The following is a 72,089-nucleotide window of genomic DNA, read 5'->3' on the forward strand; positions in this document are numbered from 1 at the left end:
GATGTTACACTAACATATGGTTTTCAAATTCATAGATGCCGTCTACCCTCCAAAGTCGGCTATTAGCTGTTTTTGCTTCTCTGAGAACACAGCTGGTATTAACGCGACAGTATTAAAGAGTTTGTGTCGCAGAAAATCGGCGTCGTCGTCGACGTCATTGACAATGAGCGAAAAATTCCCGACAAATCTCCTGAGAATAGTTTCGACCATCAGGGCGGGTGGGGATCTTTAACGTGCACCGACATCGCACTGCACATGGGCACCTTTGCCTTTCGCGTCCGTCGAAATGTCTGCGAAAATGTGTTGAGATTCCATGAACTCGGACAACCTGTCGCGTACCATCGTCTCCATGAGTTTGCCCACACAGGAAGTCAGAGAGACGGGACGGAGGTTGTCCGTGTTGATGGCCTTGCCAGGTTTAGTAATGAAGGTGACCAGGGCGGTCTTCCAGTCGATTGGGAGTGGCACTTCTCCAAGCCAGATTGAGTTAATGTAATCCAATAAAGATAGGTATGCCGGGTTGGGGAGGTTGGCTAACAATTTGACTGCAATTTTGTCTCGACCCGGAGCAGTGTCATGTTTCATTTGGCGAAGGCCGCCCTCATGTCGTGGAGCTGTAACGGTTGATCCAGCTCAACGTTCTCAGAGCCTGCATAAGAGTACGCCGGCCCGCGGGAGTCCCGGGTGGTGCACAAGTACTGGTCCCGGAGCTTGTGCGCCAACTGAGTTGCGCTGCCCTGAAGGCTGTGTATTGCTCTTTGGAAGTGTTTTTGAGTTTCCGTGCGTGTTTGCGTTGGGTCAATTAGGGCGCGAAAGAGTCGCCAGGTGTTCCGGCTAGACATCTGCCGCGCGTTTGTATTGCATCGGGCCACCCAGTTGGAGTCGGCGAGTTAGGCCGAATACTCAGCCGCTCGCTGGGTGATCTTCGCGATGCGAGCTTTAAGTTTCCGGTTGTGCTTTTGCCGGCGCCATCGACGGATAAGGCAATGCCTGGCCTCCCAGAGGTGGAGGAGGTGGTTATCCACATCCGAGACCGCCTCTGAGAGCTGAACTTGAGTTTCGGAAGAGCGAAGGCTAGAGGCCAATTGCTGGGACTAAGATTGGTAGCCTTGCTCATGTATGGGTGTCGCAGTGTTATAATTTTGCCTGAACTTGGTCTAATCTGGTAGTCGAGCCTGTGTTGTGGGTTGCGAGAAAGGACAGGCCCTAATCGTTGTGTTGAGGAGGCAGTGGTCGCTGCCGAGGGTTAAAAAATTTCCCCGGTGTTGACCCAGTCTGCATACTGAATGTTGCGGGTGAAGGTCGAGTCAGGACACGTATCCCGAGTCACGGTGTTGCCTATACGAGTTGGGTGGACTGGGACAGTGTGGAGAGTGAGGCCCAGCGTTGACGCAAGCTCCGCCAACCTGCGTCCCCGCTTCTCTTCACGGCGGTAGCCACATGCCCGACCGGGAGCGTTGAAATCACCCACAATCAAGAGGGGGTCCCGACCCGCAACTCTTAGCGCGCGGCTAAAGAGGTCCGCGAATGTTACATTCGGCAATTCTGGAGTGCAGTATACGTTGCGTATGTGTAACGGTGGGTCCTGCTTGCGTAGTGGGAGGAGGGTCACTATTACTAAGGAGTATTGAAGTTGCAGGTTTAAGTCGACCTGGTTGGCTGTATAATTTCTATTGATGCATAGACAAGTCAAGGGGTCCTGCTGGAACGTCGTGTAATTTGTTATTGTGGCGCCTCTTCCTGGCTCTTGGAGACCAACCACGGCAGACAAAGGTTCAAAGGTTGAAAGGAAAAGCCGGAGGTCGGCCCGCTTGGAACGGGACCGGAGTCCCCGACAGTTCCATTGAGCAATCGTAATGGGGGAAACCGATTTGGAAGGGGCAGCGCCTAAACCGAGGTTGTCCTGCCAAGCTCAGATTTAGGGGTGAGAGGTGAAAGTGAGGCTGCCTCCGAGACAGTTACCAGGGGCTGTAGCTCAGCGCTGACACCATGTTCGGGTTTTGCCCACAGAGATCTGCTCAGGATGTCTTGCTACTACTCAATCGGGCCGTCCTCGACCAAGTCGAATGCCCCCACAATGGCAAGGTCGTACTCGCCTTGGATTTGAAGGGAGTATTCGACAACGTTACCCACGAGATCATTCTCACCCACCTCCCTCCAACTAACTGCGGCAGAAACGCTTTCCAATACATTCGTCAATTTTTGACCGACATGCAACTGTACAATCGAATCCAGGAGAAGAAACATGGTCCTTTTCTTTTAGAAACCAGGGGTACCCCTCAGGGCGCGGTGCTCTCTCCCCTGTTGTTCAATCTGGCTATGATGCAACTGCCGGCCCAGCTGGGTGCTGTCGCCGGTGTGCAGCATGCGCTTTAGGCCAATGACATCACCCTGTGGGCAACGCAGGGCTCCCTCGGATACATTGAGGACAACCTGTAGCAGGCGGCGACCATAGTGGACCGTTATGCTCGCTTCTGCTGCCTCCAATGCTCCCCCCAAAAGTGTGAATTTGTGCACATACGCCCTTCACCAAAGTGCACAGCCAAAATTGCATTGTCTCTTGAGACAGGTCCAATCCCTGAAAATGTCGAAGTCCGGGTACTGTGGCTCTTTATACATCAACACAAACGGTCAGAAACGACATTGACCAAACTCTGTAAGCTGGGGGACCAGGTGGGACGCATGGCCCGCCGGGTTTCTAACAAGCGCGGGGGGTTGCGATGCAAGGATGCCTTGCGGCTGGCGCATGCATTTGTAATCAGTCGAATTCTATATTCGACTCCGTACCTCCACCTGCGGAAGCAAGACGAGGATGCACTCGAAGTCATCCTCCACAATATTATTAATCCTCCGCAATATCAGGGTAGGACTGGGAGGCGACCCTGCTCGGCTGCTCTGACCGACAGGCTCAAAAGGCCTTGGTTGAGCGTGCCCGGGCAGCGGCTGACACCACTGGGGTCCCGTACTAGGGACCCCACCTAGTGTTTGTGAGGGCCGGCCCCTTAAGGGTTGGTCCAATCATACCTCCCTGTAAATACTCTTTTCAAGCCAATAAAAGACTTTCACCACCACCGTCAAAATTATTCCGGAGACCTCCACTACGGCACCTCTTTCTTCCTTTCTTTCGCTTAATCTTCCTCCCTTTCCTTCTGGCGTGGTTCGGGTGTCCGCCGAGATATGTGAGACAGTTACTGCGCCATTTCCTTTCCTGAAAACCAATTTTTAATTCTCATTCCCCTGAGAAGCTACTTAGGATCCAGGCGGGCAACTTAGGTCATGTGACCTTGCGGCGGCATCAAAACCTGCTCACTGGTTTTTGAGCAGAATGCCCACCGTGGCAGGTGGCACTTAAATTATTGATCGGTGGCTCGGGAGGAGCAACCTATGTCGCACAAGGCCCACCGGTGGCACCACTTGCCATCCCCGGGGAAGTGGTGCATCGCTTAACCCCTGCACAACTGCGCAAGAAGTGCTATGAGGACTCCCAGTGGAGGGCTGTGGAATATATTCGAGCACGTTAAAGATCCTCATGTGGTCGAAATTATTCCGGCAATAAGGTACCTCTTTGTTCTTTTCTTCTCTATATCCCTCCTTTATGACGCGATAGCCCTATAGGCTATCGCGTCACACTATTAAGGCAGGGCTAAAGTGTCCCGACTTGTTTTCGCTGCCAGCTGACCAACAACTGGCTAGAGGCCATTTAGTGGTTTTCTTGACTAACTGTTTAAGCACAATATCAAAATTGCCAACCTAATCAACTCTGTCGCCTGTGCATGGTCAGTGCAGCCTTGGGTAATAGAAGCCCGTTAAAAAATTCGCGAATAATTATTCCTGTGGCACTAAACGTCTGTGATGCCTTCAAAAGAATCATGATCAAACCTGAAGGATCACCCAAATTTTTCTAGCCGGAGTTAGACTTGGCTACCAGTCGAGCATCTCGCGGTACATGCGAGAGGACAGTTGTGCGCATGCGCCGTTACCGTGGCAACCGGAGAGGAGCAGTGGGTGCGCCGCGCGCTTCGTCGCCGCCGTCGCTGCGGTCGCACGCCCGCTCCACCGTCGAAGGTGAATGTGACGTCACGCGGATGAGCAGTTGTGCGCATGCGCCGATACTACCGTAACCGGAGAGACCCCACAGCTGCGCCGCGTTCGTCACCACCGCCTCGCCGCACGGCGCTCTATCACCCGAGCCACGCGTCGCCTCATGCGCAGCATTGCGTATAAAAGGGGGAGATGAAATCGGCGGCTGTGTCGCAACGTTTGATATGGATGCACAGAAAGAGAGTCCAGCCGCTGCTAAACGGCGGTATGGACAAAAGAACAATAAATCAGATTCCGATTCAGAATCAATTTTAATGTTTGAACCGACCCCCCTACCTACCCTCTCCGGCACGGCCCGCAGGCCTCCAGGAGAGGAGTAGGGGTTTATTTAATTGTTACTAGACTAGCAAATAAATTTAAGTGATGCTGCAGCTGGCACTTGGGTCAGTTACTCTTCCGATGCTGAGGTTGTCGCCTAGCAGTTGGCTACTCAACAAACAGAGAATGAGCGTCATAAGGCGAAGAGGGCAGCGGAGACACCAGAACAGAGAGAGGAACGCCTTGCCAAACGGAGACGCCAGACTGCCGAGCGTATTAGACGCCGCATAGCCGCCGACATGGAGCCTATGGAAGGCGTCAGTCAACGGGAACCAACTGAAGAGTATGTGAACGCCTGTCGTATGATTGATCACACCATTCGAGTTTCCGAAAGTACATATGCGACCCGGACAATTGAATCAGACTTTGTGAACAATCCGTTTGGACACATTTGTAGTGTGTGCGACAGACTGTGGAACCAAAAGGACTTGACACCAGTGAGTAATCCAATGTATGACACTTTGCGTTTGAAATTACCAGAACAACATACTCAGCCAGAGAAACGTACCTCCCGCTACGTATATCCTGGCATAGCGGAGCTAAGCCACTGCCAATTTTTTCGTATGTAGCTGAAGGCGGATATGATTATTTACTGATAGATTACACACTGTAGCCTCCAAAGGTAATAAGGAGTGGCCATGTTTGTACAAAATAAGTGCAGATTAAAAATAAAGTTAAATAATATTGCCCTTGCACAAGGCATATGCCAGCAAGACGACAAACGCAACATTCAGGAACTCAAAACTTGAAGCCCGCAAGCTACGCGACTGCAGTGTCAATTGGGTTGCATAGGCGTTTGTCCGTGCATTTGCTGACGCTGTTATACGCTGTAAAAACTTTCAGCCTCTTTCTTTTGTAATTACAGAACGCAGGTATCTTTCTTAACGTATTTGTGTTTTGTTTCTACCTTAAACACCTTAAGTGTATGTCAAATCAGTGCAGTGAGAAAACAGTCCAGATCGCGCTTTTGCTCTCCACGCCATAAAAGATGCTTTTATTCGAGGTCATACACGAAGCGAATTATCCTTGATTCGGAGTTTTAATCTTTTTTGCCCAAAGTAATCAGCAAACAACCTGTGCTGTATTAAGCAGCGGATGCAGTGCGGTATTATGCTATTTATCTGTATTAAACAGCAAGAGTTGCCAGTGCGCTTTGTTCGATGTATATGACGAAAGCAGTCAAAGAAGAAAAGTACGCTGATAATAGAAGAACAAAGCGGAAACAAAAACAGGGGCTCATATTGGTCTTAAAATTAATATCTACAAACAGCAACAAGTTTAGAATTAGGAATGGCTTGCCTCCCTCTGTTGAAATAATAATCGTTCACGTGACTCAAGTGGAGGAGAAGGAATCAATTTAAATAATTTCGGCCGCGGCGAAGCTTCCAAAATATTTATATCTTGCCGATTCAAAGTTTGTTTCTGCTTCCATTTGTACGATGGTAGCAGCGCACGCCAAACTGGAGGGGAAGTGGCGGGAATATATTGTTGATGGCAATTTTGTTCAAAGATTTATGTTGTAGGTTCAGTTTTTATATTTACATAAATTATAGACATAATTTTTTCAATTCATTACCTCAGATTTTCTTATTAGACTCGTTACCAGACACGAGGTTTCCGCTAAGGATTGAAAATATTATAGAGGATCGGAGTAGCTTAAGGGGGTTAAAGGTTCGGCGGACTAAACGTTCTTCGTAGTAAGGTCTCTTCATTTGCTGCAGACCTTACTAGGCTGTTTGAGTTGCTTCTTCTCCCCACCATAGGTGCCAACCACTCTAGACGGTTGCTTTGTTGGATGACCGCAGACTTCTTTCCCGCACCAGGGGTGCTCCGTCGTAGACGGTATTGCGACGACTCAGAATGCAGGCGTTAGGGGGAGTATGAATTGACTGTATTATACGAAATGTTTACATTGCAAGCACTTTGTTATGCACTGGACAAATTGAAAACGGTAAAAAGGTTAAAGAACAAAAAGGTGGAACTGGCTAACACTAGGGGAGGCCCCAACTCGGCATAGCCGAAGATGCATTACATCTAACCTTAGCTCAGAACATTTTCCAGGGCTCCGGGCCCTGGTTTTAAAGACCTAAAGACCCAGCCCATCCCTTGCATCACCCAATCACAACAAACGAACTCATGATTGGTTTACAAACTGCATGGCACGCCTTCCAGTTTCAGCAAGGTTCAAAACCCTCTCCCTAAAATGCACAGCAGGAAAAGAGCATCAAAATCGCTATAATTGGTTTTTTGGGGAAAGGAAATGGCGCAGTATCTGTCTCATATATCGTTGGACACCTGAACCGCGCCGTGAGGGAAGGGATAAAGGAGGGAGTGAAAGTAGAAAGGAAGAAGAGGTGCCGTAGTGGAGGGCTACGGAATAATTTCGACCACCTGGGGATCTTTAACGTGCACTGACATCGCACAGCACACGGGCGCCTTAGCGTTTTTCCTCCATAAAAACGCAGCCGCCGCGGTCGGGTTCGAACCCGGGAACTCCGGATCAGTAGTCGAGCGCCCTAACCACTGAGATTTCGCGAATGGACGCCCGAAACGAGTGGCCCACCAGGTTTACGTGCCACCCCCCATACTTCCACAGTATAATTCGAACTCTCTCCTTCAGAATAAAAAAAAAACAAGCAACCACACATCGTACCCGCACGTGCAAGAGGTTTCCTTTGACCCTCTGTTTCCCTTGACTGAAGCTGTTCCGCAATAAGCTCTGTCATCGGACTACTGCGGGGCGCTTCCGCGGTGCAGCCCGTCTGCTCGTTTTTATTTACGACCCTCCTTGACGAGCTTACCCCTTTTCACGAGATGCTTGTCGCAAGGTCGCATCGCGTTTGGCGCCGTTCTGACGAGGGGACCGAACAATGCGAGGGTCAAAGCGCTTGACCGTCACTGTCAGGGGCTCATGACCCCAAGGGCGCTCCTCTTCAGTGCGGCGCCCCGCCGCCACCCGCCACCGCAGGGGAGGGGGAGAATTTCAAAGAGGAGGCCGCCTCATGGCGCGTTCACACTTGGACAATTGGCGGCGAGAGGAAGCGGAATCCGCGGCCGCCGAAATGCTGCCTCGTTCACACTTCCCGGCCACCGCATCGCCGCTCATCGTCTGTGTGCCGTCTGCTCACGGCGTACACAGATGTGGCAAGAGGTTAATCGATGCTGTCTACATACCAAAACCTTATGCACGCTTGCGTACGCTAAATGCAGCTATTTTGTCGGACATTACGACATTTCTAACATTCTCACTTTTTAAATGCCTAGTGGTGCCATCTGGTGGTTAGGACAGGAACCATTGTTGTGAATAACTCGACGCCCCTCTTATGCCTAAAAGGGGAAGAATCGTCACCCGAAATAAAAAATAAAGCAAATTTACCGCTCAAACCTTTTGTTATGGGCGAGATAAGACAAAGCGAAAAACCGCTGACTCTTTTATGGCCTGTGAACGTGCTGAAAAATGCAGTAACTGCGACGAATCCAGTCCGAAGCGAGGCGTCCTGCATCGAAGGGCGCCACCATGTTTGTCGCCGTGGGTACTCGTCTTCCTATTGGCTGACGAGATTTGGCGGATTTTTTTTCCGGCGGCAGAATTCGGTCCTGGACCGATCGGCCTTTCCGCTGGGTATTTCAGCGGAATCTCTGCCGCGGAAGCGGATTCCGATCGCTCCCGCCGCCGCATGTCCAAGTGTGAACGCGCCATTAGGGAGACGACGAGCGGGCGACCGGTTCCAATGACACCGCGAGTCGTACGATCCCTTTACAGGCCCTTCCCAAGATTTTACCAGGGGCCCAAGTGGCACCTGTAAAAGCATAACCCAAGAAGGGATCGTAAACAGCCCCGAAACCGCCAGCCGGAGGGGGGGGGGGGGGTTGGTTTTGTCAGCAAAGAGGCCCCTCGCCGTTCGCTGGGACCGAACAACATGAATATCCAGGTAACAAAAAGGAAGAGAAAAAAAACATGCACACTCAAATACACATGGTGGCATGCTTGCTGGGCGCCCTCAAACGGAGTCCAAGTTGCTAGGCTACGTCCAGTCCACCTACAACCACGCACGCACTCTGCCCAACACACATTCGCGCACAGAGTTCAATCTCGTGGCTGTCACATAGAAGTGGCAAGGGGAGCCCCTTCCCGCTCCGCTGCCAGCGGAGCGCCGCTGTCCAGATCCCAGCAATCATTACTCACGCGTGACAAGGCGTCAGCGTTGGCGTGTTCGCTACCCTTCCGGTGTTGCACCACCACGTTGTACCACTGGAGCGCTAGCGCCCAGCGTGTCAGCTTCGCGCCGTGAGGTGTGCTAAGTGTAAGGTACGCAAGGGGATTATGGTCAGAGACAACAGTGACAGGGGCCCCGAAGGGCCAGTTATCGAACTTATTGAGTCCCCAAATCACTGCAAATGCTTTCCCTTTCTATGGTAGACCAGCGGGTCTGCGCAGGGGAGAACTTGTGGCTCGCAAATGCAATCGGCCGTTCCGAGCCGTTCTCGGCTCGTTGTGAAAGGCAGGCTCGCGCGGCAAACGCAGACGCGTCTGTGTGCAGCGAGTATGGTCGACTGGGGTCCGGAGTAGCCAAGGCTACCGCTTCGCAGAGCGCCGCCTTGAGCTGTTGAAACGCACTTTCAGCTTTTTCCGACCATGGGATCTTATTCGGAATCCTTTTCTCGGTAAGCTCTGTGAGCGGCCGCGCCACCTCGGCATAATTTAGTACGTAGCTGCGGTAATACCCGCACAGTCATAGCGCGCTGCGGAGTTCCCGTTTCGTTGCCGGTGCCTTCAACCCCCTTATCGCTGCTAGCTTCTCTGGGTCGGGTGCATGCTGCCCTGAACCAACAATGTGCCCTAAGTACCGAAAGTACTTTCGTGCTATTTGGCACTTTTCCAGCTTTACCTTGAGATTTACCTGTTCAAGCGTCTTGAACACCTCTCTAAGATGTGCACATGCGCTTCAAGCGTCTCGTTAAACACGGCAATATCATCAAGGTACGCGCAACAGTGGTCCGAGTGTGGGAGCAACAGCCCGTTCAAAACCCTCTGGTAGGTCTGCGCGGCGTTTTTGAGCCCGAACGGCATTACATTCCACGCGAACTGACCCCGGTGACAGGTGAAAGCGGTAAGCAGCTGAGCCGATGGAGCTAGCGGAACCTGCCAATACCCCCTCCGAAGGTCCAGCAAGGTAATATATTTCGCTCTCCCTACTTTCATTATCAGCTCCTGCTGCAGTGCCATCGGGTAGGCGTGAGCTACAGTCCCAGCGTTCAGCCTGCGGAAATCTACGCACATCCTGACAGTGCCGTCCTTCTTAGGCACGCAAACAAGCGGGTGCACATACGGGCTTTCGCAAGGAAAGATTAAACCCAACGCCAGCAGTTCGTCTACCTGCTTTCCAACTTCGGCCGTTAGGCTCGCAGGCACTCGATAAGGGTGGGGACCCTTAGGTGTAAACCCCTCCTGCAGCACAATTTCGTGTTCCTTTACCGATGCCCCTCCCGGCCGGTCACTGAAAAGCCCCTCGTGTTCCGTGAACGCTCCCAGGATTTGGTCTCGCTCATGCTTTGACAAATGGGCCACCGGGTCTCGTGGCAAACGACCCTCCGCTGACCGCGCTGCTGACCGTCTGGGCGCGTACTCAACCTCTCCGAACGCGCTGTCTCCCTCGAACATTACGCCCACATTCATTACCCTGCTCATATAGGGCCGCATTTTGCTTGCATGAACTAGTTTCCTTCCGCCGTCCGGTATTTGCACGTAATAAAAGTGGTCTCGGTACCTTTCAACTACGCTGCCAGGCCCCTTCCATTTCGGGAACATCTTGCCTGGGCGCTGTTCGTCGAATATTAAGACTGTCTCTCCTTCCCCAAAATCTTTGGCCGTCGCTCGCCCGTTGAATTGCGTGGCGTACGCATTTTGCTGCCTCAGGCTTACGGCTTTTGCGACTTCAGCCGCTCGTTCTAGGCATTCCTTCAGGTCTAGCATGTACTGAGCTGGCGAAGGCCCCAAACTTACCGGAGACTCACTCTCTCCTGTCCAGGTATTCTTTAGTATGCTAAGCGGGCCGGTTGGCTGCCTTCCATAAAGCATCTCAAAAGGCGCCACCCCCGTCGTATCATGAGGCAGTTCTCTGTATGCCCACAGCAAATAAGGTGCAAACTTGTCCCAGTTCCTCCCCTCTTTCTGAATAACATGGCAGAGCATGTTTTTAAACGTCTTGTTCCAGCATTCTACCGCCCCATTACTTCCCGGGTGACCCGGTGTCGAAAACCGAGGGGAGCACCCCAGCTTTCCTAAAAACTCCTGGGTGAGTTCCGCGGTAACATTTGCTCCACAGTCCGACGATACAACCTCTGGGATGACTGTCCTACTGAACACCGTGAGGAGGGCGTCGCAGGTTGCTTTAGCACTGAGTGAACGTAGACACACAACCTCCGGCCAGCGCGTGCACAGGTCAATGACACATAGTGCGTACCTGTGGCCACTACCCGAGGCTGGTTCCAGGGGTCCGATGATGTCGGCGTTCACCCGCTGGAACGGATACCGTGGCCTCACCAACTGCTCTATGGGCACGCTGTCTGCTCGACGCAGATCCGATCTCGTTTGGCAATTATGACAGCTATTACAATACCGCCTGACTTCGTCCTCCATACCCGGCCAATAAAAGCTTATTTTAATTCTGGATTTGGTTTTCCTGAAGCCCGGATGCCCTCCCCAATTTGACTCGTGCGCCAACTGTAGTACTTCTCCGCGGCGGCATTCTGGCGACACCAACTGCATCACTGTCTGGCCCAGGAGATTATCTTTGTGGTACAGGATCCCGTCTACCACTGTCATGCCTTTCTTTTCTGCTCTGGAGTCCTTCCATGCCCCCTGTAACGTCGCGTCACTCCTCTGGTTCTCCCGGAATATTTCCGACGCGCTTCTGTTTTCTACCATGGGGGCTTCCACGTCGCCGCCGTCCGAGCTCGTGCTCTCGTCACCCTCGCTATGCATTGTTACCTGGGCGACCACGGCCTCTTTCTTCCCCTCTGTCACTACCGCTTCTTATGGGGGCCCCGGATAATCCTCTTTTTCTAGCGGCGTGTAGTTCTCGCCCTGCTTCTCTCTGCCGGTGACGATCCCTCGCATCTCCCCTTCTTGCTTGAGCGACTCCCAGGCTTCCTCCGAAAGCAAACAATTGGCCTGGGACACCAGCCTGTCTTTCAATGCGCATAATACCGGCACGGCCCCGCGAATGTCTGCGAAGACTCCGGTGTCTCGCTTTAACGTAAGGGGCAGGATTGCTAGCTTCGCCTGTATCTTCTTCCCGAATGCGGAGATGAGATTGATCGTTCCGTGCGGCTTGACCAGTTCCGGCGGCACTACGCTCTCTCGAACTATTGTTACGTCGGTTCCAGTGTCTAGAATAGCCTCAATCTATCCATCCTGACACGTCAGCGTAATTAGCTCGTGCTGGTGTGCCGCTGAGTCCTCCCGTATTGCAACGCGGGCCGAGAGGCCGTTCCGACTTTCGTTAAGCGTTTGCGGCGTCCCGTTTTTCGCGTGCGGGCAATTCGCTCTTTGGTGCCCCGTTGCTCCGTAGGAGAAGCAACCTCTAGGTTGTGACCTTGCCTGCGGTGCCTGTGGCCGCCTCCCTGGAGGGTATCTAGGCATTTCCTTAGCGTCCGTTCTTTTCTGCTCTGGCCTCTTGTCGGCGCTGTTTTTCCCCTCTGCGTCCTCGAAGGTTTGCAGTATTGCGGCCAGTTCGGTGGCCTTCCGCCACCCGTTCCCTTCCTGCAGCATAACGTACTTTAATGCTGCTTCAGAAAGATTGTTTTTTAGTTGGTCCGCTACTAACAGCTCTAACAGCTGTTCGAAGGTGCTGACACTGCGCGCATCTAAATAGAAGCGCAAGTAACTGTGGAGTCGCGTCGTGTACGCTCTCCATCCTTCAGTGCTCTGTTTCCTGGCGCCCTGAAACCTGCTGAGGTACTCTCGCGCAGAGAGTTTAAGCTCCTCGAGCACCGCTTTCTTCACGGCCTCGTAATCCCTGTGCTGTGCTGGCTCTAAGCGGGTTGACAGAAATTGCACCTTGTCTGGAACAAGCGGGAAAACAATTTGACCCCACCGATCTTTTGGCACTTCGTACGTATTTAGTGCGTTCTCCGCCGCCTGAAACCGTACTGGCACTTCTGCGTCGCTCGGAAATTTGGGCAGTATTCCCGCAAGCAATTTTGTGTAGTGCCGCAACTCGCTGTGGTTGCCATGCCTCTCTCCGATCTTGGAGCTCTCTCCAGCGCCTCCTCGCTGTCCCTGCTGAGCAAGCCGCAGTTCCAGCTCGGCCAGCCGACACCTCTCTCGTAACACCAGAACCTCGTCCGGCACTTTCTCGTTCCTCTGCTCGACCTGTGGCATCTCCGGTGTCCCTGTATTTCTCGCCCCACTTCCGACAATCCCGGCGTCTTCTGCGTCGCTCATCCCCCTTCCTTTTTGCTTATCGGGGTTTAAATGGGCGAAGCGCGTATCCATACACCTCACTCAAGCTTGTCTGGATAGCAACGCTCGCGCCAACACGAAACGAGAAGGCTCATTCTTTGATGACAGACGCCAGGTCTCCTCCGTGTTGCCGATGGCGTCGAGCCCGCTGCTGCCGTCTCGGTTGTGCTCGGTAGCGGTCCGGTCGCTGCTCTGTTTTCCCGGCCAGCTGCCTTGCGTCGCTGGTCCGCTGCCTTGGCCCTTGCCGCCGTCTCTCCGCAGGTCCTTTCTTGAACGCTGCTGCTCGCTCCTGCACCTGGCCTTCCCGAACTGTCGTTGGCTGGCTGTTCCGGCACCGTCGCGCCTTCCTTGTCTTTTGGTTTTCCTCCTGCGCTGTCTTCCGATAGCGGCAGGATCCTTGTCGACTGCGCCACTAAACGTTCTTCGTCGTAAGGTCTCTTCCTTTGCTGCAGACCTTACTAAGTTCTTTGAATTGCTTCTTCTCCGCACCAGAGGTGCCAACCGCCCGAGACGGTTGCTTTGTTAGATGACCGCAGACTTCTTTTCCGCACCAGGGGTGCTCCGTCGAAGACGGTATTGCGACGACTCAGAATGCAGGCGTTAAGGGGAGTATGAATTGACTGTATTATACGAAATGTTTACATTGCAAGCACTTTGATATATTGAGACAAATTGAAAACGGTAAAAAGGTTAAAGAACAAAAAGGTGGAACTGGCTAACACTAGGGGAGGCCCCTACTCGGCATAGCCGAAGATGCATTACATCTGACCTTAGCCCAGAACATTTTCCAGGGCTCCGGGCACTGGTTTTAAAGACCTAAAGGCCCAGCCCATTCCTTGCATCACCCAATCACACCGAAATAACTCATGATGGGTTTACAAACTGCATGGCACGCCTTCCAGTTTCGGCAAGGTTCAAAACGCTCTCCCTAAAATACACAGCAAGAAAAGAGCATCAAAATCGCTATAAGAAAATAGATTTCGGGAATGGACCCTCGAAACGAGTGGCCCACCAGGTTTACGTGCCACCCCCCATACTTCCACAGTATGATTCAAACTCTCTCCCTCAGAAGAAAAAAACAAACAAGCAACCACACATCGTACCCGCACGTGCAAGAGGTTTCCTTTGACCCTCTGTTTCCCTTGACTGAAGCTGTTCCGCAATAAGCTCTGTCATCGGACTACTGCGGGGCGCTTCCGCGGTGCAGCCCGTCTGCTCGTTTTTATTTACGACCCTCCTTGACGAGCTTACCCCTTTTCACGAGATGCTTGTCGCAAGGTCGCATCGCGTTTGGCGCCGTTCTGACGAGGGGACCGAACAATGCGAGGGTCAAAGCGCTTGACCGTCACTGTCAGGGGCTCATGACCCCAAGGGCGCTCCTCTTCAGTGCGGCGCCCCGCCGCCGCCCCCAGCACAGGGGAGAGGGAGAGTTTCAAAGAGGAGGCCGCCTCCGGGAGACGACGAGCGGGCGACCGGTTCTAATGACACCGCGAGTCGTACGATCCCTTTAAAGGCGGTGAACCATTTTTAACGTGATCAGGGTTAAAGGCCCCTTTCTCAAGAAAATGCGATGTCGGCGCCGGTGTTGTGAACGAAAAATTAAGGCTATGGGTCTGGGAGGTGGTTCCCAGAGAGCAACCTAGGAGGCAACTGTGCCACCTAGGTCATGTGACCCAGCGAATACTAAGCAATCTGCCCATACTGGTAGGTGGCAGTTAAACTAGTGACTGGTCGCTCGGCGAAAACAACCTGGGTCGCGCAAGTCCCACCGCTGAGAAAACCTTCCATAGCCCGACATGAGGGCTATGACCACCCCCAAAGATCTACGAATGCCAAGTATAGAATGACCTTTTGCAAAAATGGGAATTAACCTCTGACGCTTTCTCGTGATACCCTTAAAGGGACTGCGAAACATTGCTTGAACGGATGCCGGCCATACTTCAGATGTATTCTTTGCCACACAGATGCTGACACAAAAAGAATTACGGGAATCGATGCATATTAACGGGAGTTATTGAATGAATAGATTTAAAAATACAAGCAAGTAAAATGCTGCCATAAACTCGATATTCGCGCGGCTGCTCATTCCCATTTCACACCCAAATGACGACGCGGGGCGGGACGAACCAGAACAGCCTATATGAGCACGTCGCGGAAGTTAGCGTACCATGGTTGCCTAATCGCTGTAACTCGCTCTTGGCAATGTTGGTAGCGCCGTTTTCATAGTGTGTTTCTTAATTGTTTTTTCTTAGACATTTGTCTAAGAGACGGCTGAGACTAAAGGCTAATGTTCAAACAACCGTGTGAACGCCCAGCTGACCCAAGGATGCTTCACCGTCACGTCGACGGCGCAGAAGAGAACACTGATCAGTGACGTTCCCTGACTTATCGATCCGAACTGGATCCGAACTCGGGCGCGAGATACTGCGATGGAGTGACGGCCTGCACAAGATACTGATATATTTAGCATAGCGCGTACCGCTACTGCTTACCGCCTACCATGGCCCGCCGTTATGAACGCGCTGATTGGTCAACTGCGAGCAAGGCGCGCGCGTTGTTGACGGGAACGTGGCGCCATCTGCCGCCGCCTCCCGGTGACCCTCCACACGCTTACCATGAGCACTGATAAATACGAAACGAATGGCTTTTTAAAGCGAAAGCTCTCCAGCCAGCGAGCCATTTCGGCTCGTCGCGCACTTCAGCCCTGTGCTCGTGGCTTGGCCTTGAGCCGCCGTTGCCTAGAAACACCGCAGCAGCGCTCCAACAGATGCCGCCGCCGTCTACGCCGCTGCCGTCGCCGCTCGCTCGACCAGATTGTGCTCCGATGAAGTAGAGGAAGAGGAGGTGTCGCCTCGCGGTGTGTGTGTATATATATATATATATATATATATATATATATATATATATATATATATATATATATATATATATATATATATATATATATATATATATATATATATATATATATATATATTGTTACGTGCTTCGCACGCACGGGGGTTTATTCAAAGAGGGGACCGGTCGAAGCAGGATGGAAGCAGGAAGCCTAGCAGCGTCCTTCAGCTCTCTCTTTTTCTTCATCTTTCTCCGCGGGTCAGTCCTTCATCTTCTGCTTCTTCCGTCGAGGTTCTGTGGAAGCACGTTACATTTCCCTCCTCGCAGACGATGCCCGTCGGGCGAGTTAAACAGACCGTCTGGGATAGAATCTCTTGAGGCGGGCTACATGCACCACCTGAGATTGGCGTGACCGTCGACCACTAGCAGTTAGTCGTGCTATAACGTAATTAACGTCACTTATGCACTCCAACACAACAAATGGTCCAGTGTAGTGGGATAGCAGTTTCTGACACAGACCACGCTTGCGTAGAGGGGTCCACAACCACACAATGTCACCAGGAACATAAGAAACTTCTTGGTGTTGGACGTCGTAGCGGTTCTTGGAACGCTCTTGCGAAGATAAAATTCGAACGCGGGCAAGCTGGCGAGCTTCTTCAGCTCTGCAGAGTGTGGTCGCAAGAGAAGGTTCATCGTGGATGAAAAATGGTAGCATGGTGTCAAGGCCGCAGCGAGGCGAGCGAGCATAGAGCAGGTAAAAGGGGCTGTAGCCAGTTGTCTCATGTTGCGCGGTGTTGTACGCATGAGTGATGAACGGGAGTACGCCATCCCAGTCCTTATGATCTGCAGCGACGTACATGGCAAGCATGGTGGTGAGCGTACGGTTAGTGCGTTCTACCACACCGTTCGTTTGGGGATGATATGGCGTGGAGTGGCGAAAACTGCAGCTGCTGAGGCGGAGAAGTTCTTCAACAACGTCCGCTGTAAATTGACGTCCACGGTCGCTAATGAGAACTGCAGGAGGGCCGTGCCGAAGAATGACGAATCGAAGTAAGAAGTTAGATACTTCAGACGCAGTAGCAACTGGTATCGCGGCTGTCTCACAATAACGGGTTAAGTGGTCTACGCACACAAGAATCCATCGATTTCCTTTAGAGGATCGTGGGAAAGGTCCAAGGAGGTCAATGCCAACTTGCTCAAACGGGGCTGTTGGAGGTGTGATTGGCCGCAATTTGCCCGGTGGACTTGAAGTCGGCAGCTTAAAGTGCTGGCATTGCACACAGCTGGCTACATAGTGCTGGATGGTTGAACGCATGTTAGGCCAGTAAAATCGTTGTTGTGTGCGGTGGAGTGTGCGTGTCACTCCCAAGTGCCCAGACGTGGCGTCGTCGTGCATCATTTCAAGAACTGTGATGCGTAGGCTTTCGGGTACGACAAGAAGCATGCGTGCTCCTCCAGAAGCGAAATTCTTCTTATAAAGCAAACCGTCGCGAATGCAAAAAGTATTCTTTACAGAATCTTGAGCGGCATCATACAAAGAGGTTAATGTTTGGTCCTTGCGTTGCTCAGTTCGAAAAACTTGAAGATCGGGGAAGGCTTGTGAAAGTGACGACAAGTATTCATCAAAGTTGTCTGCGTCGTCCTCAGTCGTTAGAAGCGGCAAACGGGAAAGACAATCGGCATCTGAGTGTTTACGGCCGCTTTTATGCACAACAGTGAAATTAAATTCTTGTAGGCGCAAAGCCCATCGAGCAAGCCGGTCACAGGGGTCACGAAGACTCACTAGCCAGCAAAGCGAGTGGTGGTCGGTCACGACGGTGAAAGCATTCCCGTACAGATAGGAGCGGAAGCGCTGTACAGCGAAAACAACGGCGAGACATTCTTGCTCAGTAACCGTGTAATTTCTTTCGCTCTTACTCAACGAACGGCTGGCATATGCTACCACGTGCTGATCGTGACCATGGCGTTGTATAAGTACAGCGCCGATACCGATACCACTTGCATCAGTGTGCACTTCAATTGGTGCAGATGGGCAGAAGTGGCGTCGGATGGGGCCCGAGGTCAAAAGAAATTTCAGATGCCGGAAAGCTGCGTCACATTCGCTGGTCCAATTGAACGGTGCATCTTTATGCAGCAAACACGTGAGTGGGTAAGCGATGTCCGCAAACCTAGCTATAAAGCGTCGAAAGTACGAGCAGAGCCCTAAAAAACTCTGCAGCTCTTTCACTGATTGAGGCACCGTAAAACTTTTGACAGCTTCAATTTTCTTTGGATCTGGTCGAACACCTTCTTTATCAACTAAATGACCAAGAACAATTGTTTCACGGTTCCCAAAATGACATTTCTTGGAATTGAGGATAAGGCCAGCTCGTTCCATGCAATCAAGCACAATATCCAGACGGCGGTTGTGCTCACTAAACGTTTTGCCAAAAATTACAACGTCGTCCAGATAACATAAACAAATTTGCCACTTGAGGCCACGCAGGATTGTATCCATGAACCGCTCGAATGTTGCAGGTGCATTACATAATCCGAAAGGCATAACGTTGAACTCGTAAAGTCCGTCTGGTGTAATGAATGCCGTTTTTTCCCTATCTGCAGCGTGCACGGGGATTTGCCAGTAGCCGGATCTCAAATCAATAGAAGAAAAGTATGAAGCGGAGTGCAGACAATCAATTGCGTCATCTATACGTGGAAGCGGGTAGACGTCCTTCTTCGTGGCCGTATTTAAGCGACGGTAGTCAACACAGAACCTCCATGTGCCATCTTTTTTCTTAACAAGGATAACTGGAGCCGCCCAAGGACTGGAGGATTCTCGAATTATGCCTCGCTTTAGCATCTCTTGAACTTGGTCATCTATTAACTTACGTTCAGTGGCTGAGACTCGATAGGGCTTCTGGCGTATAGGAGGTGCGGAGCCGGTGTTGATCGTGTGATGAATACGACTGGTAGGCGGTGGTGTTGAATCGTCTTTGGCAAAGTCGAACACGAACACGTGTTTCAGAAGGAGTTCCACTAGAGTGCGACGCTCGGTTGGGGAAAGAGCCTGATTAATCATAGCCTTAACTTGGGTCTCCATATCTCTTTTCACGTGCTGCTCACTGACAGAGTTGGTTAACGCCGCGACGAAACCTGACACACCTTCCTCGAAACGGGCGAGTTTGAGGCCCCGGGGCAACACAGCTGGCTCTTCAGAGTGGTTCACTGTCCACAGCTCGGTACGGCCTCTCACCACGGGAACGACGCAACGAGGCACGACGATACTCTTCTTAGAGCAGGCGAGTGTCGTAGGCTCTACCACAGCTTCAAAAGATTCGCACTGATTGTGAATAGAGGAAACCCGCACGAATGCTGCAGAGAAAGCTGGTACAATAGTATCTTCTTCCACCGCAAATGCTCCAAAATCCGGTGTCGAGTTATCCACAAGAGCTGAAAGTAACGAAGAATTCAAAGCAACTTCTCCCGTACGACAGTCTAAAGTTGCACCACACTCTTGCAGAAAATCAATCCCAAGAATCACATCATGCGTTGACCGTGGTAGCACTGCGAATTCTGTTCTAAACGTTAGACCACCAATAACAACATCCGAAGCACACACACCAAGTGGAACCAAAGGTTCACCACCGACACCACGGAATAACGCTGCACGGTCACCACTAAACATCACTTTCCTACCTAAACGATTCTTAAACCTCAAACTCATAACGGATACGGTAGCACCAGTGTCCACAAGAGCCATTGTTTTCACACCATCAATAAACACTTCCAGTTTGTTCTTCAACATAAACACGGGCAGAGGTAGATTGGACGTCATCGACTCGCCGGCGGCCTCACCTCCATCGGCCGCGCCTCCTAGTTTCCCGGAGGCGGAGGGGATGCACGACGTCGAGGAGAAGGTGACCGCCGTTGGCGCTGAGGTGGCGGCGTCACACTGCGGTCAGATGCGGGTGATGAACTCCGCAAATTGCTCGGACGGTACGGGTCCCAAGCGGACGTTGGGGGTCTCTGCTGCGCGGTGTGCAGTTGCCCGTAAGTATTCGCCGGGGGTTGGCAGTCTTGAGAAGTTGGGAAACGACGGCGGCAATATCTAGCGATATGCCCTGCAATGCCACACCGGTAGCACAAAGGTTGAGAGCGCCAGCGACCGCCATAAGAGTCCTGGCGAACAAAGTCGCGACGTTGGCTGAAGCCAGGATCTCGCTGCTGACGAACCACGTCTTCTGGGTAGGTGGACCTCCTTTCTGTCGGCTGGTGGCGATAACGTTGGGCAATGTTCCGATCGTCCATGGGCAAAGTGCCGTTGGGTGGAGCCCACGGAGTCGACAGGGCGGCAACATCTTCCTCCGGTGCAGAACTGTGCCGCAGATATTGTGTGTGGCAGAAGGTATCCCGGGATCTGGACAATTCCTCGCGCACAATCTCTCGAATCATATCAGCCATAGAATTTGGAGGACTGGCTTCAACACTGGCTATAGAGGTGACATTGGCCAATCTTCCGAATTTAGGGGTGATTCGACGCAGCTTAAGAGCTTCAAATGTTCTGCAATGTTCTATAACGTCAGCGGTGGTGCTCAGGCTCTCTTTGCTAATCAGGAAATTGTAAACATCTTCCGCAATTCCTTTTAGAAGGTGGCCGACTTTGTCTTCTTCAAGCATTCTGGAGTTAACTAGCTTGCATAACTTTAAGATGGCTTCGATGTATGCCGTGCAAGTTTCTCCGGGTACTTGCGCGCGGTGAAGCAATGTCTGTTCCGCACGCTTCTTCTTTGCCGATTCATCCCCAAAATTTTTCTTTATCTCGGTCGTAAAGGTAGCCCATGAACTCAGTGTATCCTCATGATTGTCGAACCAGTCAAGGGCAGTGGCGTCAAGGAAAAACACAACGTTAGCCAGTTTAGTAGCAGCGTTCCATCGATTGTATTTGCTCACCCGCTCGTAGTGTTTCAGCCACTCGTCAACGTCCTCTTCAGGTTTTCCAAAAAATGTGCGGGGCTCTCGATAATGTGGCCAGTTGTTCGCTGTGGATAGCCCGGGTTGCTCAGCATTGTCGTCTCCAGGCATGTCCGATGGCAGTGGTGGGAAGCCTGCGAGTCTACGGCTCCTTCGGTAGATGGAATGCTCCGTGGTCGATACCCGGCACCTCTCACCAACCTGTTACGTGCTTCGCACGCACGGGGGTTTATTCAAAGAGGGGACCGGTCGAAGCAGGATGGAAGCAGGAAGCCTAGCAGCGTCCTTCAGCTCTCTCTTTTTCTTCCTCTTTCTCCGCGGGTCAGTCCTTCATCTTCTGCTTCTTCCGTCGAGGTTCTGTGGAAGCACGTTACAATATATATATATACCTATGAAGGGAGCGAACAGTTTCCGAAACCAAGGTGTGCATAAGGGAATGCGGAATGTTAATTATTTTTAATGTGTGGTGCTTATCAGGGGACAATAATACTTGGATTAATCTTTGGTTTAAAGGAAATTACATATAAAGCAGCCGAAGAAACAACCATGCCGCAGGTGGGATTCAAGCCCACGACCTCCAAATATCGCGTCCGATGCTCTACCAACTGTGCCACGGCGACGGCTGGCCAATCTGCTGCTCTCTTGGTATCATGTTTATGTTTGATTATTGGGTGTAAGCGAACCTTGAGAGTGTTCACCAGCGCCACCCTCGACCATAGCGGCGGACGTAGCACGTCCTGTATTACCCCGAGTGTGACGTGGAACGTCATCTAGCGGGGAGAGCGTAAACTGTTCGAGAGCCCTCTTATGCTACCTATGGCATCAAGAACGCCAGAACCGAGACCCCCGTTACGCTATTAGCAGAATAGGTGAAGGAAATTAGGGGCCCGTTTGGCTAACGTATGAAGGGAGCCAACAGTCTCCGAAACTGAGGTGCATAGGGGAGTGTTATTTATTTTTTTAATTCTGCTGTGCTTATTGCTGGTATAATAATACTTATATTGATCTTTCGCTTGAAGAAAATTACGTATAAAGCAGCAGAAAAAACAACCATGCTGCCGGTGGGATGTGAACCCACGACCTCCGATTATCGCGTCCGGTGCTCTACCAACTGAGCTACGGCGACGGCTGTACGATATGCTACTCTCGTGGGTATTTATACTTATTGGGTGTAAGCGAACCTTCAGAGTATTCACCAGCGCCACCATCGACTATAGCGGCGGACGTAGCACGTCCTGTAATACCGCGAGCCGCGAGTGTGACGTGGAACGTCATCTAACGGTGAGGACGGAAACTGTGCAAGAGCCCTCTTATGCTACCTATGGCATCAAGACTGCCAGAACTGAGACCCTCGTTAAGCTATTAGCAGACAAGGTAAAGGAAATGAGGGGCCCGTTTGACAAACCTATGAAGGGAGCCAACAGTCTCCGAAACCCAGGTGCATAGAGCAGTGTTAATTATTATGTTTGATGTGTTGTGCTTATCAGTGGGATAATAATACTTGGATTAATCTTTCGCTTAAAGGAAATTACTTATAAAGCAGCAGAAAATTACTTATAAAGCAGTAGATGACGTCCACGTCACACTCCCGGTATTACAGGACGTGCTACGTCCGCCGCTATGGTCGATGGTGGCGCTGGTGAGCGCTCTCAGGGTTCGCTTACACCCAATAAACATAAATACCCACGAGAGCAGCACATCGGACAGCCGTCTCCGTAGCTCAGTTGGTAGAGCACCGGACGCGATATTCGGAGCTGGTGGGTTATAATCTCACATGCGGCATGGTTGTTTCTTCTGCTTCGCCTCAGTGTATTGTAGTCGTAATGGAGAGCGCGAAAGAGGCGCAACAACGACAGAACAAAGCGAGAAAGAGACAACGCCCTCAAGAGACGCCAGAAGAGCGCGCCGCATGACTCGAGAACAGTCGTAACGAAGATACGGCTAGAAGGATTCGTGCCACGTACCGGAGTTACTCTTCAACTGCGGAAGAGACCGGTTTGAGTTCTCGAGAGCGTCGGCATGAGGCGCTGCTTAGACGACGTGCCGAGGAAACGAAGCTTTCGCAATTTATTTATTGATTTATTAATACCTCGAAGGCCCCATTGAAGGGGTATTACATGAGGGGGTGGAACTTCATCAGTAAATTTCTTCAATTGACGATCTGAATGACGATGAGTCGATCTGATCAACGATGGCCTTTGGCATGTCATTCCAGTCCCTTGCTGTATCAACGAAAAATGACAGATGCGCAGAAGTGCGGGCAGGGGGAGGGTAGACTGCCTTCCCGTGGTTTGTGCGATTGGAGATGCCATGTGCGGGGTTGATAATGGAGTTGAAATGTGGATGATGATAGAATTTACGAAACAGACACAGTCTGGAAATTATCCGGCGGTTCGCTAAAGTTGTGAGTTTAGCATTGCGTTTTAGTTGAGTTACACTTTCATGTAACTCAACTCATGTAACTCATGTAAGTCACGTAACTCATGTAGTTGAGTTACACTTACATGGGGAGAAGAATACGAAGTTGTTCTGTATCAGAACGCTGCCTTCACGTCTGTGCAGTTTTTTGGTAATTTGTGCTATAATCAGGGAGGCGCCTCTCCCTCTTTGCCATGGCCATGGAAGTGGAGGCTGCTGTGCCTCTATTGTAACCCTGTGGGTCGGCAGCAGCCGCCCAGAGGAAGCGCCTTCACCGCCATAGTGACTCGAGCAGCCAGGGCACTGTTGTGTACTCGGTGCCAAGTGAAGACTCCTCGTCCTCGGCCGACGACGGTTTCATACCGGTTTTTGGCAAGAAGGCCAAGCGCAGACTGCGTAGACTAGCCGAATCGTCCTCATCGAGCACGTCACCGGTGTCCTCATCAAGAGCGCCAACGATCATCACGGCGCGAAGTTCCCCAGCGCATACAGCCTTGTTTGTGCCGTTTAACTCAACGGAAAACTTGAACCTACTGAGCAGGCAAGCCATCTCTATTTATCTGGAGAGCCTTGTACCGGGAGGCATGAAAGATGTCAGAATCAACCCGTTCAAAAACGTCATTGCCATTGATGTGGTGGAGCGAAGTTCACTAGAGAATTTAACCGCACTCACAAAACTCGGCAACAACAGTGTACGCCCCCTTATTCTCCAGGACAGCGGCACTACGGCTGGCGTAATCTACAACGTCGACATCGCTATCTGTGATGCGAATTTACCCATGTTGATCAAGCCGGCAACCGACGGCATTTCCATCATTCACGTTCAGCGGTTAGGCAGATCTCTATGCATCAAGCTGACCTTCAAGGGTGACTGCATACCATCGTACGTGAAGGTTGGGCACTTTCGTCATCCAGTTCGACCTTTTGTGCCTAAGCCACTTCAATGCAGGAAGTGCATGAGGATCGGCCACGTGAGCGGCGTCTGCATCAACTCCATCATGTGCCCGCGATGCTCCGAGTCACACAGCGGTGATGTTTGTCGCGCAACTACCTTGAAGTGCGCCAACTGCCACGGCCCTTATGACTCTTCCTCGAAAGACTGCCCCCGAGCGGGCGGTACTGAAGCAAATGGTGCGAGACCATTCTACGCACAAACAAGCCGCCGCAAAGGTGCGACGACGTCGTTCGCGCCGCCGAACGTCATCAAAGAAAGCAGTCGCATTTGACAGTAATTCCCCAAACACAACTGCAGCTTGTCCGCCTCTACCAAAAACCGTACCAAATCAAGGGAGCCCGGCGCTTGGTGCGGCTGGACCTGCTGCCTCAGAAGCAACTTGGCCACCACTGCCAAAGCTTTCTACGCCTACTGCGTCAGGGATGTTGGCGCACTCAGGGCAGTGTGCAGCGCCTACGACTGATCAAGGGAACAGGCACGATCAAGGCCATGGCCCAGATATGCAAGTGATTGCAATGCTCACGACACTAATGAATGCAATGCGTCCTCTGCTTTCCAGCCTACACACGCCAGCAGCAAATAGCGCACTTCAAGTGCTGGAAGCGCTACATCCAGTTCTTGCGGCTCTACAGTAGACGGCATCAAGCTCCTTTGGAGCTGTCTTTTCAAAAAAAAGTCAAGCAAGCTTTCATTTTCTAATGCAATGCTCGTGTGCTCCAGTCACGGATTTCCGATTTACGGCACTACGTCTACGAGAATCACTTCCCCATTCTTGTGATTTGTGAACCGAAGACCCCGGCAATTTTGCGAATATCCGGTTACGAGACATTTTCATCACCCACGTGCAACAGATCCAGCAAAGTCATCGTCTACATTCGACGTGAACTTACATATGTGCAACATTCAGTTCCCCCGAACGAAGACAATCATTACGTTTGCCTGACAGTGAAGAGCCGTGACCTGACGTTTACGCTATTGGCGGTGTACTTGGCGCCATCAAGTCGTTTCGACGCCAGAAGGTTGAGTGGTTTGATGGCAGCTACACCTGCTCCGTGGGTTTTTATGGGGGACTTCAACGCTCATCACACCATGTGGGAGGCGTTAGGATCGACGTTAGGGGAAGACAGCTTGTGTCCTTCGCCTCTGACCATGACCTCCAGGGCTTGAATGACGGAAGCCCGACCTATATACGAGGGGTGACTTATAGCAGCTGCTTGGACTTCACTTTCTTTTCAAAGTGCCTTAACGACAGCGTCCGGTGGTTTTAGGATGTAAAAACCCATGGCAGCGACCATATCCCAACCTATCTGATTATTACCGGCCATTCCACATTTTCCCCAGCCACGTGTAGGCAGCGCATTGACTGGACAGTTTCTAAATTACTTTTGGAGGCTGCTTGCGCAGAGGGCTTCTCTACCGGTCTTGAACAAAAAAATTAGGAGGCCATGGAACACGCCCCTTTAAGCCTGTCGCTAACTACACCGATTTTGTCTTCGAATTGCAGCGACTGCGATCACAACGGCGCAGGGCAGAGCGCAGATACCGGCGCACAAAGTCGCGCCTAGACCTAAGAGATGCTAGGCGCATACAGAAGAAGATTCAGCGCAGAATTCAGGCACTGCAAACACAACGGCGGAGGACATTTTGCCAAACACTTAATCCACGGAAGCCTTTGTCACGCGTTTGGAGTGTCATTCGGGGTCTTCGCACGTACCCTCAACAGCGCTACCGGTTCAAATCCGTAGCGCTCCACCAAAGGCGCAGTGTAATTGAGGTAGCCGAAGATTTCTGCGCAAGAATAACAGGCCCTCCGAATCCAGGCGCAACGCTACACTGCAAGAATGTTCCACCCTCACGGGATTCTCGGATGGATGCACTCTTCTCCATGGAAGAACTTGATGCTGCGCTGGCTTGTTGTAGAAGGTCATCATCACCAGGGCCCGATGATGTGACGTACTCCGCACTTGCCAACTTTGGCCAAGAAGCTCGACGGGCTGTTTTGGACACTTATAACAAGTCATGGACTGCTGGCATAGTTCCTCATGATTGGAAGACCAGTCGTCTGGTCCCACTTCTTAAGCCGGAAAAATCACCGCTCTACCTTTCATCATACCGTCCAATTGCACTCGCCAGCTGCGTTGGCAAAGTCATGGAAAGAATGCTGCTCACACGCGTGGAATGGTACTTGGAGCGATATCAGATTTATCCAACCTTCATGTCTGGGTTCCGACGGGGCCACTCTTCTATCGACAAAGTGGTTGACCTTGTAACGTCAGTGCACCACAGCGAAAGTTTGAAAAGATTGACCGTGCATTGTTTTTTGGATACCAAGGGCGCGTACGACAACGTAACGCATCAGGTCATTTTGAACACAATGGAAGCTGCTGAGATCGGAGGCCGCACGTTCAGCTGGATACGCAGCTATTTATCAGAAAGGTCGTTTTTTGTCCTGACTGCGGACGGACCAACGTCCTTACACCGAAATTCGCGCGGAGTCCCTCAGGGTGGAGTGCTGAGCCCAGTTCTCTTCAACCTTGCTCTTATCGGCCTGGTCGACGTATTGCCACAATCTGCTCAGATCTCGGTATATGCAGACGACATCTGTATTTGGGCATCTGGGGTGACCCCTCCTCAAGTTCGTGCAAGACTTCAAAAAGCGGCATCGATATTGACATCTTATCTTCGCTTACAGGGCCTCAACATTTCGACCGAAAAGTGTTCACTTGTGGAGTTCACACGCAAAATAATGTCACGTTACACCATTCGCATCAATGGCGAAGCAATTCCCTATGAGAGAAGCCACAGATTCCTTGGTGTTGTCATCGACAGGAACCTCTCGTGGAGTACACATATCTACGACTTGAGAAAGAGGCTAATTTCGATTGCTCACGTCCTCTCCTTCCTCGGGGGAAAGTCCTGGGGCGCATCAGTGCGCTCGATGCTACAACTGTACCGTTCCCTATTTCTGGGCTACATGCAATACAGTCTTCCGATATTCAGTTCCATTAGAAAAACAAATATCAACACTCTTCAAAGTGTGCAAGCGCAAGCTCTCCGTATCTGTCTTAGACTGCCTAAATGTGCATCAACAGCAGCAACTGTTCTTATTGCCCGGGAACATCCTGTTACTACATACATTGCTGTTGACACCATGAGAACACATATTTGGTACCTCACACGGGTTCCCTGTCATCACCTCGAAACACTCCCAATAATTAGGCCGCGTACTGCATTCGCCAAAGTCATTGAAGCCCATCGCGCATATCCTCCATCGCAGTTCACCCCTGCGTCAAGACCGAGCGCACCCTTATGGAGTCTTCATGAACCTCGGGTTCACCTCTATATTCCTGGCATTACAAAGAAAGCTGGTGATTTCACTGCCCACTCTCAAACAACTGACATTGAATCACCCACATTCTTACCACAGTCACCGCATACATATTTACACAGATTGATCAGTTCACTCGACCAGTTCTGCGGGGTCGGTGGTGATACCGGCCAGATCCATCTTCATGAAAGTGAAGATGACCTATCCAACATCTTCAACTGGTGCGGAACTCGCAGCCTTACGGGCGGCGGTATAGTTCTTCAGTCAAGAACCTCCCCATGACTGGACGGTTTTCACCGACTCTAAAGCAGCCCTTCAAGCCCTGCAAGCTGCGCTACGCCGCGGGTCGCAGGAGCGAATTGTTGCTGAGATCCGTCTACTGTACCACGGCACAGTTTCCAAAGGTCATGACATCATTTTTCAATGGCTGCCAGGACACTGCGGTATTAACGGTAATCACCAGGCCGATGCGGCTGCGCGTTCTGCTCACAACGACGGACTTCCAGTGATGATCCCAATATCGAGACCTGACGCTGCGTGTGGGCTTCGCCTTTTGGCGCTGGAGCTCAGACTTTCAGCGTGCAAAACGAGAGAGTTTTACAATCTCCGCCTCACGGCACTGGACCCTGAACTGCGCCTTCGTCTTCTATGTAACTTAGAACGTAGCGACGCAACACTGTTACGCCGTTTATAGATTGGTGTTGCATTTACCAATTACTATGCTTTCCGGATGGGGATGGCCGACAGCCCTGCCTGTGAGAGCTGTGGTTGTGAGGAGACCATCGCTCATCATCTCTGTGAGTGCCCTGCATTTGCGAGTGCAAGACATATACCGTGTTGTGCCCTGAACCGCCTCGATCCTCGCCCATTAAGAGAGCAAAAAATCCTCGGTCCGTGGCCACAGCAGTCGACTGCCCTCAAGACATACAAGGCACTCTTTGCGTACTTGAGAGCGTCAGGATTGAGTGACAAATTGTGACAGTGTTGTGCGTGTGTGTGTTATGCCTTTTTGCCCTTCTCTCTTCCTCCTTTTCGTCCCCTAATCCCTCTTCCCCAGTGCAGGGTAGCCAACTGGAACCCTTTTCTGGTTAACATCCCTGCCTTTCCCTCCTTCTCTTTATCTATCTATCTATCTACGCTTACATGATAGGAATAGGCTGAGAAAATGAAACGAGCTCAGCGATTCTGTACAGATTCGAGAGTAGTAGAAAGGTTATATTGATGAGGGTCCCAGATCGCGCATGCATATTCTAATTTGGGACGGATAAGTGTTAAGTAAGCAAGAGATTTTACTGATGGGGGTGCTAGTTGCAGGGTTCATCGAAAGTAACCAAGGACGCGATTTGCCTCGTTAGTAATCTGAGATACATGAAAAGACCAATTTAGATCAGGTGTCAAATGGATGCCTAAATACTTGTAAGTTAATACTGAAGCGATTTCAGCATTCCCGATTAGATATCTTGAAGATGGTTGTGAATGACGTCGGTGGAATGATAGCAGAGATGTTTTTTCCCATTTAAAGACATTAGCCATGTATTACACCAGGTTAGTACGTGGTGAATATCAGACTGAAGAAGCAAAATGTCATCGCTGTTAGTAATAAGCCGGTAGATAACGCAATCATCTGCAAATATGAGAATGTTAGAACATATGTTAGCAGGCAAATCGTTAATATAAATGAGAAAAAAGAGGGGGACCAAGACGGTGCCCTGAGGTACCCCAGATATAATAGAGGAATAAGAAGATGAACATTTATTAACAAAAACAAACTGCTGCCGATTAATGAGAAAGCTGCATATCCAATTAAGAACATGCTCGTTAAGATTGAGACGAAAAACTTTTAGGAATAGTCGTTTGTGAGGAACTTTGTTAAAAGCTTTTCAAAATCGAGGAAGAGGGCTTCAACAAGAATGTTAATTTCAATGCTAGAGCTAAGGTCGTTAATAAAGAGGGCTAATTGTGTTTCAGAAGATAAACCTTTTAAAAAGCCATGCTGGTTAGGGTGGAAAAAGTTGACGGACACTAGAAATTTTGTAACTTGAGAGAAAATTATATGTTCCATTCAACTAGGGTTAACCAGAGCTAAACGACAGCCAGTTTTTTCTTTGCATCGTTCCTTGGAAACGAAGCGAACGCTTTTAGAGTGCGATGGCTCGATCGGATCGACTCCGCAAAGCCGTTCTCAGATATATAGAGTAGCCATAAGTGTTGTGAGCTAAGTCGTACATAGCGTTTCTTACTATTATCTAGAGGGAAACCTGGCGCCCAGTCGAAGGGGCTTTGCATGGAGCTGCCTCGATACCACCTCAGCCGCCATAGGCGCTCTCAGCTTCATGGGACTAGAGTGCCTGGAACATCGAGGCACCCTACATGGGACGGAGAGCTACCGACTGCTGAACCACAATGTTTGGCCTAAAAATAATGCAAAAATAAACGTTGTTCGATAATGAAGAATTCCCTAACATTCAATATTCTGCCTATAAGTTGCAACAAACGGCCAGGAAAGTATGTATACGTAAAGTTTGCCCGCAATAAGCGATGGCTTGCTCTCCTATTGGCCAAAAGTTGTACGCCACAAAATTCAATATTTTATTTATTTATTTACAGATACCTTACAGTCCTCCGGAGAGGCATTGTGTAAGGGGGGTCAAATACACAAGTTTATGCAAAATAGGTTAGAAATTTCGTGCATAACTGGCGCACTAATAAAGAGAAGTATGTTTTAAAAATACGTGTTGTCGCTTAAACGCTTCAAGGGGTTTTTAATTGCACTTCGAGAAACAGAAACCTTTTAATGGCGTCGTATATTGTTGCGTTTTTGCTACTGTGGCTTTTGCGCACTACCTTTGCGCCCAAGTCGTCTGCGCGAGGGGCGCCCCGTGGACGGAATTGGACGTCTCAGTAACGCCACTCGGTAGTCGCGAAAAAATCTGACTGTCCCGCACAAAGCAGCTCACCGGCTTATGATGCTTTGAGCGCACATAGTGGCTGAAGTGCAGTGCCGGCAGCTTTCCCTCTAGGTAATATTAAGAAATTCTATGAGGTAGTAGAATGTGTACAGAGAGGCGCAAAGCCCTTCGATGCAAAAATTAGCCAGAGCCTCAGGTGGCGTATTTTCGTTTTTCTTGCTTTACAGAGCTTTTATCTAAGGCAAACAAGTTGGTTTTGCTGATGTAATATGAAACGCAAAAACTTAACAAAACATATCCCTATTTATTATCACGATTCGCAGCATATTTACTTTTTGTACAATCATAAAGCTCCCGGCCAGTGATGTCATATCCAGTGCTAAAAACCGCCATGATATGATGACACCGTCAGCGCCATGAATTTATTTTTGCGAGATAATTAAAATATTAAAAAACCGGAGCACACGTGGTATGACCGATGCCAATAGCATCATTATAACTCATTATTTGCAACCAACACGCAAAACAATGCACTGATTATGTGTTTCATGGCCCCTTTAGGGCGGGGCTCATGTGTTCCTGACAATTTTTTTTAGACCACTAGTTTTTATTGGTGAAAATTTTCCGGTCACTCACTTGGCACCATTTTTGGAGATACCTTGAGTTATTTGCCTCGTAGTAAATATTTGTTGTCACATGGGCTTAAGCATACACGGCACGGAAAACATAAATGCATGAGATTCCATTCTCTGGGATGAAACTGGAAAAGTTGTTGGTAGGTATGAGATTCCCGAGTTTGTGTAATGTAATATGATTTTAGCCAACCGTGCTAACAGAGAACTGCTTTGCCATAAATAGACTAACACCTAACCATTCAGTTCTATTTTTAATTTCAAAATCTTACATTCCGTGGCCACATTGCGTCATCTGGACTAATAACACCTAACCATTCAGTTCTATTTTTAATTTCAAAATCTTACATTCCGTGGCCACATTGCGTCATCTGGACTAAGTCGTTACGATAAAGAATTCTATTATCCAAAAGAACTGAACCTTTCACTTTCCATACAAGGCCCAAATTTCTGCTACACTCGCAAAAAAGAGCGCGAATAAGTTGAAGGAACACAAAGACAGTGTCAAATATTAGACAAAAAGTGGCATTAACCTCAAAATATACACTGTCAATTAATAGCTAACAATTTTGACCTAACAACACAAGAAGACTCTGGCGGGTACTGTGATCACGAATAAAGACAACTGAATGTGTTGTTCTGCTGTTATTAACGTCTTTGAAATAAATACTTCCTTTTCTTTGCAATACATCATGATATCTATGATAAAAATAATCTAATACCTCAAGCTTTTCCATGAACTCCTTCCCCATAATAAAAAAATAACGGTCATAGTTGACTGTCAGCACACTGGTTACAGTATTTTTTGTTGAAAATTTGCTTAGGAAGAAATGGCAGTTTTCTTAATACCTGTTATAAGAAATATGCTGAGAGTTATCCTTCTCTCTTTCAAGCCGTGGGCAATGCCGCTTCAATCAGCGAAGCAATCAACGGAGCCCAGTGAAGCGGCCCACACAATATATTTAATGAAGAGATCTGGAAATAGGCCATCTGGAGCACCGTGTCCTCCATTTCTTCCGCCAGGAGCTGTGGGAGTACAACCGCAGCCTCCTCCGTCACCTCCGCGACGAGGATCTCAGCAACGTCTACACCCACAGATTAGAAGTGGCGGTCCTCCGCGCTCACCACCGAGGCATGGAGGCAGCCCGCCTCGAGGCCAGCCACCATCCCCGCCGCCACGACGGCCAAGCCGTAGGAGGCATTGATGATATCATGGAGCCGCTTATTTTCCGCTAAGTAGAAGGTTGAATGCACTTGAGCATCGCTTAAGAACAAATAAACTCTTCAAAACATAGTTCGTTTTTTATTCCTTTGTACCCAAATACATTAGCATTACAAAACAAATACATTAACTCCATAGATCGGCGGGCTGCAATGAAAATCACTTTAATGCATGTGAGTGCATAAAGAAAGCAATTCATATGCACATTGACTAGGATTTCTGTGACAAAAAATTAAGAGCTTCTACGATTTTACAAAATGGCAAAAATCTATACTGCGCAAATAATTTTCCCTACCGTGTATATATTCTTTAAAAAACTAACACGTCTTCGTTTGAAATATAGCGCAATTAATGAGAAGTCCTCCGTCCGGTGTCTCCGACTTTCCATTCGTGATATGGATGCTTGCATAAGCAATGCTTTAGAGGTTCGGTAACAGTAAACCCTGAGCAAGTTAAAGTTGCCCTTGGCATCCTCGATTAGTAGTATTGCCTTACACAGAAAGCTAGGATGCACCTAGTGGTGCCTGACATATGAGAAACATAAAAGAACTACTAAGGTTTCGTAACGCAGGTTCTTAAGCAGCAGTGTCACTATCAAAGGTGGTGCACACAAATGGCGTCAATTTCTTCAAGAGCATGGGGAAGGGCGCTAATGGTATTGTTCACTTATTTTTTATTTATTTATCAGTTTACCCACAGCGCCTGTACGATATTACAGTGTGGAGGAAGGAAAATACAAGGCATGAGCGTAAATGCAAAAATTACATCAACAAGCAGAAATATCCAACAATGAAACCAATTCAGCCTAGAAAACACAGTCATTTGATACGAGAGTTCCAGGAGCACCATCAAGTCAATTCCATTCCCCGATACTTCGGGAAAAAAAATGAGATTTTGAAGAGGTCTGTTCTACAGTATATTTCTTTCACCTTGCTCCTGTGATCTGCCCGCGACGAAATGTAGTTGGGACTCAGCATGTACCGACCGGGTTCCATACCTGTTTTGGAATGAAATATATTGTGAATTTCAGACGAAGGATTTTTCTTCGTTTTACAAGCGTGTCCCAGCCAAGACGGTCTTTTGCAGTTGTTACACTGAAGTTCCTTGAGTAGTTGTTGAAGACAAAACGAATTGTCATGGTCTGCACTCTTTCCAATTTACGAATATTACTCACTGTCCATGGATCCCACTCTGTGCACTCATATTCAAGTACAGACCGGACAGACGTGTTGTATAACAGTGCTTTTGTTTCAGGAGGCAACCGCTTCGTGTTTCTGTGGATGAACTATAAAACTCTCCTGGCTTTGCTGAAGTAAAATCAATACGTAGATTGATTGATAACTAAAAATTTTGACAGATTTGCCTGTCTTGTTGGGTTTGAAGACTTATAATAAACTGTACATCTCCAACCAAAAATTTTACCAACGTTTCGAAGCCGACTCGGCTCCTTCGTCAGGGGTGACTGAGGGCACTAGCTAGCGTCAAGTATGGAGGGGCGGAGGGGGTCAAAGGAATGACAGCTTTGATGCGAAAGGCTTGGGGGAGGGGGGATTTAGGCTGTTAGCACGGTGTAAGAATAACACACTGAGGTGTTGAAACTCTCCCCCCGCCGCGCGCGAGAGCGCCGCCCACTTGCGGCCACAATATTTCCGGGGGGAGGGCGAATGGTTGCCATGGAAACCGGTCGCTAACTTAGAGCGCGCTGCAAAAGGCGGGCCCACGCTCGGCGGCTCGGTCCGGTGTGGCGCGGCACTGCGCACGTGTTTTTGGCACATTTCGGAGTGTGCGACTGCGCTGCTGTGTTGTTTTTAACAAGTTATTTTATTTTGCACCAAGACCTTGTGTTTGGCTATCGTCGGCAGAGTAGCCAACAGCAGGTGAGTGCTGCGCAATTGGAAGAAAGTGCTTCGTGCCGAACTGCAATACAGGCTACCGGACATGTGCGGAGCGTGTGCCATTATTCAATGCTCCGTCCGACAATGTTCTTTTGGAGAAGTGGCGCCGTGCGATTCCTAGGGCAGACCGGACGTTAATGCCCACTGACCATGTCTGCGCCAAGCATTTTGCAGAGGACGCGATACCCCGGGCATATTACGGGGATCTCGATGGAAGAGTGCTACTTTACGCGGAAAAGAGGCCCGTGCTTTCCAGAGATGCAGTTCATACATTATTTCCGAACTGTCCCAAGTATTTCACGCGGCCAAAGAGACATAGAAAGCCGCCCCGGAAGAGGAAACCACCTGCGCAAGCATCCAAGCTACGTCGGCCGAAAGTGAGCAAAAACGATGCGATGCAGCCTCTCCAAGCTTCCTCGCCTGCTGTGATGCCTGCAGATCCGGATACAGCCTGATGGTGCTTCAACAAATACACCACATCGCCATTTAGCCTCCAGTGGAAGGGAGCTTATTGAAATTTATGCCCGTTGTATTAAAATTTGCATCGCAATAAAAATGCTGTTTTCTCTAGCTTTCGTGTTGGGTTATGGTCCATGATCCGACAACCCTTTGATCCCGTCTGGTACACTTTCGGCGTGAGAAAGTTTTTACCTAAAACTTGAGTCGTAATCAGCCGCGTTAAACTAGTGCTCTGCATATTGAAAATTAGCCCACGTAATGAAACAATGTTTGAACGGTCTTCATATAGACTGAAGAAGCAACAATAAGAGTGAAGCAAAAACTTTCCGGTGCTATAATTTTTTACTTTTGTAAGCGGAAAAGGGCACGAGGCGCCATGTTTATTATGCTTAGATCTATGATTAGATCGAATGAAACAAAAATTTAGCGAGGAAGCGAAACGTGAATGAGCTTCGAGTGTCGTTCGACCGACTCCATATCATTAACTGCTTTACACAAGATAATTTCATGCGAACAAAATTTTAAGACTGCCACACTACTGATTTTAATTTCAAGCAACGAATTTCTTTTGCGTTTTGAATTGGATTCATGCCACCAAAGCGAAAATCGAGCTTCGGCAGCGGAATCTTAATGCGCCACAACCGCTCAACTGGGCCCGCCGACATCGGGGGCATCTGTCGGCTTGCAGCCGGACGGCAAGGCGCGCTCCGCCGCGGCCGAAGATAATCGGGACACTCCAGGAGCGCAGTGTCAACACCTCAGTATAATTCTTGCACCGTAGCTGTTAGGCACGCTGGCACACTACAGGGAGGTGATGAATGGCGACTTTTTTTCGTTGAGTTGAGGAGCGAAGTCCCTGGGCCTAGACTGGGGGCAGGTTTTCTTTTGTGCGGGTGATGTTGTTCGGAGTGGTTTGGATGTGCCAGGATTCCAGAAGGAGCCTTTTGTGGTAATTTGTTTCGGTTCCCAGGATGCGGCTTTCTTCGAACTTGATTCTATGGTCGGAGTCCTCGGAATGTTCGGGTACTGGATTGCGCTCTCTTGCGGATTTGCGGACGTCGTTTTTATGTTGCCGAATTCTTTCTTTAAATTTTTTCGTTTCGCCGTTGTAGCTTGCGTCGCAGTCGACGCATGGAATTCTGTAGACAATGCCTTGGGCTCTTTCTCTCCGCGGTCGGTCTTTCGGAACAGGTAGGCAAAGCGCAACAGTGTTTCTGGGCTTGTGCGCAACCTGGAGACCCGCTTTTTTCAGGATTCGGGCGATGGTTTCGCTGACACCTCCGACATAAGGTAAAGTGACGTATCTTGGTGGCGGCGTTGTACTTTGTGCGTTGATTTCTTGGCGAATGTTGTGTTCTTGACGTCGATTGGTTTTTTGAATAAAGTATTTTGGGTAGCCGTTCATGATGAGTTGTTTGAATATCGTGCGTTGTTTTTCGGTCAAGTTCTGTGCTGCAGTGTGTCTCAACTCTTCTGAACAGCGTCTTCCCCACTGATGCTTTATGGACTGTCGGGTGGTCCGAAGAGAAGTGGAGATACCGGCCTTAGTGGGTTGGTTTGTGGCATACGGAGAATTGAAGGGTATTTTAGTTTCGGGACCCCGAGGACGTCCAAAAACGGCAGGGAGTTTTCTTGTTCCACCTCTAGCATGAACTGAATGTCAGGTTCTATAGAGTTTAAATGACAACGGAAATTTCGAATCTCAGATCTTTTGATGACGGCGAAGCAGCCATCGTCATACCTGAGGAAAATCTTTGGTTTCGGGTGGAATGAGTTGAGGTCTCATTGTTCGATGGGTTCCATGGTTAAATTGGCCATGACGCCATAGATGTATGCTCCCATTGGTGTTTCACTTGTCGGTGAAATTCCCCGTTTGACGAGAATTATGTGTTTGATAGGAACAACTCCAGGAGGTGACACATCATTTACACTCAGCGGGGTTCGTGCGCTGAGTGTGTCGTCGCGTTGTAGGGCGTCTCGGGTAGCGCCCAGCACAAGTTTCACGGGGAGTTTTGTGAAAAGGGACATTACGTCGAAGGAGAACAGACATTCGTCGGCTTCGGGGGTGGCTTGGGACACCAGTTCGATGAAGTGACTGGAGTCACTTAATGTGTCAAATTGTTTAGTTTTCAATCTATCTGTGCAGACTTCGGAATAGAAGCTATGAAGCTTGCCAAGAAGTACTATCGGCGTCAAATGAAATGCGAACAGCGGAACGCGTTTCGAACGGTCCAGCTTAGGCCGTCTGCCTATCGCTAGCAGCGATAGGCGCCCGCATCCGGTTATCGACACTTTTGCTTGTTTTCTCTTGAGTTCGTTCTCTCCCTTTACCACTGGCACAGCGCAGTTCCTCTGGCGGCAACGGCTGTCGCCCGCGTATGTAAAGCGAGCGCTGATAGATCCCTGGCTCGCAGCGCTTCGAATTTTCTGCCAATATCGTGGTGCTATAAGCGCCTGTTCTGCGAAAAAATAAAGGTTGACCAGGGAGATAGGGCCGCTCGCTTCACTCGCTGCGAAACCACGCTGTGCAAGTTGTGATCGGCGAAAAGCATGCATGTGGCGCTTCAGCGGCAAATTAAGCGAAGAAGCAAAAGTCAAATAAAACAAAACTATCGCAAACCGGAATAGCGCGCCTGTAATTAATAACTACAGGCAGACAGCCTAAGCTTGACCGTTTGCCACGCGCTCCGCTGTTCGCATTTCATTTCACGCCGATAGTACATCAAGGCCATGCAAGGCATCTCGGTGTTCGAGACACACCTGGAATTCACCAAGAAATTCAAGGAGGAAACCAAGGTTGTACCCCAGAGGTTACGACTACGACGCCCGGTCCCCACACCGGAAGGACGAAGCATCATCAAAAAGGCGGAACAGCACCTAGTGACGGCACGGATGGACGAGTGCCGTAGCGAGATTAGGAAGAAAGAAATCGACGCCTTCTTCGCCCGCCGACAACTCGAGCACAAGATGCCTAACCTAGGGACGTCAATCGAGGCATTTGCAAAAGAAACCGCATCATCAGAAGCCGACAAACACCGCACCAAGCAGACAGAGAAATTGTTGAAACTTCAACGCCGGCCCGAACAATCCCACCAGACCATTCTGACCTGGTCGCCAACTTCTGCTCCAGGAAGCTCACAACCGCCGAAAGGTTAATCCTAGCCAGGGGACACAAACTCAACCTCCAGGTGAACAGACCCCCCTTCCAGCAATCGTATCTGCGCTTGAAGTCGGTATCCGGCAACTGGAACCTGGTGTACGAGAAGAGGTGAGGCTCAAAACAATAGGCGTATTTAATTCAGTGCAAGCGCACCGAACACAATCAAACCTATCACCAGATGAATGGCAAGCCCTGCAAGACCTCAAGACAGACACCAACGTAGTGATCCTCCCAGCGGACAAGGGCAACACAACAGTCGTTGTGAACAGACGGGACGACGAAGAGAAAATATCCATCTTACTCAGCAGTCATGATTATGAAAAATTGAAAAAGAACCCCACAACAACTACCCAAGCAAGGCTAAACAAAATATTGAAATAAGTATTCCAAAAACACCCCAACTTCCGAAACCTCTACCTTCAGTTATTGAGCACCGATGGATCGGCTCCAGCATTCTACGGCCTGCCCAAAGTCCACAAACCAGGGATTCCTTTGCAACCGATTGTGGACTTCCGGAGTTCCCCGCTTCGCTCGTTGTCAGAATACCGTCACAAACTCATATCTCTAATCGCAGGAAAAACAGCGACCCATATCCGTCATTCCAGTCACTTCATCGAGCTGGTGTCCCAAGTCACCCTTGAGGCCGACGAATGCCTCGTCTCCTTCGACGTGGTGTTGCTTTTCACAAGCATCCCCGTGAAGCTTGCGGTGACCGTTATCCGGGGCGCCCTACAACGTGACGACAAACTCAGCGTACGAACCCCGCTGAGTGTAAATGATCTATGCCGCCTACTGGAGTTGTGCCTATAAAACACATACTTCTCCTCAACTGGGAATTTTACCGACAAGTGAAAGGAATACCAATGTGAGCATCCGTCTCTCTCGTCATGGCCAATTTAACCATGGAACACATCTATCAACGAGCCCTCAACTCATTCCACCCGAAGCCAAAGATTTTCCTCAGGTATGTCGACGAGTGCTTCATCGTCATCAAGAGATCTGAGATTCAAAATTTCCTTTGTCATTTAAACACCGTAGAACCTGACATTCAGTTCATGCTAGAGGTGGAACAAGAAACCTCCCTGCCGTTCTTGACGTCGTCGTGTCTCGAAACCACAGTACCCTTAAATTCTCCGAATACCTCAGATCAACTCACTCAGGCCGGTATCTCCACTTTTCTTCGAACTACCCGACCGTCCATTAGGCATCAGTGGTGAAGACGCTGTTCAGAAGAGTTGAGACACACTGTAACGCAGAACTTGACCGAAAAAAAAGAACAACGCACGATATTCAAAGAACTCATCATGAACGGCTACCTGAAAGACTTTTCTCAAAAAACCATACGACGTCAAAAACACAACATTCGCCAAGAAATGAACGCACAAAGACCAGCGCCACCACCAAAATATGTCACATTACCTTATGTCGGATTTGTCAGCAAAACCATCGCTCGAATTCTGAAGAAAGTGGCTCTCCAGGTTGCGCACCAGCCCACAAACACTGTTGCGCTTTGCCTACCTGTTCCCAAAGACCGGCCGCGGAGAGAAAGGGCCCAAGGCTTTGTCTACAAAATTCCATGCGCCGACTGCGACGCAAGCTACATCGGCGAAACGAAAAATTTCAAAGAAAGAATTCGGCAACATAAAAACTCCGTCCGCAACTTCGCAAGAGAGCGCAATCTTGTAGCCTCACATTCCGAGGACACAGACAACAGAATAAACTTTGAAGAAACCTCATCCTCTGAACCAAAACAAATTACCTAAAAATGCCGCATTCTGTACGCAACCCCATATCTCAAATTGAACCGCACGGAAACCGAACGCGTGAACTCAATGATCCGCCTTGCGACTAAGGCAGCCCTAAACCTAACTCGTAGCACTAGCACAGCCAAAAATTTTGCACTAATCATGCATAACACCATTCAGGAACTAGTTGACGCGCACCTTCGGACACAGTACCTTAGATTTGCCACAAGCGCCACTGGCCGCCATATACTCTCCTCCCTTCGCATGAACATACCCGCTAACCAGTCAACCTTTATAGCCATCCCTCGACACATCCATACACCTCTCGTTGTGAAACCCCTTCCTCGAAACGTCCATCCCCAATATCACATCCCTCGCAGCGTAGCTCGCGCTAATGCCCTCCATAAGTATTATGGGCAAGCCCACCATGCCGTTTGGGTAGACGCGGCAGGTACAGCGCATGAAGCGGTAGCAGTTGCCTACAATCTAACACTACCTCACCCCCTAACTCACCGTCTTCCCTCGGGCTCTACGCCTGAGGAGGCAGAGGAGACCGTCATCGCCCTAGCCCTTGCATATTCGGACGTCCAATCCATCTTCAGCGACTCCAAAACGGCTCTGTCCAACTTTGCCAGTGGCAGGATTCACGCCCCTGCCTGGCAATTGTTGAACACCCCTACCTAAAATTTACCACGCAGGGTAGAGCTTCATTGGGTGCCGGCTCGCTCTGGGAACCCTGGAAACGAGGCTGCCGATAAATTGGCCCGAGGTTTGATTTGCCGGGCTCAGGACAGCCTCGATCCAGGATTCTTGAGGGAGCGGGCGCACACCTTTGCGGAGCTCACGCAAATACCCCGTTTGGATCGTCGGACTTACCCTCCTCCCCACCCCTCTCTTACGCACTCCCAACAGATCCTCTTCTGACGCCTCCAGACCCGCTCTCTGTCACCCCCTCAGCTTTTATCCCACTATTGCGGCACATCCCCAGCATGCTCCCTATGCGGTGACCCCCACGCCACACTCTCCCATATCCTTTTCGGCTACCCTGCTGATCCTCCCCCGCGGGGACAGCACGCCATCTCGAGCTGGGAGGACTGGGAGGTCCTCCTTATATCTGCAGACCCAACATCGCAGCTTGCTGCGGTTACTCGGGCTGCCGACGTCATGTCCCGGCATGACCTACTGGATGCAGGGCGGGACCGCGCAGTGGCCCAGGGACCCAGCTGGGTCTAAAACTCACTTGCTCAATAAAGTTTTTCTGTCTGTCTGTCTGTCTGTCTAGAATCCTGGAACATCCAAACCACCCCGAACAACATCAACAGCACAAAAGGAAACCTGCCCCCTGTATATGCCCAGGGACTTCGCTCTTCAACTCAACAAAGCAAAGTCGCCATTCACCATCTCCCTGCAGTACGCCAGCGTGACTAACAGCCTAAACCCCCCTCCCCCGCGCCTTTCGCATCATAGCTGTCTTTCCTATGACCCCCTCCTCCCTTCCATACTTGAAAGGCGCTAGCTACTGCCCTCAGTCACCCCTGATGACGGAGCCGAGTCGGCTCCAAAACGTTGGGTTAAAGTTAAAATTTTTAGTTGGATGCGAGATTGGCTGTTATGTAGACGCCTAGATATTTGTGCTCCGTCAATGATTTTAAATTTGTGCCATTAATATTATAAGCACATTCATGAGGTGTCTTTCCTAGAAAACCACAAGTGGACTGATTTGTTTAGGTTAATATCCATGTCACGTGTATCGAACCATACGACAACCTTTTTTAAGTCTTCCTGTGATTGGATTCAGTCATTTGGTTTAGTAATTTGCCTGTACAGCACACAATCCCCCTCGAATAGTCGTACGCAAGAGGAAATACATTCAAAAGTGTCATTCATAAAGATTAAAAACAACAGTGGGCCGAGAACGGACCTTTGTGGTACACCAGAAGACACACAACATTCGACTGTTCTCCATTTATAATTACCTGTTCGCTTCTTAAATTAAGATACTCTTTTATTAATTTAACACCTGAATTTTTTGTTATACCAGGACAGCTTTTCAATCAACAGCGAGTGGGAACATCAAAAGCTTTTTTAAATTCTAGGAACACACAGTCAGCAACAATCTTTTGATCTAAAGCACCTGCTATATTATGGCTTATTTCTATAAGTTTGATAATACAAGAAAAGCCGCTACGGAAACCGTGCTGTTGAGGATTCAACAGAGAGTATTTATTCAAATGTTGCATGATGTTAGTGTAAAAAACATGCTCGAGAACTTTAAAGGACCGCATTTAAAGGCTGCATTTTATGTTCTCCGCTTTTTTTCTTTCATTTTACCTTTTCCGCACCCGTCTCCTTGCCTCTTTATCTCAAAATTATCTTCCCCACGCAGAGTAGCATGCCAGTGACTTTTAAATGGTGTCTAAATCCTCTACGTTTTAATTAAAAGTTTTCTCTCTCTCTATCACATAATTTCCATAGAATCCATACAAGGAATAAACGGATTACTGAAATATTTACATGAAAATTTTTCCACAACCTTCTTCAACAACCAATGATCATTAGAATTCGAACATTTAACAGGAAAGACTGTGCACAAATAAGTGCGTGCTATTTTTATGAACAATACACGCTTGGTAATAACTGCTCTGATGATATTGAAAACACGTACACGATAAGCTTTTCTCGCCCACCTTTATGGTGTCTTCGACTGGTAGCTCCCGCGATCCGGTTAGGATCTGTCAGAGTGGGAGCCGCTCTCGCTCTGAGCGCATAGCGAGACTAGTCAAGCCGAATGGTCAGCGAGTTTTTACAGCGGAAGCGCCGGAGGCAGAAGGGAGACGCAACTTCCGGAACCACTACGCGGTACCACTGCTCATGCCAACAGTAGAAGCACTTAAGGTCCCTTGATTACCTTTAGCCGCACGTGGCCGCACACAGTTTGCATCGCGGTCGCCGCTTAGCCTGTATAAATCGCTACCCCGGCTTTCCGTCCCACTGGACGCTCATTTTTCGAAGATCGCCTTGTGGATAGCACTGACGTCCTTGTCTGAGCTGCTGCTCAATCGCTGTTGTCATGCGACAGCAACACAGGCCGTGTTCCTAGCGTAGTTATCCGGCGTCTCTTGGATATTTTGCCTCACACAGCGCGGCCCTGCAAAACACAACACAGCAAGGACGCTACTACGGCGTCAAAAGCCTACACTTACTTCTGCCTACGCGCAGGCGACGCCGAGGCCTCGCACCGCTTCCGAAAAATGGCGGAAGTGTCTCCGTCACGTGGACTCATCTCAGAGTCGCTCCTGCAATTTTCCCTGAGCGCGTCAGAGGACTCTGAGCTAGTGGTAGTCGTAAACATTTATTATGTACAAGGAGGTGTTTGGGCCCGGGCCCTATGGCCAAGTTCCTCACAAATCTAGGTGGAGCTCCTATTCCGGAGCCTAAATGGCGTCTAGCGCCGCTCACGCCCGGGCGACCAAGGTTCGGTCGGACTGCAGGTCATGGCAGCTGAGCAGCGCCGCCTCCCAGACCACCATAGAAGGGTGGGAGATGAAGGATTGGGAAGGGTGGGGATTGGAAGGGCGGGCCCAGGCCATATGGAAAACATCCGAGAACGTCGCTCCGCACAGCCAGCAGCTACCATCAAGTTCTGAATTGAAGTGTTTAAATACTGCCGGGCACAGCATTGTGTTTGTAAAAATTTTGAGGAGAAACCGTTCGTCTGCTCTCCGGAGACCCTTAAAGTGTTCCAGAAAGCGACGATGACTGTCCTTATAATATGTAGTGATGTCTTTGAATGTAATTAGATATCGGGTAGGCTCGTAGTAGGCTTCTTGAGCAAGCGTGAGTGGCCGGGGAGAGAGCGCACGGGCCGCCTGATCGGCTAACTCATTGCCCTGGAGTCCCTGGTGGCCGGGGGCTCAGATGAGATTACACTTTGGAGGGTCGCTGGACCGACAGCAATTTTTTAGGGTGCGCCAGGCGAGAGGAGGTATCCAGCCCAGCTCATAGTTCCTACAGGCCCCCTTCAAGTCGATAATGATGCATTTCACTTGTTGGAGGGAGAGTGCGAGTGCAATCGCGATTTCCTGCGCGTGTGTTGCGCTGTAGGCGCGGAAGTGAGTCGTGCCACTTTGGTGGTGTCGTGGACCACTGCTGCGGTGAACCACACCCCACGGTGGAGACCGGCAATGTCCATGTAGTACACGTGTTGTTGTCGACCTTAATGTCGCTCCAGTGCTTGCGCACGCGCCTGGCGATGGCCATTGTGGTCAGAGTGCGACATGTAGCGGGGAATGAGTCGGACCCTGAGGGTGCTTCTCCAGGGTTGTGGCGCTCGTACCCTTTCCTCAAAAGTGATGTGTTGAATGTGGAGTCGGTCAAAAACGCGGCCACCGGATGGCGTTTGTGATAGGCGCGTATATTGGTTGACGAGATGGGCGTCTCGGAGTTCCCGATAGCTGTTGACCAGCCTTAGGTCCGACAAACGCTGGTTGGATGTGGTAATGGGAAGGTCAAGAGCCCGTTTGATGAATTTGGGGTGCGTGACCTCGAGTTGGTCCTCGTCGTGTTTCCACATGTGAAGGTATGGGGTTGAGTAGAAAATTCTACTCCTTACACAGGCATATGCCAGCCGCAAGGCATCTTTGCTTCGTAACCACCCACGCTTGTTGGAGGCTCAGCGGACCATACGACCCACCTGATCACCATACATGCGGAGTTTTGCGAGTGTTGTGTCCAGTTTGCGTTGTTGGTGAATAAAGAGACTGAGGATGCGGATCTCCTCGGCCTCTCTAATCTGACCTGAAGGGAGTGTGAGGTGAATTGAAGTGTCGTCTCGAGGAGAGGGTCGTATATGGACAAATTCTGATTTGGTGGGAGCACACTGGAGAGTACACTACGCAGCGTAAGTGTCTACTGCCTCCGCTGCCTGTTGTAGGCAGGTCTCCATGTGTCCGAGATGGCCTTCTGTTGCCCAGATAGAGATATCATCTGTTTATAGGGCATATCGGATGCCGGGCATGGAGCTTAATTTTGCGGGAAGGTCTTTCATTGCGAGGTTGAAGAGGAGGGAAGATAAAATCGCACCCTGTGATGTACCCCGGGATCCAATGGTATAGGGTCCATGTTACTTGTCTTGAATTCGAATGTAGTCCTATCGACCCATGAGAAATCGCCAGATGTATCGGTATGTATTCTGACCACTTTTCGTATCTCGGAGGTGGTTGAGTATTACTTCATGTTTAACATTGACAAAAGCACCTTTCAAATCCAAGGCCAGGGGTACCTTGTCAATGTGAGGGAGCTCTTTGGGCTCTAATATGTCGTGATGGAGTTGTAGAAGGATGTCTTGTGCGGATTTCTGCGGTCGGAAACCAAACATAGTGTCTGCAAAAGTATGATGTGTTTCGAGGTAAGTGGACAGCCTGTCTCGCATCATAGTCTCGATCAGTTTGCCGACACAAGATGTGAGGGAAATAGGGCGCAGGCGCTCCACATCAATTGGGTTGCCTTCCTTAGGAATAAATGTCACTAAGGTTGTTTTCAAATTCGGGGGCAGAGGAATCTCTCCAAGCCAGACATGGTTGATGAATTCAATGAGGGTAATATAGGCTGCATCCGGAAGGTTCGCCAGAGGTTTGACGCTAACCCTGTCCCGGCCCTGTGCAGTACAGCGTTTCATTTTGGCTAGGGCCTCCTTCAAATCATGGAGCTTGAAGGGGGCGTCCAGCTACAGATTTGTTTTGCCTATGTATGAGCATTGTGAAAGGCGAGGGTCAACCGTGGTACAAAGACATCTGTCACACAATGTTCGGGCCAGTTGTGCTGTAGTACCGGGAAAGTTATGCATTGCACGTTGAAGGTGCCGGGCCGTTTCTGCACGCGTTTGATTGGGGTCAATAAGTGCACGAAACATACGCCAGGTGTTGTGGCCAGACATCTGGCGTGCAGCAGTGCTGCATCGATCCACCCAGTTAGTGTCGGCTAACTGAGCGGCATAGTCGGCAGCCTTGTGGGTGAGTTCAAGAATGCGATGTCTGGGTTTCTTGTTGTGTTTCTGCTTTTTCCATCTTTTGGTGAGACTGCGGCGGGCCTCCCAAAGATGGAGAAGATGGTTGTCTACTTCAGGGGTGGAATCAGTGAGCTGAATGCATTGTTCGTTTATGCGGAGAGTTGTCATTGGAGAGGTCACCCATTCTTGATATCCCGAGCGACAATGTCGACAGAGGGAAGTGTCGAGCGAGAATATGGGCTTGCGTTGTGCGGCGTTTAAGGGGCCGTGTGTAAATGGTCGTATTAATGATGCAGTGGTCACTGACGAGGGTGTCTTGGGTGTTAAGCCATTCGGCGTGCCGAATATGGCTGGTAAGGGTCAAATCTGGACCTGTATCCCTGGTTACTGAGTTGTCCATGCGAGTGGGGTTGTCCGGATCGGTATGGAGGGTTACACCGATAGTCAACTTAGTTCCGCCAATTTTCTGCCTCTGGGTTCCTCTCTAAGGTAGCCCCATTGCCGATATGTAGCGTTGAAATCGCCTACAATGAGTAGGGCGTCGCGCCCAGCCACGTCCATTGCTTCTGTAAAGAGGTTAGAAAATGTTTCGTCTGTAAGTTTTTGGGGCAGTAAAAATTAAGCACATGAATCGAGGGGTTTTTTCTCCGCAAAGGTAAGACCGTGACCATGACATAGGTGTATTCGGGGGTCGATGGGAGGTTGACCTCTTGGGCTCTGTAGTCTTTGTGAACTAGGATGCAGGTTTGTGTGTCCCTCTGGAAAGTCTGATAATTAGTGAGTTTGGTGTTGGCTCCGGGCTCCTCAAAGGCGACCAGGGCCACGACGAACTCAATGGTTTCAACGCGAAAGTGGGCTCGCTTCTGCCGGTCCTTGAAACCCCTGCAATTCCACTGGGTTACTGTGAAGGGTTACTGCGCTACTGGTTACTGTGAAGGGTTACTCGGTTTCTGAGCTGGAGGCGAGCGCTCGGAAAGAACCAGCCGAATGTAGTCAGAGTGGCCGGTTTCGACAAGCCGAATGTGTGGGCGCCTCTCAGAGCGTTCTAGAGCGATCTAAAGCGACCAGTCGAAGACACCATTAGCAACATAGCGCAATTGATTATGTACAAGGTATACATAGGCATACAGTGGTAGCTTCAACTGATATTGCTCCGCCTTAAGTAAATTTTTGAAAAGCAAATATAAAGCGCCCTGTCTTGAATTTGACGCAGAATAGTCCGAGAGGTGTCTTTGCTTGTCGTAATAGCGCCAAAAACGCATTTCTCTTGGCACATAAATTCAGGGATGTCGTTGTGTAAATCCTAGTGTGATTTGAGATTATCATGTTGTTTTTGGCTAAGACGAATCAAGAATTTTTTTTCTGGTGTGAAGATAATTTATTCCGCACCAAACATGATGGCGCAGGATAAATAAATCTTCCAGCTAGCCAAGATCATGTATTCGTCTCAGCCTGAAGCAATCACGTAAAAATCGCGTTAGAGTTACTTTCTTTAGAGAATGTAAATTCTAATATTAATGCCTCATCTAAAACAATTAAAGGATAAGTTTTAACGCTGTTGTAGTCCGCTGTAGATATAACGCTATTTTGTAATTGCCTTGAACATTTATTTGGTGTAAAAATTCTTAGATTTTAATATAAAGCATATTGCAAATGATGTCTTTCGTTTTGTAGATGTATCCATGTGTAGAACATTGTGATATGTGCATATAATATTTTCACGCTCTACATCGACATCTGTTATATTTTATTCCAGACTATAACGTCGAGCATGTAGCCAGAAATGAACGCCACCAGAAGCGCATTAATATTTTCAATATCGACCATGTTGAAGAAAAGGCAGCCTGAGTAGAATGCGCGCCGAGAAACTGTGTCGACGCATAAGGGAACTTATTCTGATTTTATGAATCCTAATGCCCGACTAGAAATTATCACTGCATTTATCGTGGAAAAAGGAGAAATTCAAAAATTGCTTCTCTTTTCGAAACACTTTGATAGAAACATTCTTCGAAACCACTAAGCACTGTGTTTTGCTTATTTTTCAGTAAGCTTCACTTCACTTCTTTATATCTGATAATTAGTTATTACCTTGTTTATTACAGTTTTGCTCTTGGGCTAAAAATTACACATTATGCAAGGCTTTATTACATCTCATATTCGTATCTTGAACAAATTTTTAAAGCTGTGATTAAATCCCATTTTTCTTTCCCACATCTGAGGGTGGCAGTGACGCAAAACGATCAGCTTATGTGTGATCAAAATTGCCAGTCGAAAGAGATCAAAGAACATTTTTTGAAGATTCAAATCAATTAGCGACAGTACATTGCGGCCAGTTAAAACATCTATTTATTTATGTTTTACAATAAGGTGGCAGTAAAATAAAAGCTCTCTGAGTAGAAGGAAAATGCGGGCGATCTTCGCAAGGTACATTTTACTGAGTTGAGATTGATTATCCTTGTTGCTACACTTCACCGCGTTGCCAAAAGTGCGCCTGAATCATTATTCTACAATTTTACTTTCAACCCCAGGCGCCTTCACAGTAAAACACGCAGTTAAAGTTAAAAAAAATTCAGGAGGCAAAACGATTAAAAAAGTCAATATCTTGCCGTGCTCTGAGGTGAACAGTGTGGAAAAGTAATTTACTTCAACCCCGAGCGGAATTGAGCGATCCAGGCTCCTCATAATCTCACTGTTATTTCTGGTTCCTGATGATTAAAGCTGGACGTGTGCTTGTGGCGTATGTTTTTCGGTCTACAGATGGCGGCAGGGACAATAAATTACCGTTTTGTGGCAGTTTCCAATAAAAATGTTTTATGATTTAAACGTAGTTCTTGCTTGATTACAATAATTATGAATCACACTCTTTTGGCGATGTCTGCATACAATCATGCAGCATAACCTTGCAAGTCAGGGGCTCAATTTACCGATGACAAAGATTTAAACCTAATCATTTTGCTTTGGCGAGTGTTCCTTCGCAAGTTCAACGTACGGTAAAGGTTTGCGAGAAGCCGGCGCTCTTAAAAAATGATTTCAACGCAGTCACGTGAACCAATAGCTGTAAGTATCTGAAAGTATGAATTGATGTTCACGTTTCGTCCAGTGGTAGCAATACTTTACGCAAGTAAGCGACTGGAGTGGTATACAATTCTTGTAGCCGCCGCGGTGGCTGAGTGGTTATGGCGTTCGGCTGCTGGCCCAAAAGACGCGGTTGGATCTCGGCTGCGGCGGTCGAATTTCGATGGAGGCGAAATGCTAGAGGCCCATGTACTGTGTGATGTCAATGCACGTTAAAGAACCCCAGATGGTCGAAATTTCTGGAGCCCTTCACTACGGCCTCTCTCATAGCCTCAGTCACTTTGGGACGTTAAGCCAACTCAAACCATAAAAACCATACAATTCTTGTAGAGCACCCATGCAGAAGATTGTTCGTTTCTGGCGTAGGGCGACATTCCGGTTTGTCTGGGGTCCTTTGAAGAAAAATTTTACTTTTGCAAACTACGGTAACTACTGCGCTTAAAAAAAATTCTATAAAATTCAAGCCCGCTTCTCTAAAAAAATTGAAGCGCAAACCGACTTTCAATTCCTGAATACATTTGAAGCATTTTTTGTTACTCGTGCTTCAAAACTGAATATTCTGGGAGGCCTGTAGATAATTCATTTAGAGAAACACCACGCATTACATTTTTGAAGTTGCATAGTTGATGTTGCATATTAAAGTTTTGAAGCTGCAAATTTAGTTGCGAAAACGTCAGGATATCATGCAAGCTCCGAGGTCATGTGGCCGAAGGGTGCCTTGATCTGTTGCAGAGCTTAATAGACAACCTCCGCTTGCATATCATCGTTATCAGTTTTCAGCCGCGGAAACATTTCGCTGGTTTTCGAGGAACATAACACGATGGTCTCTGCGAGAAGCGCATAAATGGGAACATATGCGTGAACAATAAATTGAGAATGCAAGTATGGTATGCTTTAAGCTGCCCATGAGAGAAATTCTAGTGAACATTGCACGAAAACAGCGGCAGACTTGAGGTAAATGATAAAGACGAACACAACTGATTTTTTAGTAAGTGCTAAACTTTTCGGCCAGAACAGCATTGAGCATAAGAAACATGGAAGGGTTTTAACGCAGCTAAACCGAATAAAGGGTTGAAATCGTGTATTTAGCCAGATTGGCTCATGATTTTCCTGGGTGCTACGCACAGCTGGTGGTGACATTAGACTCAGGTGAAGCTCACATTGAAGTTAAGGTGATCGGGGCTGTTCACGCCTGCAGGTGGAAGTTGATGAAGACGACGACGTGCAATGTACAGCTCGAGAGTTGTTTGCACTTTTACATGAGACTTGATCGCCTGCGGCGATAGCCTAGTGCCCTCATGCAGCGGCCGTCAATCTGTTTGCACTGCAGCGCGTTCAAAACCCAGTCGCGGCAATAATTATTTTATATGTTCATGGGCTGTTGCTATGCTGTTTTCTCAAGGTCACCTTCAAGGTGGAGCTTAAAAAAATCTTGGTGAGTAGGGTAGAACTTGTGAATTGGTGCTCTCACACTAAAACGGTATCATACTAGCTTTTAGAGGTATTAGAACCTGCACCAAGAGCAAAGGGCACCTTCGTTTCCCGAGCCCTCAAACCAACCACTCGATCACGGCCGCAGCTCCTAGGATAACTGGTTTGTTTCTCGGTGATGCCGTCTCTTTTGTAACGTCGCGCTTTTAATTTTTATGTAGCCACGCATGACAATGAGTAGGCGGTCAAGGAGGCCGAACGCCTTGCTGAATGTTCAGAATCGCGCGCGAGCGGTACGGCGTGCCAGGCAACGTAAACAGCGAGACGCTCAGCGCGTTGTCTAGTACAAGAGAGAGAAAGCGGCTGAAGGTGGTGGCAGGTGAACAAATAAAAGGAAACATGGAGGCTGTATGCTCTTAATCTAGGAAAAGCGCCTTATGGTGGAGCTTCTTAAGCTGAGAAAGCAGCAAGGTGGAGTATGCGAGTTTCCTACCTGCAAGAATACAACTAGGTAAAAGACGACGATGCACGGTCAGCTGTAAGAGTGCCTGGCCAAGACTCGAGTGCAGATACCTCAATCAGTGAGCAATCTTATACTGAGCTTTACTTTTCCTTTATACACATTTATGCTTCCGTTTACTCCTGACGATGAGACAGTCTACGTGTTGTCTCTAGCATGGGTTAACGAATACATTGCTGAATGTCAGCATCAGTTCATTTTGCTCCTCCACTCTCCTTCTCTGCCCTTGCACTGTTTGATGATAAAGGCCTGTCTAGCCCCCTCTTCATAAGCCTTCCTAAATCAAATTGTGACCAGGAGTGCTTCAAGAAAGAGGATATACAGGTGCTGCGGCATTAGAGACGAATTTTCTAAGTATTCTTTGAAATTTATTTAGAATACCAGCCATTTCGCTCCCTAGAGGAGCCGTAGAAAAGGGTAAACACTTAATAATTGTCAATGGCAAAGATGATTGCTTTGAAATGTATCAGGCATTGACCGATATCCCTAGACATATTGCACAACAACAGAAAGAACATTCATGCTACGGGTGTAAAAATTTTCTTGCAGCACATCTTCAACAACTCACATGTGTGTATGTTGCAGGCTAATTTTTCTCACAGCTTATTCAGCCGGTTTCATGCTATTTCAAGGCTCTTCGGTAAGCGTACAGGTTGATGTGTACAAAAATCATGCCCAGCCATCTTAAGCGGTTCAGTAACCTCGTACTTACAGTAAAAGGCCGTGACCAGGAGATGAAGCCGCGGAAGTCCTGAAGGCGTCGCCATTTCCGTGTGCTGCTAATCTGAGACCGTCAAAGACATTTAAGTTCACTTGGTGCCTGCCACCTTATATACAGCTTTGCTAACGCCGTCAACACTACGATCATTGGTGTTGCGTAATTAAACCACGCGTTTTATATTGAAATCTCGCATGCATGAAAAAAAGCCAGCCAAGCTCCAGAACTGCTAGAGAGGTTTTCCCAATAAAAGATATAGTAATGCAATTCAACTAATAGTGAATGTCTGTTTTTTTATCGTGCTTTTTTTCAAGCGATCAGAGTTCGGTGAAAAGTCAAAAGTCAACCACGCCCACATGGTGAATCCGGAACTTTGTACATTACGCATATTTCGAATGCGAAGGAGGCCCTGAGTAATGAATACAACACATACCGACGATGACAAATTTTTTAAATTCAGTTATTTTCCAGCTTTAAGTTTGCACCGCTTTTGCGATTTGAGAGCAAACTATTACAGAGAAAATCTTTCGAAGGCTTGTTTTTAGACCCAAGCACTTTTGTCTGTTTCATTGCTAAATATAGCATTTGTGCTAATATAATCTACCTAATTATTCACGAAGTGTAGTGTCATAGACGACAGTTGACGGGATGCGGGTGCACGATAAACAATGTTTCTGAGTGGTGAGGGAAAGCTGGCAATTTCAATCCTTAGAGGCATGAGAATAAATGCATGCTTCATCCTCTAACGAGACACCATTTTACTGGCTATCGAGAAAACAAAGAAATATTTGTTTTCCCTGCGAATACTGATTTACTGAGTGTACCTGCTGCCTATTACGCCGTTGCCCCTTTGTACGGACACTGACTAATTTATAGAAAAGGCCCCTGAATGTGGCTTCTGAACTGTGAAATCAGAAATCCCTGCTGGACTATCACTTCCTCCGTTAGAATTCTTTGGTGCTTTCTTGGTCATAAAAAAAGAATTGCGGGTTGTTTTTACTCAGCGACGCGTTTACTTTTCGGTACAGGAGTATCTGAGTGGGAACGCCTTTGCTGTGATTATTTACACTTCGGTAATATGAGAGGAACGGCTGGCTGGAACCGGTCACAAGCTGGATGTTCGCGGGAACGCAAACAAATGTGTGTTTAGGTATCCGTCTGGCGCGAATTGCCACTAGCACGGGACTTTTTGTTTTCTATCGTAATATAATGTAAACACGATTAATATTAGATTCTAACGCAGCAACGTCAGCTTGGGAAAAATCGGTTGAGAAGGCTTTCAGAAATGTTTGTCCTAAATAGTCTGCCATTACTCCCATCAATTCAATAAGACAGAAATAAGGTTTACATATCGCAAAACTTCATTTTTCAGTACCTTTACAAAGTGTCTCCTGCCGCACCTAAGCGCCTCAGTGCTTTTCGATGGCCCTGGAGAACGAAAGGATATCGGGAGCCGGAGAAGTCAACGTTCCCAATAGAAAGCAACGTTTGGTGCACGGAACATCAGAAATGAGTAAAAGAGAAACAAAATTAGGGAACGCACACAGGCCAGTTCTGTTCGTCCTGACATAGAGCGGCACCCATCTAGGTCGTGATTTTCAAATCCGATCGCGTGTGTTGCGTATGCCACTGCGAAACTATGCTCGGCCCATCGCCTGCTCTTCTATGCTACCAGAATCTGCATTTACGATAAATTCATTGAACGATGCAGATGATGGTGGCATAGAAGCAGTAAAACAAGAACATGCGGGTCTACACAAGTTCGGCGCAACAGCCTTTTCGGTATGGACGTCTCGATGACTTCAGAGCGCTATCATAAGCCTGCGTGAAAAATACTTTCCACTCCGTAAACTGTTGATTGGTTGGTCTTGGTTAGTTTTTCTGGAAAGGAAATGGGTCAGCACCTCTTTCACATCTCGGCTGACTCCTTAAGAGCACCGTAAGGGAAGGAATAGAGAATAGAGCGAAAGAAGAAAGGAAGAAAGAGACGCCGCAGTGGAAGACTCCGGAATAATTTCGACACTTGAGGTTCTCTGACGTGCACTGACATCGCACAGAAGACGAGCGCTTTGCGTTTCGACTCCGGGAAGCTCTTATAATGAAGTGGCGCCTCTCCCTGAGACTTTGCTACTGCTAATCGACAATGTATGAAAAAGAAAATTTTTTCTTTAAACTCACGGTCAGTGAAATGCACAAAGGGTTTAGTTTTTTTAACTTTCGGTCACGAAGTTGCCAGCCACATTTCATTGAATCTTTTTCTGTTTTGATCTTTTCGAATTTTTTTTAAGTGTTCCCGAAACAATTGGCGATGAGAGCCAAAAAAATATTTCCCTTAAGCATCCGTATTTCAACGTATTAAAATTACTTGATTATTTAAACACTTTCTGTTATAGACCCGATGTCTTCTCCAATCATCGTAAAAAAATTAAAAACAAATGTATCGAACAAGGATGTATTTCAAAGAGGAAAATTAATGAGGGCACTTAAGATTACTTGCGTGCTTTCAATGCGAAAACAGTGGCTCATCGTGAGCTCTGTTGCAAGCTTTATTAAAGATTCCTCCCTTTCGAATGGTGCGTATTCATTAGCATACACTCATAATGAAACACATGCACCACATGCACTACGTGCATATTTATTCGCAAAATGTATTTAAAAATCTGTACAGGTCTGAATGGTGCAGCGAATAGGATTTTGGCACGTTTTGTTTGGCTTCTTAGGTTAACATCCCAAAGCGAATCAGGCTTTAAGGGACGCCGTAGTGGGGGCTCCAGATAGTTTAGACCACTTGTGGTTAATTAACAAGCACTGACATCACACATTACACGAAATTTGCGGGTTCGAACCCGCCGCGGCCGTGGCATTTAAATAGAAGCGTAAGGCTAGATCCCGGAGTACTGTGCGATATCACTGCACGTTAAAGAATTTCCGGTCGTCGAACCAGAACCTTCCACTACGTCGTCCCACATAGACGGAGTCGCTAAAAAGCGTTAATGCTACAAAGTCTAAGTAAATGTGTCATAAATCTATTTCCTGCCCCATTAAAACCAGTAGGCATTTTTCAGTCGGGAAAGAGAAACATGACTTTGTGGCCTTTGAGTTACGTGCTCGCCTCCTAATCTGAGCGTCCTTGATTTAATGCCCCGCACTTTCGAAAGGAATTATTATATTTGCTATATTTTTCCTCTTTGCTGTACACATAACTATCTTTTGTTCTCCTGTTAAGTGACATCACGAATCGACAGCATGGTGACGTCACTGGAGAATTTCGTGCCATGGACTGCGAATGGTGGGCGTCGCCTTTTGTGCTAATGGGAAACATAATTCTTTGGCATTAATAAAAATTTACTTTGACAACTTCGAATTTTCGAGCATTGTCAAGAAAAGCAAATACATAAAAGATGCGAAAAAGTGAGCGTCGCTTGCACTGAAACTCAAATCAGTATTGCAACTCGTGGGATGTGGATCATTCATTAGAATTCATGGCGGCAGCTTCCCATTTCGGTCCATAAAAAAGAGTGGTAGCAAGAGTGCAAGGCCTTCCGCTTAATATATAGATCTATGCATGAATTCCTCAAACGAATTACGTGCCTGCAATGTAAACCGCTACGCTATGATAAAGATGTTTAAAGACGTGCCTCATTTTCTTTCATTTGAATAACGCAGTGGCTGCATACGAACACGGCACTGTTGTGTATCAGACGGACGCCAGGCTGGAACTGAACAAACGTTTATTGAGACAGTGCCTTTTTATAGGCCGATGAACATGTGATCTGCCGACGACTGCTTGCGTGGCTGATAAGCGATACATGAAAATGCAGTTTAAAACATGCGCTATCAGTATACCACACTCCTTTCTCCTAAGATTTGCACAATCCAAAACGGACTAGCTAGCCATTAATGCCATAAAGCAGGACAGGCCGTCGAACACGCGTTGATCTTCGCGGCTCGACCGGTTTTTGGGTGGCTTGGCCTGGACTCGCCCCAGGGGTTGCTTCTGGGCTAGCAGACAGCGGCTGTGGCTGCCTGGCTGTAGGAGGAAGCCTGACGTGGTAGTCCTCACTTGTGACTGGGTCAACTACGAGCCGCGTCCAGGCGCTCCTCAACTGGTTGCGGTGCCTGTGATGACGCTCGCCGTTGTTAAGCTGTACCACGTACGACACCGGACCTCTGACTGCCACAACACTGGCAGCCTTCCACCTTGGACCTGGGCAAAAGCTTTTAGCGTAGACCGCGTCACCGACACGAAACCTCTTAGGCTCCGGTCGTTGTAACTCAGGCGCGTGTTGCCGGTCCGGATGGAGTCTGTCTAACGCTGACCTCAGTCTTCGTCCGAACATTAACTCTGCTGGCGATTTTCCCGTGACCGAATGTGGCGTCGTGTGTTGCTTAAACAGAAACCGGGAAATCTTGCACTGTGTCGAACCTTCCTGCTGCTTCTTCAATGCTTCTTTAACTTCTCTTACCATCCTCTCCGCCCTACCATTGCTGGCTGGATGATAAGGTGCAGTGAAAATTGCACGCACGCCATTACACTTCAAAAACATTTGCAACTCTGTGCTAGTGAAAGCTGTGCCGTTATCTGAAACGATAACGTCCGGTACACCATGTGTCGCAAACATCTTCCTTAAGCTGTTGACGATAGCCGTAGCTTTCATGGATGGCATGATTTCGACTTCAGCCCAATTGCTGTACGCGTCTACCACGACTAAGAAAACGTCTCCTTTGACTGGGCCAGCGAAATCAATGTGCAGTCGACTCCAAGGCTGATCTGGCTTGATCCAAAAATGCACTGGAGCCTTGGCATCACTTTGCCGGTTATTCTGGCACGGATGACAGTGCCGAACAAACTCCTCAATTTCGTGGTCCATCTTCGGCCACCACATGAGCCCTCTAGCTGATGCTTTCATGGCACTCATCCCTGGATGATTTGCATGCAGGAGTTGCAGCACATTCTCTCTTGCTGCGGTTGGAATTATGACGCGATTCCCCCACAGTATGCAATCACGATGCAATGACAACTCCAACCGTCTCACCTCATAAGGCGCAAACTTGCTGTTCACTTGTGCTGACGGCCAGCCACTGAGTAGCCATTCCTTTACCCTGGATAGAACCGAGTCCTTTTTGATCAGCGCAGCAATGTCCGCCGCTTGCAGCGGTGCGCAGTCGACCGCTTCCAACAAGAGCACGTCCCCAGGCGGTCTTGGCTCGTCCTCGTCTCCCGGGGCTGGTAGACGACTGAGTGCATCGGCGTTGGAGTTGTCTTGGCCTCGTCTGTACTCAAGGTGGTAGTTATACGCAGACAACAGTAAAATCCAACGCAGCATTCTGGGCGACACAACTTCGGGCACTCGCTTGTCCGTGTTAAACAGGCCGAGTAACGGCTTGTGGTCTGTTATCACTGTAAATTCTCGCCCAGCTAGGTACTGGTGGAACTTTTTTACGCCAAAGACCACAGCCAAACCCTCTCTATCAATCTGAGCATAGTTGCGTTCACTGACGCCAAGAGTGCGAGAAGCATAAGCTATGGGCTGCTCCTTCCCGTCATCCGCACGATGGGCTAGCACTGCCCCCACCCCCACAGGCGATGCGTCGCAGCACAAAATTAAAGGACGCTTGCAATCGTAGGGCACAAGTACGGCGTCTGAGCTGAGTAAATTTTTCAGTCTCTCAAAAGCCCGCTGATGCTCACCTGTCCACTTCCATTCGTGGTCACGGTCTAGCAGTCGATAAAGCGGTTCGGCCGCTTCCGTCCTGCCCTTGAGGAAACTGCTGTAGAAATTCAGCAGTCCCAAAAAGGCTTGCAGCTCCTTTTTGCTTGCGGGCGCAGGCGCTTGCTGGATGGCGTCCGTCTTGCTTCGGCTGGGATGTACTCCTGAGTCATCAATCCTGTGTCCCAAGAATTCGATGCTCGTCTGGTTAAATTCACACTTGTCCTTGTTTACTCGTAGCTGTGCCTTCTGCAGACGCGATAGCACAGTCTCTAATCTCTCGGCGTGCTCTTCGGCGTTACATCCAGAAATTAATATGTCATCCAGATAAGCTTTCACTCCGGGAACGCCCGCTAACAGCGTGTCGATGACTCGTTGAAAAACCCAAGGTGCGACCGAAATGCCAAACGGCAGCCGCTTAACCTTGTACAGTCCCTTTATCGTGTTAACTGTGAGCACCTCATCCGTCTCGTCGTCTAGCGTAAGCTGCTGATAAGCTTGGGCTCGATCCAACTTGGTAAAAAACTTGCTTGAACTTAGAGCTGTGAGCATTTCCGCTGTAGTGGGCAAGGGGTATCCACTGCTCTTAATAGCTTTGTTTACGGTACTGCGATAGTCGCCGCAAAGACGTAAAGTTCCATCTTTTTTTCTTACCACTACCAGTGGTGTTGCCCAGTTGGAGTAGCTGACGGGCTCCCATACACCTTGTTGCACCAAGCGGTCCACTTCGTTGGCCACGTCGTCCTTGAGGGCCAATGGAACTGGTCGACTTTTGAGGAACAACGGTTGGGCGTCATCTTTCAGTTCGATGTGAACTGGCGGTCCGTTGAAGCCAGGAAGGTCTCTGCGAAACACCTCGGGAAATCGCGAAGGCACGTCCTCCACGTTTACTTGCTGTATACCCCGCAAGCCAATACCTAACGGGTTAAACCAGTTTCTCCCAATCAGGCTGTTGCCTTGCTTCTGTACTACGAGCAAAGGTAGCTTTGCCTTCCTGCCTTTGAATTCCACCAAGACACTTGCTTGACCCAGCACGGGTAACGCCTCCTTTGACCAGGTTACGATAGTTGTTCCAGAATCTTGCAGTGGTATCTTACCGTGATTCCTTTCAACAACCCTGAACGTATCTTCACTCACAATTGAGCACGATGCGCCAGAATCCACCTCCATCGGAACTTCTTGCCCTTCAATCGTTACTTGAACCATGAACTTCTGTTCTTGCTCATTCACTTCGCACAGGGAAAACAACGCACTCATTTCGTACACGCCCTTGCTCTTATCTCCTTTCTTCTTTTGCTCATACGCCGTCTTCCGAGCAGTTCTACTGTCGTCTTTCGACCGACAAGCCTTAGCTATATGTCCAACCCTTTTGCAGTTGAAGCATGTCGCCTTTCTAAAACGGCACAAATGTGGAGCGTGCTTACCGTTGCACCGGTAACAGCTGGACCCCTCCGCTGGGGTGTCTTGCTTCGCACGGGTTGCTTGTACCATTTCCTGGCAGTCCGTCTCGTATCGACCGTGTTTGCGTATGTCTCGCTGTTGCTTAGCTGTTGCTTCTGCAGTTGTGGCCAAGTCATACGCAACCTTAAACGTAAGGCTGTGTTCTGCGAGAAGTCGCTGTTGAACCCCTTCGTTCCGGAGTCCGCATACGAAACGATCCCGCATCATGACGTCCAACGGGAGTTGGGCGCTGCCAAAACCGCAGTCTTCGGCTAGCTTCCGAAGCGCCGTGACGTAGTCCGCAACCGATTCCTCGGCAGCCTGGTTTCGCCTGTAGAACAAAAACCTTGCATACAGCTCCGAAGGCTTTGGATGCAGGTGCTTGCGAACGGCAGTCTTGATTTCTTCGTAGGTTGCTGCTGTCGGTCTTTCTGGCTTCACCAAAGTTACGATGAGCCCGTACACTTCTTCGCCGCAGCTGCTCAACAGGACTGCTCTTTTCTGCTCTTCTTTCGTTATCTGGTTCGCTTCGCAGAACATTTCCAGGCGCTCGACGTATTCGTCCCATGACGCGTTCGTGCCGAGACGATACTCGCCGATCCTGCCTACGGCCATCGCCGTCGCTGCCTCGTCGCCAACTGTTGTGTATCAGACGGACGCCAGGCTGGAACTGAACAAACGTTTATTGAGACAGTGCCTTTTTATAGGCCGATGAACATGTGATCTGCCGACGACTGCTTGCGTGGCTGATAAGCGATACATGAAAATGCAGTTTAAAACATGCGCTATCAGTATACCACAGGCACTCTCCTAACTCGCATATTAGCATCAAACTAATGTTTTCCACTATTGTAGCAAACAAGAAAATACTCTATCATCGAAATGGACATTTTGATGAGTGCATGAGCAAAGAAAGAGGGTGTATGTGCTTTGTTCATGTTGCCATTAGTTTAGCTATTGCGGTTCAGGGACGTTTTTTTTTTACATCTGGCGGAAAGATACAGGGATCGAGATAGAAGAGCACGAAGAGATTTCGATGTCATCAGCCGCAGTCAGTTTGCTGCTCGAAGTAGAGGAATTTTAAATCCTGGCAGCGCTGCAGGATAGAAATTCAAGTTTAGCTCGAGCGCATTCGATGAAGGTTTCATGGTGCCGGAGAAAGTCCCAAGCTAATATATGTCAAGGGGTCACGGCGAGATAGCGACGAATTATATGGCATACAACTAGCCGGGGATGATGACTTGCGGTTCAGGCGGTGAAACGCGTGATACGCTGTGCGTTAGCTATATGAAGCGACAAACCATACAGCGGCGGCCGGAGAAAGTCCCAAGCTAATATATGTCAAGGGGTCACGGCGAGATAGCGACGAATTATATGGCATACAACTAGCCGGGGATGATGACTTGCGGTTCAGGCGGTGAAACGCGTGATACGCTGTGCGTTAGCTATATGAAGCGACAAACCATACAGCGGCGGCGTCTCGTCTAGAAGTGTAGGGCTAAGTTTCTCACCAGTCACTGAGCGAGTAGCGGTAGTAATTCACAAGCCTCAAAGCAGCAAGGCACTGCATAGAAGCGTCAAGTATGTTTAGAAGCAGAAAAAAACAAGGCATTAAACTTGTCACCGAATGAGCACTGCTACCTTCAGGGACTTTGCTGGGGCGTGGGCAGTGCAGAATAAGCGGGGGGGGGGGGGGGGGGGTGATGATTGAGAACGGCGGTGAACGTAAAAGTGGAGATCGGAAGCATCAAGATGCATCACCTGAGACCACTGTTGTGTCATAGATTATTCGGCCGCATAGATGCGGGCTTATGGTTCATCTGCCGGTGGCATTACACGGCGACGCCAGTAACACTAACTTGACCGTGGATACACAGGCATAACAAGTAGGCAAGTTGTCACGGGTGCGCCAAGGGTCCACACAAAGAGAGGCCGGGTCCAGTTGAACGAAAGGAGGTTACACTACGTCAAAAATCAGAACGGGACATACGCATTGGCCCGGAGTCTCCTTACGGCGATGGCGTACGTGTGCTGCGCCAAACGCGAGCATGTGACCATGAGAGCCATCGAGCATGACACTTATTCGACACCGCCAAGAATAATATCTATTTAGAGGGGCATGGATATGAAAATTTCGAAAACTCTCGACAGAACTTTCGTTTGATTTTATGGTCGGTGACAATCAAATTCGTACAACAGCGACTAGATGGCTTGCCGGTATTCTCATGCTACAGAGTGCAAAATCTCCATGCTGAATGGCGTTGCATGGTTGAATTTTGTCTATAAATGAACGCGAACTCCCTTTCAGCATCAGTAATGTACTATCACACGTGCAGAGTTTTGGTCCTGCTAACTTGCTGTGAAAAAATTATCAAAAATTATAGCGTTGACACTGTGTAGCTTCGAGAACATAAGACAGCAGCAAGGTATTCACCCGCCTAAAAGGGGCGTCAAATGAGTCTGGTTCAGCATCTACCCTCTTCGGCAGCGTTGGTTTGTTCCAAGCACTTATGGCAGCCGTTAATCTCTGAATCTGTGTAAATTCAGGTGTCCTTGTCGTGACGTTTTGACATCTTCCGGTGTTTTGGGTGCCGTAAAGGCTGCGTTATACGGTTCAGAAGCAAAAAGCCTACTGCTTGATTAGTTTTGGCAAAGGGGGCACGGTGCTACGCTAAGAGAGGAGCTTTACATCTTGCTCTATCGTTATTAGAGTCCATTAAGAAGCACTTTCTGTTACCATATTAGTTGTGGTAACATTTTTGTGCTGCCTGCTTAAATTTATGTGTGCTGTCCATACTGAAAGATGACTGAAGAACTACTTGCTTAAAAAGCCTCATCTCACAGTTAGTTCCTGTTATCCAGGCTGCGCGGGGCCACCGCCAGTTTTAGTGAAGACGCAAAGCCGTTGCGATGGCAGGACTAAATTCCGTTGTATGCAACAGAAACAGGCTTAATGTTAATTGCATAAATATTTAAAGAAGCGCTTTTAAACGCACAAAAAAATTTGTTAGTGTTTTCTACGCTCTAATATGTAAGAAACGTCTCTTCCTCTCCACTGTATTGGAACATGATGTAATATATTTCATGTGCTTTTAGTGCTTCCTATCCTTGCAAGTGCTGGAATATAAAAATGTATGATGTTATTCCATGAAGCACTGTGTTAACGTATTGAGTTTTTAAAACCTGAAAATGCTTAGCACATAAAATAATTTTCACCCTTGAAGAAATATCTGGCCCAGAAACCGGCGCCCAATAAATTCTGGCGTTATATAAACCCTACAATACAAGGGGAAAGAGAGGCATCGCCGGAGGATAATAGAAATACAGCAACTACTGTGAATAACTACTTCTGTTCCATCTTAACAACGGATAACGGAGAGCTACCAGCAATGAACTCTTGCGCAAGCGTGACGATTGAACCACTAAGAATAACTGAATCAGGAGTGTTAAACCTTTTATTAAATCTAGACACTAAGAAAGCACGAGGGCCATATAAAATCCCTAACATATTCCTACATAGATATGCCGAGTGGAAAGCTAAATTCCTATTACTACTTTTTAACAAATCATTATCCATTGCACCCTCCCTATGGATTAGAAAACCGCGAAACTAACACCGATACACAAACCATTAAATAAATCTGACCTTTCGAGGTTCTGACCTATACACTAACCAGAACAGTATGCATGCAAGTTACTAGAACATAATGTTTTAAAACACATATACGCTTATCTTGAATTGAATGACATTTTAACCCCGTTTCAGCACGGGTTTTGTAAGGAGTGTTCTACTATTACTCAACTAACTGAAATAACACGACATATCCACGAGAATTTAATACTAGAAACAAGTCGACCTCACATTTTTAGACTACTGTAAAGCACTTGATCGCGTCTTGCATACTGAGCTTATGGCAAAACTTCAGCCTATTTAAGAAACTGGCCCTATTCTAAACTGGATTAAAGACTACCTTAGTAATCGTATGAAATTTCTTGAAATTAACGAGAGCTCAGCGAGAACTGAAGTTACATCGGGAGTACCCCAAGGAAGTGTCCTAGCAACTATACTATTCCCAAATTTTATAAATGACCTACCAGCTTGTGTTTCACAGGATATTAAACTTTTGGCAGATGAGTGCGTCCTTTAGAAAGGAATGAACTCTCTTGATTACCATAGAGTTTTAAATGACGCCTTAAAAGCAGTGTCGCAGTAGTGTCAAGATTGGCAGATAGACATCAATTTAAATAAATGTGTTCTTTTATCTATAACTAGGAAAAACACACATCAGCTTTTGAGTACAGCTTAATAATATTCAGCTCGTATCTGTCCTTGAGCATAAGTACCTTGCTGTGACACTAACTTCTGATTTCAGATAGGTTTCACACGTTAACATCATCACATCTACTGCACTAAAATACGTGCTCTTCGTTAACAGATTCCTTAAACTAGCACCCTGTGAAACAAAATAACTAGCATTTAGGTCTATTGTATGACCAATTCTAGAGTACGCCAAATATGTTTGATTTCGCTTTACTAACAAGCTCAGAAAAAAAAAATTCTTGAAGGGATGCAGAGAAGAGCACTAAGATGTGTATATAATAAACACTCCCGTACAGATTCATCAACAGAATTACTGATACGTGCAGAACTCCTACCTCTAGAGAACAGAGCAAAATTCGCAAGACAAATTATGCATCAACTAATGCACACCCAGAAATGGCAATAATTGAATTACTGTCATGAAATCACAGTAATTGAGTTACTTTTCTAGGTGAATTGTAGTTTAATTCATTACTTTTGTGGGCTGGTAATTTTGCAATGCAATAAATTTTTTGGAGGCGTAATTTCATGCAAAATTAATTAGTTACCAGCGAAATTACTTTCGCCTATACATCCCTATTGTCTACAAATCAAGAGAAACACGCGGCCAGCAATAGCCAGCACTCCAGCGAAGCGGCGCACGCGGACTAGAGGCGATGTGCGTGCGACCATCGGTACCGCCTTTGGGATGAGTCTACTTAATAGGACTGCTACTCATATTCATATATCCAGCACAGTTAAACAAGCTAGTCAGCACAAATGACGTTGTGCGAAACCTTTCGTCCGACCAGCCGAACCAGGCGGAAATGTCTGTTTTTAGCCTTGGTCTGAATTTCAACACTGGCCCCGCTCCCGACATCAGAAAGGTTATATGTGCTGCAGAGACTGCTTTAAACCAGGTTGACCCGTCGCGCCGAGACGAAGCCCACACACGCGTGGTGAGCGTCCTTTCCAAGCTACGTTCGCATTCATCGGTCTCTCCTCTTACGCGCCAAGAAAAAGAAGCTATTACAAGCCTCCGCACCAATCCAGACATTGCGATACTTCCGGCTGACGAGGGGAATGCCCCTGTACTTTTAGATAAGTGCGATTACAAAAAGAAAATGCTGATCCTCTTGGAAGACGCTAATAATTACTCTCGTCTCGCTCGAGATCCGACGGCCAAGGTGCAGAGAGAACTACAAAAATTGCTGGCCGACGTTTTTCGAGTGGTGCCCCCGCAGCACAGGTCGCTGTATTTCTACCTATTGTGCCACAATGGTTCAGCCCCGGCGATCTACGGCCTGCCAAAGATTCACAAGCCTGACATCCCTCTACGCCCTATAGTGGATTTTACGCGCTCGCCGCTTCAGAATCTGTCCAAGTTTCTGCACACAGTTATCTCTCCTCTCGTCGGCAGGAGCCCTACGCACCTGCGCAAAACCCAGCACTTCATCGAAACGGTTCAAAACCTTAAAATCAACGCCGGAGAAATCATCGTTTTATTCGACGTAAAGTCACTCTTCACAAGTGTGCCGATTGACCTTGCCGTGGAAGCATGCACCGCTGCCCTTGAATCAGACCCATCACTGCCAGAAAGAACCCCGATAGATGTGCATGACCTGACCCGCCTTCTGAGATTTTGCCTGTCAAACACGTACTTCATTTTTGAGGATGTCCCGTTCAGGCAGATTCACGGAGCCGCCATGGGTGCATCGATTTCTGTGACAGTTGCGAACTTGTCCATGGAAGAAATCGAAGGCCGTGCTCTTGCGTCCTTCACGCCTGCCCCAAAAGTATTCCTGAGGTGCGTGGACGACTGCTTTTGCATCCTGAAGAAAGAAGCATCGCATGGCTTTACTACTCACCTCAACAGTTTGGAGCCTAGCATACAGTTCACCATTGAAGAGGAAATCAACGGCCACCTCCCATTTTTAGATACACTCGTTTCCAGACAGTCCTCACGTCTAAATTTCACCATTTACAGAAAACCCACGCACACCGGCCGATACCTACATTTTAAGTCCGTTCACCCTGATTGCCAGAAACGTTCTGTGGTGTCATCGCTCCTCCGACGAAAAGAAATGTGTTCCAGAGGAGAAGACCAAATTGCTGAAGATGTGCGTGTACGGCGTGACTTGTCCACATGTGGCTATCCTTTACACGTCATGGACTCCGTACAGCGCCAAATGGAACGTCCCAGGCTGCAAGCTAGTCCCGCTACCCAGAAACGAGCCGCGATTCCCTATGTTCTTGGCATCAGCGAACCTTTGGCGCGCATATTACGGTCCTACGAACTTAAGACCGCGCATGTGCCAGCTCGAAAACTGAGGAGTCAGCTTGTGCACGTCAAAGACAAGCTAAAGAAAGAAAAGATCCCGGGTGTCGTGTATTCGATACCCTGTGCGGACTGCACATCTGTGTATATCGGCGAGTCGGGTGACTTTGAACGTCAGAAACCGGCGCGCAGGTCAAAATGCGCTTGCCGAACACTCGGTTTCCGCCGCACACAACATAGACTGGGCCGAGGCACGTGTGATTGCAAAAGAAAGGGACAGCAAGTCACGGCTCTATCTGGAAAAAACTGATTATTCAGACGACAGCGCACACGCTCAATCGAAATGACGGGAACTTGCCCCCAATCTACGCCAGGTGTCTGGGGTCGCTCATGCGCCGTGTATAAATAAAGGACGAAGCTACGTTATGCCTCATTGTGAACAAGGCTCCCATGGGGGAGCCGAAACGTCATCCCATCTTTTCTTTTCGTCGGCGCCTTCTTCTTTCCTCAAATGACGTAAAACGTTTTGACTTGAACTGCCGTTAAATCAACAACAAAGTTGATGAAATACAAACCCTTTTTTGTTTTCAAATTTTCTTTTGATGTAATTATGTTTACCGAGACCTGGTATCAAGATGACGCAAACTATTTAGTTCTAAGTAACTATACACATTTTGTTCTCAATAGACCTAGGCACCGAGGTGGAGGAGTGTCGTTGCAGTTATTGAACACACTAGCTGCAGTAGAAAACAAACTATTCACAGTTTCTACCGCAGATATTGAAATACTGACAGTAAAAGGTAGAAATAACCTTTTCACCGTTCTATACCGTCCTCCTGATGGAAGTTTGAGAGGCTGCCTAGACGTTCTCGAAAGCCTGTTTGATTTTGTAACAGCAAACCAGCAAGTATTATATTTATCGGGTGATTTGAATATTGATATGCGATGTGATTCAGCCCCACAACGAGAATTCATAAGCTTACTAAATGCCTATGGCTTTTTCAATCTTATCGAAGTACCTAACCGCATCACGTGCTCCACATCTTCCTCTATTGATATTGTAATCACGAACGCAGAAAAATGCAAAAAGAAAGCTCGCACTGTACTGTCCGACTTAAGTGACCATCTCCCTGTTTTTGCTTTCGTCCAAGCAGAACGCCCTTATCGAGTTCCCGCCGCACCCTCTCCACATTTTCGACGCATTGATATCACCACACTTGACCATTTTCGTTCGATGCTATATGAAACAAGTTCGGACGATGTGCTATCTTTAAAAGACTTGAATGAGGCGTATAATGCATTTTCGTTAAAAATAAAAACTGTCTATGATAAATGTTTTCCGCAAGTCCGTCCGCGCAGACGCAATCCTAAGAAGCCGTGAGTTACGCAAGAACTGCTACGCAAAAGAAAGACCATTTCCGTCGAACTCTTGACTAAAAGAAAGACCAAAGAGAAAATGTTTGCGGAATTCACGAAATCGCGGCAGCCTTCCAAGATTGAGAAGTATAAAAAATATCGCAACCAGCTAAATCGATAACTAAAAACTGCGAAGTTAAAGTATCTTAGTAATGCATTTTCCGATGGATCTAAAAGAAATGTTCACATCCAGTTTGACCGAACAAATTACTAAATCGCACCTCAAAAACAACTATTACGACAATAATGAAAGATGGTATACCAATAAGTGATGGGGAACTGTGTAATGAATTTAACATTTTTTTTGTTAACGTAACCAAAACATTATGCTGTCCCTCTGACACAACTGTCGGTTACGCGTATAACACGCCATGTATTCCGGAAACCCTGTTATATAACCTACACATGAAGACGAAATCATGACAGTGTTTAGAAATCTATCTAAGAAATAGCAGATCTGAAGATAAAGATGGCTTTCAAGTCAAACCCTTTAAATTTGTAGTTGACATACTAGCCTCAATGCTAATGCATATCTATAACCTAGCTTTAGCATCTGGTGTCTTTCCAAACAAAATGCAGGTAGGAAAAGTGGCTGTCATTCACAAAGGCGGTACTACGTCAGATATGGCTAATTACAGGCCTATTTCCATTCATCCGATATTATGCAAAGGTCTGGAAAGGATTATTTATGTGAGAATTTATAATTTTATAGTTAAACATTCAGCCTTATCAGACCGCCAATTCGGTTTCAGAAAACAAAGGTCCACAGAAATGGCACTAATTCAGCAAAAATATATAATAATAAATGCGTTTGAGGAAAAGCTTCTTGTACTCGGAACATTTGTTGATATTTCACAAGCATTTGACCTACTTAATCATGATTTGCTGGTACATAAAATCCATTACTATGGCATTAGAGGAACGAGCTTATTTTTAATTTACTTATATTTGAAATATCGCAAACAAATGGTCTCCCTTAATCAAGCAATCTCAAACTCGCAACCTATCCTCTCCGGTGTACCACAAGGCAGCATTCTGGGGCCGCTAATATGTATTATCTACATTAATGATATATTTTCTGCTCCTCTTCCTGTACACTTAATAGCGTATGCAGACGACCTCACAATGCTTGCTTCAGGTAATACAGAAACTGACCTATTAGCACTCAGCAATCAGTTCTTAAAATTTCTGCGTGAATGGTCCTCTAAGAATTTCCTAAAAGTAAGCATTACCAATACGAGAGCAATATTATTCCGAGCTAAACACAGAATGGTGCGTGCAAATCTCGACCTTTGGTTAGCAAACAAAAAAATTGAGGCCGTGCAAACTGTAAAATGTCTTGGTGTTGTTTTGAACTAGTATCTTAATTGGGATAAACATATTGAAAAAATGTGCACGAAAATAAACAGGAATAATGGCATCCTATGTCGCTAGAGGCACACACTTCCTACTAAAGTGAAAATATTAATTTACAGTGCATTTATATTGCCACATATAGCTTATTGTCTCATGGTGTGGGGGCAAACAACTAAGCAAAATCAAATGAAAATTCTAATTGCTCAAAAACGAGCAATTAGATAAATAGCTAATGTACAGTGGTGTACTCAGACGGGTACCTACTTTGCAAGGTTTAATATCATGACAACCTCAGAGGTATTGCAATTCAAGTTAATCTCTATGTACAAAAGCACTGTTTCCACTCATAATGAGTTCCTTTTATCAAGTCTCAACCTGACACGTTCGTTCCATCCTACAATACACGGAACAAAATGTCATGGTGCGTACCTTTCTGCCGCAGCACATACGGTAAGCAGTCACTGACATATAGTTTATCTCATTACCTCAATATTCTACAAAAGAACAACACAATACTTGAAGTGACTTCACAGCGTAAATTAGTCACACTTATTGACATGTTTGAATGTACATAGCTCGTGATCAGAACATATATATAGTTTCGTGTGCCTTCATTTTACTTGCATTGTATCTCGGGTGATTGTAATTGTTCCCTGTACATAAAAATGTGCAGTAGTGTTTTGTGAAATAACGTGTAATGATATTAGAGGCGTAACTTCATGCAAATGTCAGGTGTATATACTTTGTGGCTGTATTCCTTTTGTGTTTCTGAGTGCGCTCTTGCACTGTTGTTGTGATCAGCTGCTGGGCTATACACCCCCGGCAGAGGGTGTAAGGTGGCTCTCAAGCTGCAACAACGCAGCTTCTAACCTTGCGTCCTCTCTCCTTTGTTGCTGGTGTAACCTTGAGAGAGTTAATAAAATATAAATATAAATATATTCCAGCACTTTGTACGGTCACACGCACAGAAGCGCCGAGGGCCACCGGGAGAGTTCTATGACCATGACATACTGTATTGCACCTTCCCACAGACGCACTACGAGTGCTTGGGCGAGTAGGTTACTCTAGACTTCTGCATATATATTGTCATGTCGCCACACTGAAGAGCCTCAAATGACATCTAACAAAAATAGTTGTGAGTTATAGGGAAAACTAGTTTCTGTGGCCTAATATGAAGCCATATTACAACTCCAGGGCAATATGGACGACAGCGGCACCACGACATACAATTTTTTTCCGCCAGCGCACCTGCAGGACAAGTCAATTTAACCGCAGAAATGGCAGCTTGTTAGCACCCTGCTGCATTTCCGGGATGATGAGCGTCAACAGGCAGTCGATGCACTCCAGTTGTTTACGTGCACGACATAATCTTCAAAATCAAGAGGGTGGGACCATACTGCGCATTTAACGATTGACTTCTGATTCGACAGTGATGCGAGCAATTAAATTTTGCGATTAAGTTGACCTCATCTACATCAGTAAAGTGACTATTCAGTGGATTAAGGCTACCTTTAATTAAAGAGGGGCAAAATTTCCAGTGCCCACTTTGAATATCAGTAGCGGTGCAAACAAAGAAATATGAAAATTTTGTAGGAACTGTGACCAATGAGCAACTTTTTATGTGTTGAAACTAAAAAGTAATATAAAAGTAATTTTCATTCCTTTATAGGAAGTAATTGCAATGTTATTACTTTTCTAGAGCAGTAACTTGTAATGTAATTTAGTTACTTTTGAGAGATTTCTAGGAGAGTAGTTAGTAATGTATTTTAATTGCCTTTCAAAAGTAATTTTGCATTGTATGTACACAACCAACTAAACGTGCCCGCTAAAAAATGCATAACGACCACGAAGACTAGATCGACCTGCCACAACCTCACACACAAATAAACGAGTTATCATTCCGAGTGACAAATTCAACTACTCTTTTCGCGAGCTACACGCGAATGGAGCAATCTAAACACGGATATTACTAACAGCTCATCATTAGATGGGTTTAGTACCCTGGTTATAGATCACCTGTTTGTTTCCCAGTAGTTATTCTCATTTTTCACACTTCCCTTTTTTGACCTGTGGTTCTACCGTTTTGTTTGTGCCTAGACTAAATTACAGCACTAACTGCAGCCGATTTCCTTCTTTGGTATACTTGCACCATGTTTGCAGCCTGTTATTTGTACCTCAACTTCAATTTTATCACCGATTTTGTAACCGTTTTTGCTATATGCTATTGTTTAAGTTGTTTTAACTACCAATGTGTGCCATACACCTGATTTTATCATTCACAGACCTTCCTGTTACAGTCCCTGATAGGACTTACAGTATCAAACAAAAAAAATATCTGGCCCAAATTTCAGAGCCACTCGACATCATAGGAAAATTTTCTTAGGCAGGTGTATACATCCGCCTATTTTCTAGTGACACTGCTGCTCAGCCTACAGAGAGTTTCATTTCTTATTAGTACCATCGAGAATATTGCAGCGATAGAGCGACAGCTGCCTTAGTTATTGCATCTCATGCTGTTGACTACTTCGGCGCATGCTGATGGCATGGTTAGCAGTAGATATGTCATTTTCAAATAAATATTAGTATTGAGCCTGCGAGAAACCCATCCTCTCCCGTCATCTTGTCGTCCGCGTCTGGAATCACAGTAAAACCATCAAAAAAACAGTTCATATAGCGTATTCATTGATCTGAATCACTTCGTGTTGCTAAAATACCGATTGTACTAGTGAACACTTTTTGACAACGGCGGCGTGGCGGGTTTCTTTGATCAAACGACCACATTTATTCCTAGTAAACAGTGTCATCATTATGTCTTGACAGTTTTTCACTGGAGCTAAGTCTGCACAGGAAATGATTGGCAACATGTGCAAAAATAAGGTGCTACATAAGATAAAATCCACGACAATGCTGAGAACTGAAGCAAGGTACACGCTTATATTTTATTTTTGGAGAAATAAAACGGTCGTAAATTTTTTAGGCTCATCTTCCTGAAGCGTGTGACAGATATAATGCAAGAGAGACTAAGAATTTTATTCAAGCCGCGATATTTATGCACTTTGCCTATTCGCTCGCAATATGTGTATGCTCAAATGGGTGAGAACTGCGGTGTTTCTGCACACCCACCCTGTTACCATCATAAGGTTTATATGAAGAATTTTAGAGCAGGTCTTACATTTACTGTTTATATAAATATACGTTGCGGGAAGGAGTAGAGATAAGAAAGCAAAATTTATTCAAGAACGAAGAATGCCTCGCCAGAAATGGTGTTCCAGGGAGATAAAAGCAACAAAAGCAGGTGCAACCCAAATGCAGCAATGTGCGCTTTATTGGCTCCCACTGAGTTGGTGCAGTCACCCAAGAATGTTTCCTTTTTAGAATACGTTAACACCGTAACGATGCCTAGTTCCATTTCCTGCGGCGTCAAGTGTAGGAAACGCTCCAGCCAGTGCAATCAAGGAAACAATTAATTTGATCATTTTTCAAGCAATAGGCTCTGCGGCAACTTCCAAAATCCCTCGCTGCAGTCCACATCATCTTTCAAAGCGCTGCCTCTCGTAGTTTAACTAATTTGCATTCATTTGCATTCACTAATACCTTACGCCGAGGTGTCAGGCGCATTAAGACCGATATTGAATGCTTTCTTCCCATCAGTGTATGTTTCTTGCCGCCTTTTAACGTTACGTTTGCCTTAGTTTCTCTTTTTTCTGTGACGGGAGACAAATTCGAGGATATTGTGACGTGGCCGTTTCAGTTAGCTTTGTTCAGGTATGGGTGAGACTTTAAAAGGCAAAATATTGCCACGTACGGTGATGGCAGTCCGACAGTGAGGAAGGCAGCGAAAAAAGCTTCCGAAAGAAAACTGTTTCTTGAGCAAACCTGTGCTCACAATGAATTGCATGACTCGGCGGCGGCGAAACCGCCAAGCATGCTCACTGGGCGTCGAACAGAGCACCCGCCACTCAATTTAAAGCTGACAACGACCTTGCGAGATGCGGCGTGCAAAGTAACAACAAAAGTCTGGAACAACGTAGAATCAGCTCCGCCTTGGTGCGATCAACCGACATAAATCTGTTCACGTCTTGTACCGCTAACAGAGTGACAAAACCGCCTGACGGCAGCTTTGAGGAACAAACAAACAACCATTAAAAAAGTTGTCGTCAATATATCGCAGATATATCGTACAATGCTGTCGAGAGGGCACAATGTTTTCGGGCAGCGTGTTTGCGACCAGCGTTCATAAGTCATGCGCGCCATTTGAGACCAGCTGCACATTTACGGGTGTCAGCGCCGGGCTGCGCCTAGTGCCCGTGATGCGTTTCAACACATCTGGAACGCCTTAAGACGGCGCTTGCATCATGATGCGAGAAAGGTTACACGAAGCGCGAAGTAAGGGATGCGTCGGGGGACGCCATTTAATCACGGCTGAACGTGTGCCTCTGT

The 72,089-nt window shown here is 47.8% G+C and overlaps 1 protein-coding gene across 1 annotated transcript; it reads right to left on the reverse strand.

Moving 5' to 3' along the window:
- Positions 1-2,259: 2,259 nt before the first annotated feature.
- On the reverse strand, positions 2,260-59,105 carry LOC144109675 (uncharacterized). The gene is made up of 5 exons (XM_077642477.1): positions 57,997-59,105; positions 57,514-57,753; positions 56,841-57,108; positions 2,788-2,978; positions 2,260-2,433 (listed from the first exon to the last, which is right to left on the reverse strand). Exons 1-5 carry the CDS (start codon positions 58,912-58,914, stop codon positions 2,260-2,262), a joined length of 1,791 nt encoding a protein of 596 aa, XP_077498603.1. The 5' UTR covers positions 58,915-59,105.
- Between the last annotated feature and the right edge of the window lie 12,984 nt (positions 59,106-72,089).

Source organism: Amblyomma americanum, chromosome 11, assembly GCF_052857255.1.
Source record: "Amblyomma americanum isolate KBUSLIRL-KWMA chromosome 11, ASM5285725v1, whole genome shotgun sequence".
NCBI lineage: Eukaryota > Metazoa > Arthropoda > Arachnida > Ixodida > Ixodidae > Amblyomma > Amblyomma americanum.

What these genes read in the sequence shown, in the direction of transcription:
- LOC144109675 (XM_077642477.1), bottom strand. Translation starts at nt 58,914, where the DNA reads ATGGCCGTAGGCAGGATCGGCGAGTATCGTCTCGGCACGAACGCGTCA. An exon ending in CTGGCGCATCGTGCTCAATT is followed by an intron (nt 57,754 to 57,996) that starts GTGAGTGAAGAT and finishes CGGGGTATACAG; the next exon opens with CAAGTAAACGTGGAGGACGT. An exon ending in CCACGAATGGAAGTGGACAG is followed by an intron (nt 2,979 to 56,840) that starts GTGAGCATCAGC and finishes CACAAACACTAG; the next exon opens with GTGGGGTCCCTAGTACGGGA.